Genomic DNA, 72089 nt, shown 5'->3' on the forward strand with positions numbered 1-72089 from the left:
TTATTTTTGTTGAATTCATTTAACCAAACAAAAAAAATTGAATATAATTATATAGATATATACCTTCCAGAAATATTTACATGTGCTAGTATCTGCAGATATGTAGCTTATGTGAAATCAGGTATACTTGAAAATCAATTTACCTGTGTTTATCAAACCGAAATTTAGTTTACACATTCATATACATATGCAGTATTTCATTCTGAAAATAGACTGTCTGTTGAAATTATACTTTTTCAACATAAACATTGATAAGAAGTGATCTTGATGAAATAAAACATCAAGCTTACAATATTTTTTCTTTTCCCCCAATTAATCACAATTTAAATGTATATAAATTGATAAAAGAAACTGACTATACCATTAAAAATCTTGAGTTGTCTTTCATTGTTTAAAGAAAATATCTGCTGCAATGAATGCTCCCTTGGGTTTATGACTCTGAATATTAATAAGTTTAGGAGAAACGAATTAGTTCACCATGTCTCGATTACGCTGTTCCATTTAACACCAGAGAGAAAATTTGTTTGCTTACCTGTGTATGGATTGCAGACGATTTTAGCTTTCGTTGCATTAAAAATAGCCTTTTTGAAATACAAATTTGTTCGTAATATCTATTGATAAGTTTTAATGAATATACAACAACTAAATCATGTTCCTGTTTTACTGCTCTATTGGGACTAAAATCACGTTGTTTAAATGTGTAGGGAGGTCCGTGGAATAGCTCTGCTTAGCTATATAAACCGACATTCATCAGCAACTTAAAGTGTTTATACTGCAAAAGACGACACATTAATGTGGTCTAATCAAGTATTTCATTCTAGAGCCAAACATGCATTTGAATTGTTCAGGTTTGATACGAGTTTCTGATCTGATAACTTTTTGATGACGTTCGTGATTTATTGGAGAATAATGTCCGCGGCATTTCTTTGATCACTGCAATAATCGTGGAAGAATGCTATATATAAGTCAAGAATCGAGTTTTTGTTTCATACACATTATTTTCAAAGTGGTTAAGGCTTTAGATGGTTAAAAAAATGTTCAGGTACTCCTTTTACGCTAAAAGAATTCAAAGTGCGTTGATTTTGTTTCACGTGTAACGTTCCGATTCAATTCAATTAAGTCACTCAAAACCATGTAAATGGTACATGAGGTACAAAAACATACATAACACATATACATATAATACAGTGGGTTTAGCAGAAGGTTTCGAATGGCGTTGATTTTACCCCAGTTTTTATCAGTTTTGAAAAAAAATGTTCAAAGTCCTTAATTGTTTTCAATGTGCGTCGGCACAATGCATTATCATTATATTTTGCTTATATTTCGAAGTCATTTATTAAATTCTTGCTCTCATATTTTAGAAATAAACATTTTTTGGTGATTTATTTTTAATCCTATCAAGAATCGAATCAGATTTTGAGCAGGCAAGAAGAATCGGGGGGGGGGGGGGGGGGAGGGGGTTGTCCCTCCCCTTTTCCCCAGAAATACGTTTTTTGATAGTAATTGTCATTATAAAGTCAGATCCCCTTCAAACTTTTGGATGCAGTATTGGGAAATAAAAAAAAGCATGGACAATGTCATTCTTTTTATAGTGTTGAAGGGGTACCTATCTCTTATCCGCAACTCATCATATACCAATGAAAAAACAATTATGATACTTTCAAAGATTCTTAATTACATAATTTCATAATGATATAGTATGCACTCCTTTTTCACTCTAAGATATGACACTTATTTAGGGTCTCCCAGAGTAAAACATACACTTTGCCAGTTTAATCATAAAAAATTATGATTTGGTATACCTCACCTTTTCTTTATACTTAAAAATGTATTTTTTATGCCTTTTTCTTTTAATGTTTTCAGGGCCGTAAGCGTTGTTTATATAATATCCCCCGCACTTGAAAAGTGATCGGAATGCCTGTCCGTCTGTTAGGCTTTGTGGTACCCATCTCTTATCCGCAACTCCTCGTATACCACTGAATGAAATTTCAAAATACTTGAACAGATTCTTCGTTACATATTGCTGTATTGTGCGCCTCCTAATTTACTTTTTGTTTAGAAACATAATTTTTGGTTTCCCGTTATGATAGCAAAACATGGACAATGCCATTCTTTTTATAGTATTGAAGGGTACCTATCTCATATCCGTAACTCATCATATACCACTGAAAATTTTTTTATGATACTTTCACAGATTCTTAATTATGTAATTACATAATAACAAATTATGCACTTCCTTTTTTCACTCTAAGATATGACACTTATTTAGGGGTCTCCCAGAGCAAAATATGGATTTCGCCACTATAATCATATGGGTGGCAGGGATATCATTTAGTGAGCCCAGTGTTCACAGTACCTCTAGTTTTAATTGAAAGTAAATAAATAATAAAATTAACGAGGCCGAGTCCAGTTCGAGTGCGCATGACTTTGCGCAGCTTTTTAATTTCATGCAGTCATTTGTGCGACAGTACACCTTCGCCAAATATTTTTATTTTAATACCAAAATTAACAGTATCTGTAACCCCTACTGGTCTGAAAATGTGATTTTACGACAATTATTAGGAAACAACGCCGAAATGGCTCTAACAACGTCACCATTTTCGGGTTTGCAAGCAATGCATGACGCTGAAAATGACGCATGACTCGCTCGTATGGTCAAGACGCCCATGAAAATTATACTAAAAACTGATGACAGAACATCCAAAGAAACATACTAGCAATCTAAACATTGCAATTTTTTACCGAAAAAACCATATGCGCTGATAATTTATCTGCACTGATATTTATTTATACCGTAATATGGCAATTTTAGAGGTATTGGGCTTTGAAAAAATAAACTTCGTAATTAATTCCTAGACCAATCTAGATAGTGAACTTTTTTGAAATTTCAAAATTTAGTGACTTTTTCTAATAACTTTCATATACTTGGATGAGAAAGAAATCTCCAGGACAGAAATACAAAAAATATGGAAAAAGTGTGATAATTTGGCGCTTTTCCAACAAATTCCCATAGGGTCCAATAGTAAAATTTGACAACTTTTGAGATGGACCCTAAGATATCGGGATAGTAAACATTTGATTTTTTTAATCTTAAAACAATAAATATAACATTAAAAATTAATTATCAAAAAATTATCAAAATCCCTAGGGCAGAAATAATTAGATACGGCCTCGTTAAAACTAAATTAAATACTAGTATCAAAGTGTACATAACTTCCTGTCTCAATTTTTTTTTAAAAGCAAGGGGAAAAAAAAAGAAAGATTGAATTTTGTTTTGGTACAGGAGGGTACATGAGGCCTATCTTATATAAAAATATAGATTATTTATCTATTTTTTTGTGCTTTTGAAGTAGATAAAGTTATCTCTTAATGTCAGGACAAAAATTGCACTGTCAACTAATTAATTCTACCAGTAAGGATGTACCTTAACCTAGCCCAGTACTCAATTTGTTTGAAAGAAGATCACTTCTCATTTTCAATGGCATTCAAAGCGGTATAACTCTGACATATAATGAACAGTTCTTCAGGGAATCGAACTGAGGAAATGATATTTTATCGTATTTTTGTGCAATATGCTATTGCAATATATACGTCGTGATATTATACAGAAAATGTGAGAAAATATTAACTTCAAATCTGTGTCTAAGCACCTTTAACAAAGGACAGCATTTTAAAAATTCTTCGTGTCTAAGCACCTATAACAAAAGACTGCATTTTAAAAATTCTTTATTGTTCTCTCTTTTTTATAACTTGGGGAAAAGAAAGAAAAGATAATTTTTGTTTTCTTTTTGAAGGTAGCGGGCTACCATTAAAAGCAAGTGAAATTTACCAACCTTTTATCTCTAAACGATATTTTCTTGTAATATGAGAATTTATTTAGATAGAATTATTTGAGATTTATTTAATGTAATATTTTATGTGATAATACAATCCTGTGTTTTTCCCCTGTCTGTATGTGTTTGTTGTCGTTGGAGCATTGAGAATTCTTTTGAATAAGTTTGGGTTTAAAGGGCGTCTGAAATTCTATTCAGTACTGCGCCGTGTTCAAATACAGTGTAATTTAAAACCAGTGTTCAATATTGATAAACCATAACGTAATTTCAATAGTAGCTTTTTCTAAAGACTTTTAAAACGGTCATCATATCCGATAATGTCAAACATGAGTAATTATGGGGAAAATATTTTTTAAAGAAAAGTAAGCAAGGGTCGTTGGTTCAATGATTTTCAAGATTACGTTGCTGAAGGTATATGTTTGGATGGTATGTGTACTTCAGTGTTTGTGTAGTGGTAAGTGATATTTATAATTTATAATTAGTTTACAGTGTAAAATTCAATGAAATAAACATTTGATATACGTCTTTGTTTTTTCCTAACGTATATAGTGACAGATAGAAAGCTCGAGGCCTGCTATGGCGACGGTTGGAGATTACAGCCCGTGTGTGGCTTTGAAGAAGTCGTTTATCCGTACCAAGTACTACTTGGTGCCAAAGATCCAAACATTTGTCCCGCAGTTCTGCATAAAAACCAGACAAATTCTACCCTGACCGACCAGTGTTGTCAGATTGATCAGTCAAACACGTGTGGGGGGTTATTAAATGTATCTAATTATAGAACGTACAGAGACTATTTTGAGAACTGTATAGGAAGAGTCCAGTGTACATACCTACCAATAGAGCGAACACGGAGCTCAACTTTTTCCAGTACCTGTGATCCACAGTTCCATGAAAACACAACACTAGTTACAATGATTTATCAGTGTGTTAAAGGTAAGGAACGTCAAATAAAACAATTAGATATCAAAGTTAACATTTTGTGTATGTACATGTACGAAGGTCCTAGTCGATAAAGTAAAGAGATAATAGGGGAATTCTTATTACAGATGTAAAAAATATATTTAACACGGAAATCATCACAAATCGTACAGATATTCATTTGAAAGGACAGGAATATGGAAACCCGATACTGCAAAGAAACTCAGATTGCGACAGTGTTGATGACGTCATTCAGTGTTCAGTAGAAGCCCTGAGTTGTGATGACGTGATTGATGTACAGGCGTGGGACTACAGGCTAGAGTGTGGACAGGAGTTGTGGTTCTGTGATTCAAATGAGACTGTTAAACTGACGTGTGACAATAACACAGGGATACAGAAAACGGACGTGTATCACAGCTTGTCTAATTACGTCACTGTAACGTTCAAAAACAGTCTGTCACGTGATGGAGGATATTTCTGGCTCACGTTCAATCCAGGTACAGTTTGTTTTTACATTAATATGTGGAATTTTTAAGATGCAGACAGATCTAGATACAATTGACTAAGTTCATCCTACCAACAGATTATGCGTCGACTTTGTGTAAACTTTTGGCTTACTTTTTCAGTTCCCGTAAATTCCACCTTAACAGTCAGCTGTCCCGTGCGGAAGTCAACCTGTCCCGGATCTTCCGGTTGTCAAGCAGTTCGGAGTCGGTCCTGTCGACCCAGTGACAATGATGATGACAAAACTTTACGTACGTTAATTATTGTTGTATAACAGAAGAACACTACAATCAACAAGTGAATTCTTAAATTAAACAGCAGAGACTTTTGTATTAATTATATCAAGGGGACTGGGTGGTTGTGCACGTGGCCATTTCCAGACTATTTTGATATCCTTTATAAGAAGAGCTCCATATAAAGATATAACAAAATGATCAAATTTTAAAACTAAAATTTATGAAATTTTTCTTTGCCAAATGATAGTTGACAGCTTAAGATATCATATCCCAAAATCTAAGTTATATCTGGTGGTTAATAAGAAAATAATTTGACGACCCCTAGCCTCCTTAAACTTCATCTGCGAAACATATTTTAGTTCAATTTCCAAGGAATTTTTTTTTTTTTTTATGTTTACGATTTCCTTCTTCCGTGAAATCTGTAAAAGATGAGTAATGATTATGGAACATATAAATCACTTCTTTTTTAACTCAATTGATCTATGTTTATTTTTATAAAGTACCCCTCCATATTGATCTCCCTGGTTCTCTTTCAGTTATAATCGCTGGTGTTGTTGGGTGTGTAATCCTATTGATATTGATTATTCTAATCGTTATAAAGTGGAAACATCGACAGAAAAAGATTGACCCGGATGTAATTAAGTATTTAATCAAATAAGTAATGATCTCAAAACAAACTCTTATAGAATCATACATATATTAATATTATTTATTGTACATATAAATTGTTAAATTTCGTATTTTTTGCTGCTAAAAGAACTAGCATTTCATTGGTTTTTTTTCATTGTGTTCAAGATTGAGACAACAAAGAAGAATCCGTACGTTGGACAAAATGGGAATGAGTTACAGACTGCCTCTCGTGTATATGTTCCTTTATTTCAATTAATACAACTTCCTATGTCATATTTTTGGAAAGAATGTGAAATTTTACTTTATAATTCTGAAAACTTAAAAATGAAATAAAGAAACCGTTTTCTTAAACTATAATTACAGAAACGACGTCCAAACAACCGGTTATCTCCCATTCCACCAACTAACCAACGGATAGAGAGAGAGGGAACCGGGAAACCGAAAAAGGGAAAGAAAAGGAAAAAAGACAAGGGGAAGGATGTGCCATCAACACCAAGGGAAGTAACTACAACACCAAAGGGACGGAAAGAAAAGAAAAAGAAGAAAGATAGGGAGCTGAACGGGTCGCTTTCAAGAGAGGCATCTAAAATGTCAGAAGGAAGGAAAAGCAAGAGGAAGAAAAGAAAGAAACACAAAGATGTCTCCAGGGGCAGTGAATCAAATGGAAACTGAATATGACATTTGTAAAGAATTTATCACTTTTTGAAAACAACAAAATGTATAGCTAGCGCAATTTTAAAGAAATGCATCTTCAGTTTGAATTCAGATCTTGGAGAGGCATTGAAAGTATCAAGTGATCTGCTGTTACATTACTATTGAAAATCAATTTTGAGTTAGGTTTGATTCTTTGTGAACTTGTTCATGGTGTGATTCTGAGGTTCAATACTGCAAACAATAATTTAATAAAAATTGAAATGAAAATATGTAACAAATTGAGTAAAAGCCTTTGTATTTCAGCTGAAATATTTTGAAGAGCGTAATATTTTTAAGTACCCGGTCTTCAAAGAAGGAAAACAAAATAACAAACTAACAAAAATCACTGCGCATCTTCCATTTTACTTTTTGATCTGACACCTATTTCGGGTCTCCCAGAGCAAAACATTACAACCATATGGGAGGCGGGAGTAACACTCTAGTACCTCTAGTTCGTATTATAATGTATTATAAACCTACACATTATTCATTTATTCAATTCACCTTTATTTACACTACTTACACAGCAAACAATATAGATCGCAGGTAAAGTACAAAAGAAAACAACCTCTCACAGTGCAGAGTCTTACAGGAACAATTGAGCCCTGCCCTAGTACCATAGCCCCTGTCTGGTAACCTGATTGATAAAGGAAATCTTTTTAATGACAACATTACATCTTGTCTCTAAATAAGTGTCCAGAACTAAATCATCTTTACTATATATATCAGTTAATCTCCACCCAATACTAGTGTAATAAAACCAGAGCTAACCCCTGACAAACCTCGGGGTAATAAATGTCACGAATTTTGAAGAGGAATCCCCTGCTTATCGTTTAGCTACATGTATACATTGTATAGGGGGAGTGAAGATTATGTTCAAGAATGAATACATTCTTAATAATTTAACATTACTGCAAAACAATGCTATGTTTTGATAAAAAAAAAACAAAACAACCATGCAGTAACTTAATACTTATATAATTTCTAGACACCCCTAGCCCAGGGGACCATGAATTTTAACAATTTGAGAGAAAACATCCTTGCTCATTATAACTTGGATTAATTTTGTCAGCTAAAAATGAAAATGAGGGAAGATTTCCAAAGAAATGATGCATTTTAACTAAATAAAATATAGATACCCTGTCCCAGGGGTCGTGAATGCACTTTGTCTGCTATAGTTACTAAGTATGCCAATGGAGAGAGGAATGTTGTCAAGGAATCAATGCATTTTAACATTATATAATCTTTAGATCCCTTTCCGAACATCAGATCCATTGAACCATTAACATAATTTGATTTTGTAGAGGGTCATATCCTTATTATAAGTGTAAGCAAGCAAATAGTATGACGGCTTGATGTTCACAAGTAAAGAAGATTTTTTGAAACTTTCATTAATTTCGAGGAATTTGGCACCACACCTCAGTCAAAAGTCAGACAAAAACAACAAAATTCATAATTTTTATTTGCCTACGTAGATACAAGAAGATTTTATGTCCCAAAATGACCATGATAATATCACACCAGTACTGTGAATTGGGGCTCTTAAAAATCGGCTATAACCTCCAAAGTCTTAAATTTCATTTAATTTCCTCCTATTATCATGATTATTAAAATAAAAACAGAAACTGCGTAGGGTGCACAGCGTTTTTATTCGTACCACATAAGTAGCGATTGGTCTCATTAGAAGCTATTTTAAGATAATCTTGTCTAACTATTAATAGCCAACAGGAAGTGATCTCGTTTCACAGAATCTCGTCAGCAGTTTAACGTCAATCACAAAATTGATTGGTCTGGAAGACAGAAATAATAAGACGGTCCTGGAACTGCATAAAATGCTCCTAATTTTTAAAATTATTTTGAAGAAATACATGTTTTATGACCTGTGTTATCAAGCACTTCAGTTTGGAAAATATGGTGAAGTCTGATTTTTCCCCCGAAGAACTATAAGCGTGAAGTTAAATGACACATTCATGATGGGAAATTATAACGACCTCATTGCAATAAATCAGATTAAAAAGAAAAAGAAACTCAAGATAGTTCAAGCACAAAATTCGATTTAAGAATTTTATCTGACAGCGTACAGCCCACTATCAGCCAAATACAGAATAATCCCAAGAACGGAAGTAGAAATTGGTGCAAAGCCCCGTCCATCCCGGAAGTCCGTATCCAGAAAGCCATTACGATGGCTAGGTTAATATATCACAGAGATTCACGCGATCACTCAATTTACAAAAGCCTTAAGACATACTTAAGGATGTGCTATCTTTGCAAACGAGCCTTGTAAATCCGAATTTTTTATCGATATGTAAAGAAAAACATAAAAGTCTAGTAAAAGACCGAGTCTGGTAACTTGTAATACTTCCTCATCAGCCATGTTGGGCACTAGACAACACGGATCTACCTTTCTACAGTCAAACCTGTCTACCAGTTCTGGACAAATTCTGACCAAGTTTTACACAGACGTTACTACTGACGATTTGAATAATGTATGGAGTAACATGTCGTCTGAAGATGACGTCATTAACATGTTAACCACACATACTGATTGGGTTCTTTATAAAAGTATTATTGCTGAGGAATACATAAAGTCTATTCTAGGACCGAAAAGAAAAGAGGATTGTTACGTCATACTAACAATGGCTTATGTAGTCATTTTCCTCACTGGACTAATAGGAAATTTGACCACTTGTCTCGTCATTGTAAAGAATGCATTCATGCACACTGTGACAAACCTTTACCTGTTCAGCTTAGCCTCCGCCGACCTGCTGATTCTTCTGCTTGGTAAGTGATCAATGAACAATTGTCCTGTTTTTGCTTTTCACTACGTAGAATCTTGAATCACACTGCCACTCATGCAATAAAAAAACTGCTGCAAAAAGATTTCAATTTCAAGCATCATTTAGATTCCTTAAATACGGACAACACCCCTGGCATTGCGAGGGTGAATTTAATTTTAATTTGATGAACTAATTCTTAAAATATTTGAAAGTTATTTTTTTGGCAATTCGTGTATTTGATCAATGAAGATTGTTGCCGTGTCTCTGAACACTTTATATGTTATAAGGCGATATGGACAAGCCCCAAGCAACATCGGCATGTATTTTCTTAGGATCAAATAAGGATGAATCAACAGCTGTCTTAAGGTTAGAACAATTCTTAAGAATTTTCCTCCGACACTTTCAAAAACAGCGCTTTGAAGTGAAATGAATTCTAAGTATATCTTAGGACGAATATTAGTAGGGTAGCTTCGTAAAGATGTCTTCTGATTCTACATTTGAAGGTCGCGTGTTCGAATCTTCTGTGGGACGTGGAGCTTAATCCTTCAAATGAAATCGTATAAACTGAGGTCCCGTGTTACAGTAACTATAGACACGATAAAGATTCCTCACTGCCCAGTTGCCCTGAGTGCATAGGTATAAATTTGATCCACCAGCATGTTGTGGCGTCTCCATATGAGTGAACCATTCTTAAGAGAAACAATAAAAAATTCTGAAAACAAGTTGCAACAAACTAATTATCAGACCTGTAGTAAATTAAACTATAAGAGTTATTTCTCTTCATTAAGAACAACTTACAATGCAAATAGCGGAAACACCGACGCATATATCAATGAGCCAGCTGATACATGAATGTTCCGAGATTTTATGCTTATTGCATACATGGGAAACATTAATGTTAAGGTAACATATCCTGGTTTAACTGAGGTGGGGGATTTAATTGTGTCGAAGAGTACGAAACGTGATTTCTTAATCACTGAAAGCTGCAAAGCAGCACACGTTTTATATAAAAAGAATACTGAAGAGAAAAAAACTAGTCATACATGTATTTATAAGCTTTTTTGAACTTGCATAACTAAGCGGGTTATATTTTTTTCTGCAATATCTGCAAGGTTAATTCTGTAATATAAAAAAAACGAAAGACATGTTACAATAACTGATTATATTTATATCTCTTCGAAAAATCATTTCAGTAGGATATTTTGGAGATTATCATTTTTTAATTATATGTTATTGCCATTGCATGAACCTTAAAGACTCCATTTGTTAATAAATATGAACGCTGAGCTTTCACACTGATAAGCATGATAAGATTTTTTTCAGAGATCACATTTCCGCTGGGGGCCAATTTTTGCTGTATGTTCCAAATAGTTGTGGTCTCAGAATCCCCTCCTCCTTCTCAAAGAAAAAAAAAAACAAACGAAAAAAAAATATTTCGAATTGTCATTTATTCAAAACATGCTTGCCTTTTGAGATAAATGTTTTACTTAATGCTTGTTTTACAACATGGATTAGCAGAAGCACGGTACCTAATTATAACCATTTATTCGATTTATTCATAAACAAAGAATCGATTTTGTATCAATCCATAAATTCAAATCTTTGCTTGCAGCCTTGACATTTACAACTGATTTCCAGAAGCTTGATTTGAAAAATTTACAGGCACTTAAAATCACAGAAGTTGAAAACTTTAACAGATTCATTAAAAGTCAAGACCAAACTATCCCATTACTCCCTTTTTCCTCAATTTGTTTAAAACACTCTACAGCAAAAAGTACAAAGAAAATCGCTGCAATCCTTAGCTGCAGTAATAAACAATTAGTGCATCCTATAATACGAATAGCTAGAAAGCTGTGATTTATCTGGTTTCGATTTGAAACAAATCACACACTTGATGGGTTGATAGAATTTTCCTGAGTCATTTGAAACTTTTAATGAAACTCTCTCGTGTGAAATTAAAGTACACTCTGATATAAAACGACATTTGTATCAATTAATCAGTGTTTTCTTTTGCTGGCAAAACTTAGGTAATCAACATGAGTATTGACACGAAAAGTACAACCGACTCTCATACTGCACATCAAGTACAAAGCCTGGGGGATAAATACTAAAGAAATCTAATTACTCTGATTAAGCCAGACTTTGTTTACCTATCAACTGATCATTGATCGAAGCTGCAGACATAAGATTTACTTGAATTGTATCTTCACTTTACATAGCTTATTTTAGTAGAATTTTCAAAAGAACTTTTTATGATAGCAAGAATCAAACCAAGGCCGTACGATGTATGCTGTATTTTTGATGTTATGCTAGTAAAAAGAATTTGGTTAACTGTTGTACAATATATATTTAAGAGTCATAAATAAAATTGAATACCTTACAACACAGCTCATTGGACGAGAATGTTGTTTTTAATCAAACTAATGAGTAACACAGTTTAAACAAATGTTGTGAGAACAGCATCACTTTGAAATTAAGCAGTGTTCGAACAGGCGGGGATTCTTTTTGTAAACACGTGCCACAGATACATACGATATGAATATTATCTAAATGTTAAGTGGCCTGTCGGGAGGAAAACATTATATTTCTATTTGTCTGTGATCTGAGCCTATGATAGCACCATAGGACCGGTCAAATCGCTCTAAGATCAGCAACATTGATGATTGGTGAAACGAAGAAGCCATGAACATTAATTAACGAAAGTAAGATGGGCATACTCGATAGTGTCAACTTACAATATCTCATAAAGTTAGAGAGAGAGGACATTCATATTTATCTAGTTGACCCTGATGTGTTCGATTTCTTATGAATTAGCGCCTCAGAACCTTTGCAAACTCGTATGAACCATTGCAACATGACGACGGTAACATCGATAAATGCTTCTGATAATTTGGACCAGAACTACACCAGTGTCCACTTTCTGGTTTTATCAAAATTAGGAGAGAAGCGTAAGGATTTATTTTCTGTGGTACTTTTGTCAATTGTTTACATAGTCATTTTTCTGACCGGAAGTATCGGTAATCTAACTACTTGTTTAGTCCTCCGGAAACAGGTATACATGCATACAGTGACAAACCAATACCTGCTGAACCTGGCGATTACGGATCTTCTGACTATCGCTCTAGGTAAGATCTAGATAAAGGCTGTACCTAGGTAACGGCACTTAGCACTTACTGTAACTTGCCAATATATAAAGACCATTGTTCCTGCAATGGTCAGTACTGGATGTGATTAATAAAACCAATCAAACGGTTTCTATTTTATAACATATTACAGGTAAAAACTCCTAAATGTAAATGTCATTGTAAAATGTTTTCGAAAATAATGATTCCATCGACATGTTGACGATATTTAAAATATTACATGATAAAGAAAGGGCGTAACACCATTTAATGGAAAAATCAAAACATATATCTTTAAAAAATGCCACTCATTTACTGGTTTTGAAAATTATGTCCTAGAGCGAATAGTCATCTGCTCAATGTCAAACCCTTCGTAATAGGCACCAACTTGGCAGTTTTTAGGGTTTTTTTTAAATCCAGGAAGTGTAAATATTTCACTCTGTATACAGGATTGTATGATTTTAAAAAATGAGATCTTTTCTTCCACTGTATTAGCACTGCGCTTTTCTCATTTCCCTTTCGACATTAAAAAGACATTAATAGATGTTTTACAGAGAGAGGCACGATTACATCTTTCTATCTGACATAATCCGATCAGAACTGCACTTTACTATCTTTCAAATTTATTTCAGTCAACCCTTTATAGCAAAACAAAGCATTCTCTCTGATATGCCAACATCCGCATTTAGAGAGAGTTTTATTGCATCTGATAGCATTATCAATCTGTTGGAGAAAGAACTTCTAAACTACTCTTAAAATCTCTTAAAATGTGTTGGGATCAATTTAAAAAAAATGTATACCTGTACAGTCGTAATAAATGTATTTTCTAGTGAAAAGTGCAAGATTTACAATAAACAATATAGATTATAACTTTATATGCTTTACAAAGATATCGATGCCTTTTCATAAAAAGTTGAGCAAGTTTGTAAACAAAGAAATCTGTAAAAATAATTCTGCGGATCTGGAAAAAATACAACTAATTTAAAACTCGTCGAAATACGAAAGGTTATATATATTAGCCTCTGAATGCGTATATACTACATGTACAAACTGATACATGTATATCATATATATCATGTACAAACTGATACTTGCGTATATACTACATGTACAAACTGATACATGTATATCTGTAGAATGCGTATATACCACATGTACAAAGTGATACATGTATATCTGTAGAATGCTTATATACTACATGTACAAACTGATACATGTATATCTGTAGAATGCGTATATACTACATGTACAAACTGATACATGTATATCTGTAGAATGCGTATATACTACATGATTGTACAAACTGATATCTAGTTGGAAGACTGCATATCGAAATATCTGTTTTTAGCTCAACAAAGTTTCAAAGCTAAACTGAATTATTCTTACCGAAGCTGATCTATTTGTTATCTCCTTTATACATATAAATTCTCCAAAAACCTTCAGCCAAACTTACCTCATTCCCAAGGAATTATGAAGAAAAAAGTCTATACACATAAAAGAATTTATCTAGCATAATAATATACATAACATGCTTTATATACTAGTATTCATTGCATGTAGAAGTTTAAAATTCAAAATTTAAAATTGCATGGATAAAGCCAAGGTAGCTGATTCAATTTTTATAATGAAAATTCTACTCAAAGAGCTTAATTTTATTTTTAATGTTTGACTTGAGTAAATTTTCAAAAAAAAATTTTTCAAGAGCAACTGGACCAAAGTTTCCTGAAATTAAGTGAATACTAAGTGTACTTTATAACTTCAACTTGTTTCAATTAATAACCCTTGCCATCAATATTTTACAAAGTTTTGCGACGGGATTTTTTTTTTAAATATTGTTTTGCAAAACAGGAAACCTGCAAAATGAATACTTTACGCAGGCAGAAGTTTCAAAAGTTATGGCTAATGAGGTCAAGGTAAAGAGGAAGAGAAAGGTCGCTGGTGTAAGCAATTAATATGGTATCAATCCATCCAATCACTTAAAAAATACAAAACCAAGTAATGTTTTTCTGAGCAGCTACAAGACTTAAGATGTTTTTCTCAGCATTGGAAAACAAGCCCTACAACCAAAGCTACTCTTTTATCTTGCTTATCTTTGATGAATATTTAATATTTTGTCGTTAGATTTTGTATTACAATGAATGTTCAGTGTCATGGAAACATTGCTCTATGCCACTCTCATGATAGGATGCTAAATCTTCACTGGTTTTTGCAATTATAAAATGTAATTCTGTGCACCTTCATTTAATAAAATGATCATTTTTCTAGGCCATCATTCGGCTAGCTTACGGTTAAATTGGGAACTAACTATTCACCAAATCTTGGTAGCGGTTTTACACTGTACATGTATGTGTTACATTAAAAGTTTAAATCTAAAATTTAAACGTATCTATAACTACACATGTATCTATAATTATGACTATTTCTATAGTAATATACAATAACCCACCAACTTCTACAACAAATTAAAGAAAAAATGCGTAAAGAAAGGGATATTCAATATATCACCAACGAAGTTATGGTCATATAACTTATTGATTTAGAGCATACAGGCCATTTATACTCATCACTTATGCAATCTTGCAATTGCATTGCATATAGATCAGTCTCCATATGAGTGGAAAATTCTCGAGGGGGGTTAACCAATATACAATCAATATTTACAAAAAATCTCAATGAAAATGTTTAGTGAAAAAGGAAATAAAAATATGTTCTTATTTTACTTTTTTTTAGGTAGCAAAACACGTTGCCATTATATGTCACTCATATAGAAGTGGATAACATTTGATTGGATGAGTTATTCCTCGTTACAATGTAAAACAATATATTGTGTTTATTGCTCACAGTACCTCTAGTTTTTTCTTATCCGTCCTCGTGCGTCGTGCATTGTGCATTAACATTTAAAACATTGCCAGTTTCTTCTCTAAAACCGCTCAACCAATCTCAACCAATTTTGGCATAACACATCTATAGGTAATGGGGGAGGCAAAAATTGTGAATTTTATGGTTCCTGCAACCCTCCTCCAGGCGCCTGAGGGGCGGTACATGTACCAAAACACTAAAATTAATGCAATATCTATTAGTAAAATCTTCCTTTTTACTTCTAAACATCAAGCAAATAATTGGCATGGTTGTAATAAGCATATTGAGTCCTCCACCAACATTTTGAAATTCATGACCTCTAAGTTAGGGCTGCTGGTGCGAGGCTCTGTTTAATATATTGTGAAAATGTATTATTTCTTATAAAAGGTTTTCTGGTCCTGGGTAATAAACAAATGAAATTTGTACATAGATATGATAAAAAAAGATGTTTCTTCCAAAATTGTGAAATTCGTGGCCCCAGGGTAAGGAGTTTTTAGTGTTAAGGCGAGGCTCTAATTCCGAATGTTATATAGTGAAAAAGCATTAGTTATTGAAAATATTCTCCTCTCCTCCTTGATATTAAACCAATGGATTATGTACATAGTAAAGATGAGGAAGGGTGATCTTGCAAAATGGTGAATTTCATGGCCCCCGGGTCAGCAGTTCTGTTCTTAGGGCGGGGCTCTAATGTTTATAATAGTGAAAATGCATTATTTAATTCTTGAAAAATCCTCTCCTCTGCTCCTGTGTACTAAACCAATCAACCATGTACAAATTAAGATTTAAAAAGATGTCTCTTCCAAATTTGAGAATTTCAGGGCCCCTGGGTAAGTGTTCTGAAGTTAGGACGGGGCTCTATTTATATAATGGTGAAAATGCATTTTTCCTTGAAAGTTTTTCCTTCGCTCGTGGAATATTATGCCAATGATCTAAGTACATATTTATGACGAAAGAAAAGATCTCTTTTAAATTTCATTAGTTTCATGCCCCCTAGGTCAGGAGTACCGTAAGGGGAGGGGGTGTTACATAATCTGAAAATGAATTAATGCTTTGAAATCTGCTCTTTGGTATTAATCAAATTAAGGTGCCTTTTGAAATTATTGATATAGCCCCATGGTCAGTGGTTCCTGTTAAAAATTATAAGGTGGAAATGCACTTTTTTTGCTCCTCCGATCTACCTCTTGGTATGAATTAAATATGTACCCAAAGAAAGCATGCTAAGTGTAAAGTTATGATTAGCAATGGTGCCTCTTTCAAAATTTGTGAATTTTATTGTCTCTGTTTTAAAACACGAACCTAATTAAATCAGATGACCTATAAGGCCCATTAGCCTTTTGTTTGTACTCATTCTCAAATGGATTGAAATCAAATAAATTCAATATCATAAAAGAAACGGAATCTAGCACTAAAAATATGACGGCTGTACAAACAGACAAAGTTGCTGCCTTAAAAATGATAGATAATTGGACTAGCAGTCAAACTTACTCTAAACAATATTGCTAGAAACCAATACTTCCGTAGTGGTTTGACGTCATCAGCTCCGCCATATTGCCATGAAACACCAAAATATGTATCTTTTATTGACTATAAGCAGCCAGCAGACGTTTAGTCTCTTTATGTTATGTCGAAATAAACGAGACTGAAAACATTTTTGTCCCAAGTAAGTTTTATCAGTTACTGTAGCATTATCATCATTCAGCCTTTTTAACCTTCATTAAGACTCTGACGGTCCCGGATCAACCGCCATAGTATTATTAAATCAGATAGATATTACAATTTGTTGATGAGTGACTAGTTTAAAGTGTTAAGATAACTCCAAGAGTTATCTCCCAAGTAACTTAAATCTCATCATACGCAAACTTCATTGTGCATCTTGGGATTGCTGCAACGCACTTTGTAAAATTTTTAGAAAAAATCATTCAAAGTGCGTAAACATTGGGATAAAATAAACGCACTTTGAATTAAGAAATAAGGTATCATTATTTATTTGAGTTTTATTGGGATGTAAAACGGGTTGGTCACGTGATCAAATCTCGTGAAGCCCGAAGGGCTTTATGGAAGATTTGATCATGTGCCAAACCGCTTTACATCCCAATAAACCTAAACAATGATACCTTATTACTTATATTTACATTTGTGACTTATTCATACTTAAAATTTGCCTGAACTTTTAACGTGTGAAATGCATTATTTTTCAAACCCATCGGCATGTATGTAAAAAAAACTTTATGTCGTCACTAAATTTCGAACGTTTATCCATACACACATCTATGACCTCTTGACACCGTACCTGTATTTATACAGTTATAAATACGCTTGCTTTCAGTAGTATTATGTAAAGGAAAACATTTGCAAATGTAAATAAAGTTTTAAAAGCATAAAGGGATTGTGGCAATGCACTTTGTGAGTTCAGCACTATGAAAAGGTTCTTCAGAGAGCGTTAAAATGTGACAAAATCAACGCATCTTGAAAAAAATTAAATGCGTTAAATTTGTGATAAAATCAATGATCAATTTTATTCTTGTGCGTTAAGAGAGTATATCAACATTTTTAAAGATGGACTCACGAAGTTTCAAAGAAAATACGTATGAAACAAAAATTTTGGATTATTTTGTTATTTTTCTTTCGAAAACTGATAAATTGATCTACCCTCCTCGTGTACAAGACAAGAGATGTAGTAGGTACCTCATGCCAATTCTTTCCTAACCAAACATATGCGTTTACACAACTGATATGACAGTGATATACTTTTCTCAAGAAGTCTAAGAATATACACATGTGTAAAATAGATGATAAAATTGAGATTAATTTTCCTGAAAAAAAAATAACGGACCTTGTTATATTAAAGAAGAGAGGCCGAGGGACTGATCTCAGTAACCTTAAAAAATCATATTCAATACAAAAATTCATATAATTAATTTTTCATAACTCTTAATACTAATCAGATAACTAATGAAAAAAGAGCCATCATATTGTACGGGATGTTAATATACCTGGTATATACCTTGTGATACCTGGTATATACCTTGTGACAAAACTTCCCCGTGGATACCAAACATTTGGACTTTGGACTGTTTGGCATTTGACGTAGTTTTAGAAAACTTTAATCTCGGCTATAACCTGAATAAAGTTATTGCTAGGGCTTTAATTTTTCACATTTGCATTTATTATGAAAATATCCTTGGTGATTTTTGACGTTGTCCACACTTTTGAACACATTTAAAAAGCTTCATCTTTGGCGATGGGTTTAGGATATTTGGATCTTGGACTTAATATATATTTCACGGGTATATTCATTGGGAAAAGGCTTTTCTTTCGGAAAAAGACATTTTTCATCTCTTTGACTTGCATATGGTAAGCTTTTACTTTCACTAAAAGCTGCGATACGGGGCAACAGTTTTTCAAACACATTCTTACTTAAGTTTATTACTTTCAAATAACTTTTTAATTTGTTTTCAGAAAAATGCAGTTCGCTATTTTGTTTTTTTTTAGTGCATTGTCTTTGCGCAAGTTGATTGATTGATTGTTTAACACCGAGACGACAGTTTTTCAGCCATGTTTCGGCGGGTGCGATGTTTGAAAGTAATATTCAATAAAGTTCAAATGGTTGAGTTGAATATGCAAATACTTATTTAATTGGAAAAAATTTCTTATGAGACAGTGTCAAAATTACGTTATCAATCTGTCCATGGGACTATTACTCTGATTCATTTCATCAAAGGAAACACGTTTGATTTTGAGCAAATAACTGTCAATCTAGTAATGCACTAATTACATGTATGAACTGATATGACAGAAACCATAGTTAGTTTAAATAGCCTCCATTAATATTCAAACCCTGAGAATGAAGACAGAAAAGAAAGTAATACCATATCTGAGAAAGTGTATCTCCGTCTCCATGTATCGAATTTCTTGATTTTTGAACCGTTATCGTCACATTTGGAATATGGAATGCTGGAATATATTTGGAACTATTCAGAGTTCAATCAAAAGCAGAGCAGAACTGGGCTACATGCTCGCTGTTACCTGATTAAAAAATCTGGAAGTAAAACCCATTAAATATGGAGGAAAACATGTTACCAATGTCAAGCGGATGTTTCTTTGAAATGTGCAACATAAATTGGCTTTTATTGTGTCAAAGTCATTGATAACTGAACTCGATAAGTACAAGTAGTTGCCGAATGTGACATACATTTATACATAAATATTCATATTCTAGAACATATATAGCACATATGTCACCTAGATACTCGTATGTCCTGCTGGAGAAACAACGCTTGTACTTTTAATTTTATAATTTAAAAAAGCCCCCCCCCCCCAAAAAAAAATATAACAGATGGAACGGAGTCTTCTATAAATAGGAGTAAAATCCCACGAGCTGATTGTGATACACATCACTTCCTCTGATGTAAACACTGATTTAGAAGCCCGGAATTTAGGTTAGTGTTAAATTGTGTTTATCCTGAAATAAGTTTGTAAACACGACTTAGATCTTTAGTGTTATACTAGGCACAGATACCTTGATTCTTATTTTAGTAAAACTGTATACAACCAACACAGAAAATGTTTGATATTTGAAATGTTTTAATTAACTAAAATAGATTTAAAACATTTCAAATTAAAGGTACATGGACACAGATTTGAAGTTAATATTTTTTCTAATATCACAACTTATATATTTTGATAGCATTTCACACAAAAATATATTAAATTATTTTATTTCATCTAAAAGTTATTGAAACTTCAAATTTTTGGATGGGTTTGATTGACATATCTTTGCACTCTCACAAATTTTACTTTTATTCTTAATACTTAGGAAAAGTAGCAATCTTGTTGTGTATTAATGACAAATATTAAAACTTTCATCCGGAAAAATAATTATATTCAGAGTAGAAATGTTCAAAGCAAAACACCTTTACAAGTATCGTCATCCCGCGCTTAGTGCTGTGTACAGAGTTTAGCATATTGAGCATATCCGTGAAATGTACGCAGTTTTTGCAAACAGGGCACGAGCTCAGTTATTGTTAATGTTTACAATTCAACGGGTGCAATCAATTATTAAAGTCTGCTCACCACAACTGCATGGACTGAATATACTGTGTGTATGTTTAGTGTTCGAACATTTCTACTCTGAATTTCCTGGATAATAGTTTTAATATTTTTGATAAATACTACACAACAAGATTGCCACTTTTATACTGAAATGTTAAATATAGATCTGTGTCTATGCATCTTTAATATGACTGTTGAGGTTTAATTACATTGTAACTCTGCTTCTCTCTTTATAGTTGTTTAGGACTTCAACAAATGCAAACTTGTAATGAATTGTATCATTTAATCATTGAATCATATAATAAAACAATTATAATTGCTGTTTTTTACAGTCAATACGTTATTTACCACCTTCGAAGTACTATATTCACCTCACCCTTTGGGCTCGGTGAAGATTATACTCCTCAGGTGGCTAAATCATCGTATAAACCTCAAAAACAGCAATAATTGTATAATATTTTAATGTACATCATAATACAAAGGTTGATCCAATTTGTAACAACTTAACAGCTATATAATCTTCAATAATAGATTTTTAACATTAAATTGTAATATACAAATACCTCTTTTTATTTTGTATTTAATTTTGAAAATTATGGTTTCCACAACGTTGCATGGGTTTCGTCCATCGCTGCACAGCAACAATGTAAAAAAAAATATTAGCACTAGTGACATTATTTTTGAATCAACTGTCGTGAATTGGAAGCATGCTGAAAATGATATTAAGTTTTTTGGAATATTTTTATGTATAAGCATAAGAGATATTGACGATTAGACTTATATAACTGCACTAGAGGGATATTAATTCTATCAAATCAAAGTACTGAGGGATCATATGAGATGACTTAGGTCACGTGATTCCATTCAACCAATCAGTGCTTAGTGTAACGCGATTCCAAACAAGACACGTTATATTTTCGACAAGGATTTTCAGTCAAATTTGGATTATTTATAGTGTTTATCGAACTGATAATGCTGTATTTTCAGCTATAGCAATACGAAGTTTTTGTTTATTTTGACACTTCGTGTCATTCACCTTCGTTTGCTTGTGTTTTGGGTCAAAATCTTTGACCCTTAACCAGTGCATTGTTTACAAACAATGGCGAACTTGGCCAATGAACCTAATCGTTTGAATAGCGATGCTGTCTTCGACAGTTTGGTTGCGGGAGTTCAATCCCATAATGACAGAAATCAATTCTTGTCCATTGTTGTGCCTGAAGCTGCAAGAGAAGAAACAGTTCAAACTGTTCAGAGTGATTGTGTAGTGGGCGGAGCTTCGCCTGCTTTCCCGCCATCGATGTTGATGGACGCCCAGAAGACCCAGAATGCCCTGCGCCAAACAAATATGGCTGCGCCCATGGACGAAGACGATGATGATGATCATGTGCAATGGAAAAAACTGTTTTTTCAAAACCAAAGTATACTTAATCATCTCATGCGACAAAGACCATTGGTTAATACCACTGAACAGCCTGTTTCTAAGAAACGCAAGGCATGTATTACCATTCTGACATAAAACAATAATTTCAGCAGTAGTTGTGCAGCTTAAAAATTTCACAATTAAAATAGAATGGCAATATTCAAAACAATATTATAATAAAATCAGATTAAAAACTCTGTTATTGAGAGATTTAACATTGCAAGATATTAGATAATATGATGTAGTTTACATGGATAATTGTGTTTTCAGGTCGCAAATGAGCCTGATGAACTAACGTCGGACAATGATGATGAAGAAACTCTTGATGACCTGATATCCAAAGTGCAAAAGGATAAAGACGAGGACAAGGATGAAGAGGATTTCTTAGAATCATTAGAAGAGTTTATGGTAAAAGATGACAAAACAGGACCAGCTCTAAGTGCTGAGTTAGCAAAAGTTATCAACACAAATTTCCAAGTAAGACCATCTGAAGACAAGGCAAAAAATTTGTGTGAAAAACACAACAGACCCGAAAACTGCTCTAACATGACGGTGCCCCGTATCAACGAAGAAATATGGCCATCGTTAAAGAAAAAGGCGCAGTCAATAGATTTTAAAATTCAAAAATCCCAAACAATTGTGTTAAAAGCTTTGAGCCCCGCTTGCAGACTGTTAGACAAATTGATTTCGGCAAGAAAATCAAAAACATCGGAAGTCACAGATATGAAGGAATGCCTTGAACTAGCACAAGATACAGTAAAATTGTTGCAATTAGCTTTTACAGATTTATCTCACAAACGGAGATATTTAATCCGGCCAGAATTGAAACAGAGTTATAAACCTCTGTGCAATGATTCGAACAAGGTCACAGAATTCCTCTTCGGGGACAATGTAGACGAAAAAATCAAGAAAATTGATACTTCGAAGAAAGTGAGCAAAAAACTCCAAGGATACAGTTTTCAAGGGTCATCTGCAGGAAAAAATCAGGGAAGCCATCAGAAATCTTATGGATCTGGCTACAGATTTAGTGGAAAACCCCAGACACATGGCACCTACTCCCATTCCTACAAATATGACCAAAACAACAATGGGTCTTTTTTAGGGAAAGGCAGGGGCAGGAGACCACCTCAAACCCAACAGAAGAAGTAGACAATTCTACTCAACCAACAATCACAGACATAGCTCATCTTGACCATTCTGTAAGTACAGTTAATAGTGAGGAAAAATGCAACATTCTTGAAAAATTTCATAATACAACTGAAAATTTCTATGGTGGAAAAATTTGTTCTTATTTTGACAAATGGAAGGAGTTAACATCAGATAGGAAAATTCTTAAAACTGTACTAGGATATCAACTTGACTTAATACAGTCTCCTTTGCAAGATAGGGTTCCTCATCAAATAAGGTTCTCTCCAGAAGAAATGATAGTCATTGATACAGAAATTCAAAAACTCCTTGACAAAAAAGTGATTGAAAAGACAGAAAGAATGGAAAATGACTTCATTTCAAACATTTTTACTAGGAAAAAACATGATGGAACTTTTAGATTAATTCTAAATTTACAAGATTTGAACAAGGATGTTGAATATCACCACTTCAAAATGGAAACAATAAAAAGTGCTTTGTGTCTAGTAAAACAAGATTGTTGGTTGGCCTCGGTAGACTTAAAAGATGCCTACTATTCTGTACCAATATATTCCGCAGACAGAAAGTTCTTAAAATTCATATGGAGAAATCAGTGTTTTTCAATACACTTCTTTACCTAATGGATTATCTTCTGCCCCACGTGTGTTAACAAAACTTTTAAAACCAGTTTTTAGTACATTGAGAAAACAAGGATTTGAAAGTGTACCATATATAGATGACATTTTATTGTTAGGTGATAGTTTTGAACATTGTGCTCAAAATATAGGAAGTACATCAACATTACTTGACAATTTAGGATTTACTATTCATCCTACCAAATCTGTTGTTGAGCCTGTGCAAGAAATAGCATTTTTAGGATTTCTCATAAATTCTAAGAAAATGATCGTTTCTTTATTGCAAGACAAAGCAAAAGATATAAAGGATCTAGGGTCTAAATTAATTATCAAATATGAAATCCAGATAAGAGAGTTGGCGCAGCTTATTGGGAAAATGGTTGCGGCTTCACCAGCTGTCCAACATGCACCTCTACGATACAGAAATCTTGAAATTTTCAAAGATAATATGTTACGACAAAATAGAGGAGATTTTGACAAAAAGATTCTTTTGACCGTTGAATCTATTAAGGACATTTCATGGTGGTGTGATAATATTTGCACAAGTTCAAAGGCCATCCTAATTCCTACTGTAGACATTATTTTAGAAACAGATAGTTCTCAAAAAGGATGGGGAGGTTGTGAAATCAAGTCTGGCAAGAAGACTGGTGGAAATTGGTCATATGAAGAAAAGCTTTATCACATTAACTATCTAGAACTTAAAGCGGTGTTTCTGAGCATTAAGACATTTTGTAGCACATCAGAAAACACACATATACAAGTTAGATTGGACAACATGGTGGCTATGCATTATATAAACAACATGGGGACAGAATTTGAACTCAATTTGTTAGCTAGGGATATCTGGTTTTGGTGTATAGCAAGAAACATTATGGATATTCATATTCCTGGCATTGACAATGTAGAAGCATATATGTCACGCACTATTAATGATGATTTAGAGTGGAAACTGAACGAGACTGTTTTTGACAGTATATGTCAAATATTTAACTTAAAAAATGGAATTGACTTGTTTGCATCCAGATTAAATCATCAACTTGATAGATATGTGTCTTTTCTCCCAGACCCCGAAGCTATTGGTGTTGATGCATTTTCTTTTCTTTGGAAAAATGACAAATTTTATATTTTTCCTCCTTTCAGTATGCTGGGGAAAGTATTGCAGAAAATTCAGCAGGACAAAACAAATGCAGTAGTAATAGCACCACTGTGGCCCACACAAGCGTGGTTTCCAGCACTTCTGAAAATGATTTATCTGCAACCTTACCTTCTGAACAACAAAAACATCCTTACAATGCCAACAGATCCGAACAGACAACACAGGATTCCAAAGCTGAAGATGGGATGTTTTCCGTTGTCCGGAAACTTCTTCAGGACAGAGGAATATCGGAAGACCTTGCCGTGGTCATTTTCAACTCCTGGAGGAAATCTTCTCAAAGACAATACTGGAGTTATATCAAACTGTGGTTGCAATTTTGTGATTCAGGGAAAATTGATTCATTTAATCCAACTGTAAATAATTTTCTTTGTTTTTTACAAACTTTGTTTGACCAAAAATTGTCATATAGTGCAATCAATACAGCAAGATCTGCTGTCTCATCATTACTTTCACTGTGTGGTAAAGAAAATTTTGGATCTCATACTCTAATTAAAAGATATTTAAAAGGTGTTTTTGTCAAACGACCAACATTACCAAAGTATAGCTGCACATGGGATGTGTCAATAGTTATAAATTATTTGAAAACATTATTTCCACGTTCAGAATTGTCTTTGAAACTTCTGTCATGTAAAACTCTTATGTTATTAGCTTTATTGACTGGTCAAAGAGGTCAAACATTACATTTGTTAACTGTTGATGATGTAGTTGTAGGAAATGATCATGTAGAAATTAGATATAGTTCTTTGTTAAAAACTTCCAAACCAGGAAAGCATGTAAATAATGTTAAGTTTCCAATGTATGTAGAAAAGGAACTGTGTATTGTGAGGACACTATGTGACTATTTAGAAAGAACAAAATTTATAAGACAAGATAAGAAATTGTTTATCAGTACTATGAAACCTCATAAGGGTGTTAGCAGAGATACCATAAGTAGATGGATACGTGATACAATGGAAATGTCGGGGATAGACATATCTAAGTTTTGCCCACATTCAACACGGGCAGCTGCTACTAGTGCCGCTCATAAAGCAGGAGTACCAATTGACATTATCATGGAGAAAGCTGGCTGGTCCAACGCTAGTACTTTTCAAAGGTTTTATAACAAACCGATACAGACATCTGCACAGTTTAATGAAAGTATTTTAAAAAGTGTTACTTGATTAAATTCGATTTGAAAAATGTAAATAAATGGAATGTTCTTTAGTTCTACTCTTATTTTATTTATTTATGCATAGACAAATACATCAGCTCTGAAATCTCATATGATCCCTCAGTACTTTGATTTGATAGAATTCTTAAATTAAACAATATAACTTGTTAGATGAAGTTTGATTATTCTATCAAATCAAATTTATTGATAAGATTGCCCGCCACAATTTTAATATATTATCATTAGTAAATAATAAACCCACCCTTGGGCATTTAGGTTTTCAGTAGATGTAATTGTCTATGGTATCTGAAGTCTGATTGGTTGAATGGAATCACGTGACCTAAGTCATCTCATCTGATCCCTCAGTACTATTTGATTTGATAGAATTACAATCAAACTTCATCTAACAAGTTATATTCGTTTAATTTAAGAATTTTAATACTTATTGCAATTGCCCTCGCACCAGGTGAACATTGATCGTAAACTAAATGTAATGATTGAGCTGTATTTTAAGCTTCAACTTCGATTCTCGCTAGAATGTGGAGTTTACAGTTACATGTATACATCGTATTAATCCTTCAGTTTTCTTGTGATTTTGTGATTACCGGGTATATATTCCTCTAAATATATATTTTCATTATACACTCTGTTATATTCTCAAAACAATTTTCATCAAATCATCTTGTAATGATCATTTTTTCATGAAAAACAACAAGAGAAAAAAAGTACATGTTGTACGTGATGAAAAAGAATACATTTCGAGAATTGAAGACCAACCACTTTTTTTTTTAGTATCAATATTCTTTAAACATTTAATAATATGTTGGAATGTATAGAGATAACGAAAAGTATTCAGGTTCAAAAATTCGTTAAACAATACTAATTTAGTGCAGGGCAAAAGAAGATTTTTAACTAAAACTATGATTTTTTTCTAACATTTGGTGAAAGTTTTCACATTTTTCCTCACATTTTGCTGCAATAATATGTTGTTTCTTTATCCAGAATAAAGACCTTGGCATTTATCCTTTTGGATGGGGTTGTATACATGTATAATAGGTTGTTTTAATAATTGAAATGTTGATGACATCGTAAAAAAAAAATAGAAATGCCACTCAATCCCTATTTGACATACATGTATAACTTTAAATTTACAGAGGGAAGACTTTACTGAAATGCAAAAAAGTGCAATTTTAGTCAATAATAATCATACTGACAAAAAAATTGGACATTTTTTTAAAGAAACAACATAAAATGATAAATGATAAATTACATGACCCAATCCTCCTTTGATATGAACTGATAGAGAGTGCGCGTGTTCCAGACATGATATGTTTGACATTAATAACACGGCTCTCCTTCATTCACCATTTCCTGTGTTCGTTCACTTTCACTCATGTGTTAATAAACATGTTTCTTCTTATATATCACAGGTCTAGACGAAAGAATAATGAGAGCGGAAAAGTAAAGTATATGGTGTTTGACGTTTATTCGGTCAATAGAACAGATGATAGCCAATTATATTATTCGACATCACTGTTAAGTAGAGTACAATTAGGTTGTAAATTTTGGCTGAATGTATCAGATCTATAAACTCGATCAAATTCCATCACAATCCGTGACATATATTACAGAAAACTCTACTAAGGGGTAGATCATACTAGTCGGATTACAATCTTTATGTAATTCATGACATTTTAATCAATGTAAGAATGCTTTGTGTAATCGCTTCACGTGTCCTTTGGATATTTATAGAAAATATCTTATTTTCTGCGCTCTAGTTATAGTCCCTTGTGCTTAATGAGCACATCAACTGTAGGCAAGGGAGTTTTGGTACCTAATAAAACAACCGATGTAGGTCAAAGTTATAGATTACAAGGAACTAGCTGGTTACAAAAATGTCAGCATTACCATTTTTTTTATACGTCAAAGATTTCTTCATCATTTGAGAAATTAATCCCCTGGTAATATTTTTCTTTTCCTTTCTTTTTTTTTTATTCTCCAGATCTAGAATTCTCGAGACATTGGTACGGAGATTTTAATTTCCTGCAAAACTTTGGAGGCCAAAAGCAAAAGTTTTTAACATTACTTAATTTCTAGAATCTCTTTCTTTCTTTTATATGGATGCTTTAAAATAGATATAGTAAATTTAGTAACAAACATAATATACGTATAGTTTACTAAATACAATTGCATTTAAGAAAATAAATTTTATGAGGTAATCCTTTCAGTTTGTCATTGCGAACACAATTTTTTGTGAAAAAACGGTGATAATATGTGGCATTTGAAACATTGCCAAAATGCATTCCAGAATGCGACATATATGCAACAGTGTTTAAAGTACAACTTGTCACTTAAAAATGGACCATTTCAGAAAACAGTTCACTATTGAAATAAATGTTACATGTAGCATCTAAGAGATGAGTATCAATTTATACCCAGAAATGCAGCTTGTATGCAACGCACTTGTCAAAAAACAACTTAAGTCAAAATTGCATTGAACTGTTACAAAAACATTTGATTGATTAAGTTATCCTGTATCTTATTATATGGTATAAAGTATATAAACTGAAAAGTGGTAAAGCTATAATAATATTAAGTAAGTCAATAAATCTTTTAAACTATGATTCTTCTTTAAAATTTATGATACGTTTAGCATTGTCCGTAACTTTTTTGCTCGCTTTAAGGCGTTTTCTGTCTAATTATCATTAGGCACTAGAAAGTATAATGACTATAGCATTGCATTTATATGAAAAAAAACACATTTACTCTTTTTTTTAAAGGAAAAAAATCAACTCTACTTAAAAGCGGTTTTTATCTGGAGACACAAGGTATTGTTGCCACTAGCGCAATAATGTCATGTACTTTAAGAACAAGAAGACCTAAATCAATGCAATCTGATACAAAGGATCAACATTTAATCAAAATAATTTTCTGAGAGTATTGGTGATGTGGTAAAAGTTCATATAATCCCACACACAAAACTGCTTATACTTTGATATGATCAAGTATTTTGACAAGAATTAGCCAAGGTCTTTTAAGTACTGATGTTTATCTTGGACACTTTAATCTTTTTGTCATTAAAGGGTATATATCAGTATTTTAGGCTAATTCAAGAATAAATTTCTTATTGATTTTGCTTTTCATAACACTCATAAAAAAGACGAGCGTACCGATAACAGTATTTTGATACCACTAATAGAGAGAATGTACAGTAAAGTTATTGAAACAAAGGTACATATTAAATAGTAAAAAATCAAAACCAGATTACAGATATTAATGCACAGTTTCATTTCTAAAGAATAGAATACCTTTCTACCTTTCAAATATAATTACATTTTACTTCCAAAAGAATAAGGGAGATACTAGTATATGTGGACTCATCATATCTGATGTACACACCAATTTAGAAATTTAAATCAATGATCACAAACTCATTTAGACAATCAAAGATAACCAACTCATTTATACAATTAATGACAATGTATTAATTTACACGTCAATCAATGATCACTAACTCCTGTGACTTAACCTTCAAGTGACCACCACTGTACACTGTTACCACGACCATTGTTCCTGGCGATTGTAGCGTAGAATGGTAGGTAGGAGCATCTATCTCTTTAACAAAAATAACGATATAAACATAGGTATCTGTTACTTTCCGGGTAAATCAGAAAGCCTGAGCACGATTTTTTTTTGCTTATGTGCAAGATATAAAGATGTAGAAGACTCTATCACCTCTCATAGAAAAACTTAGATAATCAAAAAAAAAACAAAAAAAAACCAAACAACAAGGGTAAGCCTCTGTAGAGGTACCACAGAAGTATGAAATTGGTACCCAGTGATCATCAAGCAATTTACAATAGTATCCCCCCAGATCAAAACTATGTTCAGAAAAGAAAATACCAGCAGTCAAATAATTCTAGACAAGCAGGGAACATGGCTCAAATAATATCCACCAAATCAGCACCAAAGTTGATGTTTCCAGATTTATATCCATCCAGCACCCATAGTGTCTGAAAAAACAAATATCTTTCGATCTATTAGTTTTTCGACATTTACCAAAAAGTCGTCCGCATTTTAACTTCATTAGACAATACTAAGTCGGAAAAACAAAAACAATCATACATGTAATATCAAAGGCAAAAGTGTAACCGGGTTACTGGAAAAGCCCAAGCACTGCATCCCTGTTAACGTGTGATCAATGCTCGTCGAGTAATAAATAGTGGATCCACGAATCAGCTTAAGAATCACATGACTGTATACTGATTCATTTAGAAATATTACACCCTTGTTCTCATACAACTTGAATCATTTTAGTTTTTAATGACCCTTTCTTTTTATACGCAACATTTTATATTCTTTTTAAAGGAATTTTGATTACTTTATCTTAACAGCTTGAACTTCGCTAAAAATTTTGCTTTTTCTCGGCTTGAAATTGTGCAAAGAATCAAAATGATTTGAGAAATATTTACTTTAAGTATTTTTAAATAGAAAACTTTGACATTTACTGCCTAAAAATGATCACGCTGTATAAAAACTTATATGTGCTTTTCAAAATCCGATTCATCAAAAAGCAATGATTTAGACAATTATTTTATGAGGCATTTTTAACATTCATGGGTGCATCATATCATTAACGTACTTGAGTATTATTAACATCATTGTTTGATAACAAAATGTACAAATGAGTCATTATACATATTCTACAAAATGTTTTATGCAACTGTATTATAAATGAACTTTTGGACATAAAAACAGGAAAATAAATTTACTCTTAATTTTGTTTAAATCAAATTGATTACCGAGAGGTCATCAAAAAGTTCGCGAACTATCTCTATGTTTACAAAACCACAATTCAGATTAGGATAAAATTTGGCACCCATGTAGTCAAACATATGTTCTTTACAAAGCATATGTAATGAAATGTTTTGTTTCATGATTGTAACGTTACAATGTGAAAATGGAATCAGTATGTAGGTGACTTGTGCAAAAAATTGGTTGACACAGTATTGAAGGGGCAACGATCGGCTGAACAATTTAAAGATTAACTTGGAAATTTCTTTGCATTAACTTATAATACTAGTAATATGTTCAAGGTTTATGAAGACAAAAGACTTTCCAGAAGTTAATCATTCAGTGAAGGAAGAGGGATTGTTAAAAATGACACTTACTCTGTTACACAGTGAAAGCAAGCTGGAGAAGAGATGTGTCCTTAGTTTATCAATTTGTTATGAATGATCGCCAAGTTAGAGCTAGAAAAAAAGTTTAATTTCTTAATAATAATAATATAATGATTAAATCCCTCAACTATCGATTAATTAAACTTTTAAACATATCAGATATGATTAAAAGAAGGCATCCATTCATTATCCACATTGAATAAATGACGTTTCTGAAACAGGGGAGTCGGTTTGTTGTGGTCATCATGCTCTTTCTGGGAGAGAGTATCCTTATCCACCCAAACTGCTTTCAGGATTAGGAATAGACTGCTCATGTTATTAAAAAAATAATTTGCATGGTCAGAAACATAAGACTTGGAAATTTTTACCCTCTGCAAAAAGAATGCTACGGAGCATGTCACGAGACTGTATGGACCAGATGGGTAGAACGGTAGCGGATGCACATTAAATTTGGAGAGGGCTACATGTACTTTAAAAAGTAATGGACACTAAGACTGAATTTGAATTGTATTATGGAATGTATTAAATTAGTTCGCATTTTTTAAAATATTCCCTCTATTGTTCGATTGTGGAGAATATAAGCATTAATATAAAATAATAAACTAATAATTGAAATTGAAGCATCGATTTGAATGTCAATGTCACTGACACGTTTTTAAAAAAGAGTAATTAATTTCAGAATGAAAAAAAGTTATAAATTATTCATTAACGGACTACTTTGTCAGCATACTTTTATTTTTGTCTTTCTATGTGCTTTAAAGTTTCATTGTATTTATATCCCTGTGCTTTGCTACCTTATGTCTAATGATTTTAAATGAGAGACATGCATCAATAAAAATGGAATAATAAGAAATTTGAAAGAAGATTTTTAATTTTGACATTTTTAGCAATGGTGTTAAGATCGCTAGAATCATATATCCGCTAGAATTAAATATTGCTAACGATTCATTCCTACATTTAAGATCATTGGAACTTTCTATTGAGGCATGGCAAATATCGCTTTAATTATTTCTCGCTAAATTAAATGCCGATTCAAATGAGGAATCGCTAAGTCTGTGTCTTGCAATATATTTTACAGGTACGGTAACTCGCATTTCTTTTCTTAAGAAGAGCCTGCAAATAATTAATTTTATTATATATGTTCCTTTACATCGTTATTATTTCAAGCAGACATGCATTACTTAAATTCTTTACAATTTTCATAAGCAGTTTTCAACATGGCGACTTATTATCGGAACATGACGCTAACAAACCTAAGCTTGCTTTGGAAAAACATTTGTTTCTAAACCCCGTGCATTTGTAATTTAGTTATTACCATAAAGATCTTTGGATTTGATTCTACAATTATGCAATATAAACCAGTGAATGAATTTAAAATAAAGACAACTGAGAAACTTTTGTGACAAAGGTTTTTTTTCAATAATAAAATATATTCTCTCTTTCAAAGTTTATACACATTATCAAGGTTTGGATTCATTTTTTTTTTCGTGTAGGCTGCTCAACTGGCTAATTTTTTAATTTCAAATGTCCAGTGCTGATCCTTGATTATATAGTGCCAACATTGCGAAAATCCAGGAAAATAGTCCTGATTTTTTCCTCAAAATCAGTAATATACTACATCATTATCCTCCGCTTGAAGTTTTCCTCTCTAATTATAAGATTACTGACGATGCATTTTGGTAAATTACTTAAAAGCTTGACTTGTAAAAAAAAAAATTATTGCCTGTGCAATGCCAGAAAAATAACATTTTATGAGTGCAGAGGGGTCAGATAATTTTTTTTTTTTTTTTTTTTTTTTTTGGCGATCTAATTTCAAATTTTACCACAATTTTTATTTATTCTTTGTAAATAAGGTTATATTTTTCTCATAATCTATTTGGATATTAAAAAATAAATGAGGAGGAAACTGAAAACATTCTTTTATTTATATGCAAGACGCTACTTACGTTACAAAAAAGCCCTATCAAATGCAAAATATATCGCCAAAAGTTTCGTTTTGACTACCAATGATAATCATTTAAAATTTCTTCAGATATTTTGATAGCAAAATCTAACATCTTGAATATCTTTGACTGTACAATCGATCGGTTTCATACTACGTCATTTCATCGGGTTTTTATTCAATTTAGTTATTAGCATTATAATTCACGTCCTTTGAATCTTTTAGATTTCTATTGAAAACAAGTCAATTCCAAGACTTGCCCCCTCCCACCGCTTTCGATGTTGAGTGATTGAGATCCAATGATTTATGGTATATTTTAAGTTGTCTGCCTATTCGCGTTTTGTCCATAAATATAAAAGATTTTGATGATTGAATTGGCTTTCTTTATTGTCACAAGGTTAAATATGTTACAGTCTGAAGGTTTCAAGCAATGCACATTCAAACAAAAACCAATGATAGTCTCCTCTGAAAAGTTATGACACAGGACATAATTGTACAAAAGAATTTATACGTACTCTTTCTTCCAGATATGACAACATTACTTAATCAAATTTACGTAAAGTTAAATCTAATTCTACAAGATTGTCTGACATTAATAATTTTTGCCGTCAACAACATGAAGACGTATAATTTCTGCACTCGTCAGACCTGCCAATAAATCAGGTTAACATGCTCATAAAACGTCAGGAATTATGTCTAATTTTTCTTTGAGAATTCCAGGAAATATTTTCTTTGAAAAACGTCGTTAGATCGAAAATATCAAAAAATATTTCATTTCCTACATGTGTAAATCTTGTTTTATAATACTTGCTACTATTGTTGGTACAAATATATTATTAAGTAACAGTGGTTTAAAGTTTCATAAAAATGCCAACATATATCCGATTTTTTTTACCTGAGACATATGTACATTTAAGAAAAATATCTAAGTGAATCTGTTAAATTATACATGTATCTGACTCTCAGTCTGGCAACAAATTTTTGTTTGTTTCATATGAATTGAAAATAGATAATATTTTTAAGAATATATTTAAAATAATTTTCAGAAAAATGAGTCAAACTTCGGTGCAATGAAGTGTTTGTTGCATTTGATAAAATATTGATCATGAAGTTTCCATCTTCTTCCTTTGAAATGCATTTGTTTGGACAATAAAAACAAATTGCAATAAGGATTGTAAGTTTCATTGAAACAGTATTCACCGCCTACAGAGTTTGATCACTGGAAACTTAACACTTCCGCTAATCACGACGAACCGTATATCTACATCGTAACTGGCAGAAAAAAAACGAGTCAAAGGTCGGACGGCGCGGGACAAGGGGGAGGGGGTTATATCGGAAATAATTATGAACTGGATATTTTTGTTATGTATCAGAATTTACTTTATAATCTGTATCTAATTGATTATCGGTATAAATAAGAAATTTGCCATATTCAAGCAATGTTTAGCTCTAGCAGCATAAACTGAAGTCTCCATTGTAATTCTAACCCTTTTTCTCTTTTTCCGCGGGATGTAAACATTGTCTATTGATAATTTTCTGAATGAGTCTACTCATCTGAAATGCTGAATCAATGTTCATTAGTTATTTTCTTACAATAGTTCAAAAGGGGAATGTACGAAAGTTTCTTCGTTTTATGTGCAAAATATCTTTGCATGCAACTAGGCTATAGATAAACATTTTTCAGATATAGTTTTTAACTTTTCTTTGTATAACTCAACCAAGATTCTGGTCACGACAGGGACTTGCAATGATTCTTTTGATTTTGAAAATCAAAAAGAAAAAGAAATAACCCCTCAACTCTGAAAACGTCATGTATATTTAACCAAATTGTCCGTAATATTATGGACATGTCCTGCATTAAAAAAATGCACATAATGCAAAAATCATTACAATTAATGAACGAATTGCTCTTAAAGAATGAGTGTTTTGGATGGAGAATATTATGACCAGTCGTTCTGTCACATTTACGAGGGTTGATCAAAAATTGATCGTTTTAGTGAGAGAAGGGAGATGGTTAAAGGTATATTTTGTTCTGTTGCCCAGTGAAAGCAAGCTGCAAAGAGATGTGTTTTAGGATAAGCAATTTGTTATGAAAGATATCCAATTTGCAGTTTGAAAAATAGTTGAATATTTTAACTATGATATAATTATAAGATATCTTACATATCGTTTACTTTAGATTTTAAACACAGTAGATTAGATAAAAAAAAAAAAAGAGGCGTCCATACTTGATCCACATTGAATAAATGACTTTCCCTAGACAGAGGGCTGTGATTTTGATGGTCACCATGCTCATTCTGAGAAATATAATTCTTCTCCACCCATTCTTTTGCTAATATTTGGCAATTTCTGACAAATAGACTGTTTTTGCTATAAAAGTTAATTGGAAAGAAATATAAGGATCAGAAATTTTTTTCAACTTTTTTGACAGAACGCTACGGAGCAGGTCACGTTACCGCCAAGATCACGTGATTCGCGCATGAGCAGAACAACTGCAGATATGCATTTAAACCGGAGAGGACTAATTAAAAATATAATGAACACTCTATGCAAATATTGTTTTTTTTATGAAAGTTATTCAATTAGTTCGCGAACTTTATTATCACCCTTCATATTTTGATTTTAACGTCTAATGTTTTGATATTTTTATACCCCAGCTTCAAAAATGGAAGGGTATATGGTGATCAGGATCTCTGTACATGCGACCATCTGTTACGCTTTTGGGTACCAAACAAACTCCGCAAAACTTCTTATACCACTGCGTGAAATTCAACTGAATGTTTGTTACATCGTGCCCTTGTGAACGTCCTATTTTACTTTTTGATCCGACACATATTTTGGTTTGCCATAGCAAAGCATGGACACTGCCATTCTTTTCATAATATTGCAGGGTACCCATCTCTTTCTCCGTTTCTCCTCCTATACCACTGAATAAAATTTAACGATACTTTCATAGATTATTTAATACATAATGCCATTATGCACCTCCTACCTTATTTTTGGTCTGACACTCATATTGGGTCACCTAGAGCTAAACTTGTATTTTGGCATTGATAAGATTATTTACCGAGTTCCCTTGCTATTAGTATTTTACTTAGGAAGAAATTTGCTCAGTAACGAAAAAGTAACATTCCTGTTACAATAATTTATCGATTGATATTCACCGTCATTGCCTGTATCATATAGAATTGTAAACCTTCATTCATGACTTCAATAACATAGAGGTAATGACTGAGACGGTGTTTGTTGATTTTTAGCTGATTATACCCTCCGTTTGAAAAGTGGGAGGATATATAGTGATCGAGGTGTAGGTCCGTCTGTCTGTACGTCTGTTACGCTTTGGGGTACCCATCTCTTATTCGTAACTTCACCTATACCATTAAATGAAATTTAATTTTGCATAATACAATTGTGACCTCCTATTTTACTTTTTGATTTGATTTTTATTTTGGGTCTCCAAGAGCAAAAGGTGGACTTTGTCATTTTAATAATATATAGGAGGCGCGAAGTATCAATTAGTGTGCATGTTCAGTGTTCACAGTACCCCTAGTTTTATGATGTTCAATGGATTGTATTATCGGTGTATTAATCAAATAAAAGTAAAACTACTTAATTGTTAATGTATTTACGAGGCATTTAGAGCATGATATATACTAGTATCAGTATTAAACTAGATACTAGAATTTTCAAAAAAGGTCAGAATTAAGTTGGCTGAAAATAGTTCCCCTGAATGCAAAAATGCCATTTTTCATATATTTTCACGTGAACTGAATAATTTTGTCTTATCTTTTTTTTACGATTCTAAATGCTTTGAACATTGAAAAATTATTTTTGAAAAATACCATTTTTTTACAATTTCAGAAGTATTTTTATAAGATGTTTGTTCATTGTTGACCTATCTTAGAAAAATCAAGTATTTATTTTAAAACTGATAATATAGGTTAAGTATAAGTGTCTACTTGTAGCACTACAAACCGCTGCCAATAAGTCAAACACTTTGCTAACAAACGGAATAGCTATTTCCTCAAAATGGGTTATTGGTCAATGATATCTTTATTTTTTCTTTGTCTAAATGTATTTGAAGTGTACGTGTTTTGGATAAATTCCTATTTGTCATCAATTTTCATCTCTTGATTAAAATAACTCTTATCTGAAAAAAAATGCATAAAATACCGTTTTGAGTAATAAACAAAAGAATTGGAAAGACAATTTAAATCTTCCCTCTTTGCCTTTAAAAGCTTGTCAGATGTTATTAGTTTTCATTAGGACTAATGTCGAACTTTTGTACTTTTTACGTGAAAGCGCGTCATATACTCTTATTTGAGACTATAATTATGAGACAGGGGCTTGTGAGATTTTGAAGTATAATACAAGTTAACACGCCATCTTGTAAATGAAGTGAAGAGACTCTATTAATTTCCATATATTATCACCTCCATCTTTTATATATCACTTTTCCGTTTTCAGTCCAATGAATAGAAGTTACAAGGCTATTTTACGGTTCTTTAATCCCCATGTGTTTTAAATTTATCTAAACCAAAGAGTTAAGTTCAACAATTTCGCATAGAGTACAAATTTGAATGTTATTGGTTTAATAAGCCATTCTTCTGCTATGCTATTTTAACCAGTTCTTTAGCTTGTCGACAAGTATATATATATATACCTACCACATGATCCAAAAGCGTGGGACGTTCTCGAAAATCATTTAATTTTATTGTTGTTATCGGATTTTCGATAATCCTGTAATTTTCTACTAGTGTCTCTGCTCACTCTTTTAGTTGACTAATGACCCGATTGAAAAAAAAATTCTGTAAACGTCACGAAATGTGACCAACACGGGCGCATGCCGTGCTGGCTTCAACAAACGCCTCACATCTTTTAATCGGTGAATCAATTTGTAGCTTCAATATACAGTCAAAATACAGCTGATGTGAATTTGGACTGCATCCTCTTTATTCTAACCATGACTTATCCAAACAGGTCTATACCTGTCCCATGGGACTACCTTACAACACATTACGAATCTCAAAACATTAGTTTCAATGAAAAGAAATTCAATGTGCATCGAAAGGAAAATGAAAGCAATTTAAGTGATTCCAATTTCATTTCTGAGGATTTTATAAAACTGTACCTTGGTGAACGACAAATTAATTATTTCACAGTCTGCATACTTACCTTTATTTACGTAACAATATTTTTGACCGGTTTAATAGGGAATATATTCACCGTGTTGGTGATCCTGAAGAATGTGTATATGCGGTCAGTGACAAATTACTACCTGCTGAGTTTAGCTTCTGCTGATCTACTCACTATAATCATAGGTAAGTTGGACGTTTATGCCGAGTAGTGGAGGAATATACAATTATTTACTTTAATTTTTATTTGCTTCAAGTCTTCGATGCCTCCTTCAACATCTTTATGCTAAAAAATGAAATTATTTGCCGGATTTGTTTAAATCTATACATAAGAATTCAAAGCAATATATTTCTGATTGATAACCCATTCATGTGAACCATTTTCGACCAATGAATGGATTGGTAGAATATTTCTTTGTGATATACATGTGCAGGTATAAGACATTTTTATGTAATTAAATTTTAATGTTTAAAAACTATTATGCATATATTGTTCTACAAGTAGACGCTTTTAGAAGAATTCAATAATTTTATCATGTAAATATTTTTGTTACATATTTGTAAAAATGCACATTCATTTTGGAACACATTATAGAAGAGGTTCGTAATGATTTTTTAAAGAAAATTTATATTGAAAACAAAACTTAAAAAGTATAATAAAAAGCCTTTTATGACTATGACTGAACATGAGGCCTCCATATTCTTCAAATCCTCACTGACAGGCCGAACATCTTTTTTGATGTTTGAAGTCGGTTTTTGCAGACAGTTGTGGCAAACCATTCATTCAGATAAAGGGAGTTTTTTTTCTGTCGTTTTTTTTTCGGTCGCGATATTTTTCAACCAGATTTACCACAAGGGAATAGAAAGTGACAACATGATCGAAGACAATTAATTCTTAAGGTAGCCAATTAAGGAACTAGATTCTCTTCAGTTATTTTGATATTGATCCAGTTTTCCCCCGCATATCATACTTTTACTAAATGAAAACAATTTTTAGTGGTTAGCCCATAACACTTGTGCATCCGGTCGAATTCATTGGCTGTGAGATATGATGTGTTTGTAGAAAATTCCAAACTGCTATCATCATTGACTTTTCGTTGTTGTTCAGATTTACGGTCGGTTGTGATGGTACATATAATACAATTCGGAAGTAATATTACGGACTTCTCCAACTATTCTACAGATTTTGAAGTTCAACGTCCTGACCAGGGGAGATACAATGACTCCTTCTTCAATGACAGTGTTTCTTTCGATCCTAATTTGTTCGTTATTGCTTATCTTGGGAAACAGAGGGGTGATATAAGCATGGTGTCCGTGTTAACATTTGTGTATATGATTGTTTATGTCAGTGGCGTACTGGGAAATTCCTTGACTTTTCTGGTCATTTACAAAAACGCTTACATGCGAACTGTAACAAACTATTATCTGATGAGTCTCGCCCTATCTGATTTAGTAACTATCTCCGTGGGTAAGTATTCCTTATGAGTTGATCGATAACAAATTGAAACAAGAAAACATATTTCTTTTAGGAAGGTCAAATTTCAATTAGGAAGCACATTATCGTTCAATTTTTACACATAATTCGCTTAATCATTAAACATTACTTGATTATTTGCATCGTTTTGATTGTCTTTTCCTAAATTATTTCATTTAAAAAAAAAAACTCGTTTACTAAAGAAACTATGAATTATGTTCTTTAATACCCCAAAATCATTTTATTGTTTCTTGGTCAAGTTGTGATTAAAGTCTGTAATCGCACCGATTTGTTATTTGTACCATTGATAACAGCGATTTATTAACTGGTATTTAATGCTATATGTACATACATGTATATATCTGGGAAAGCTTTAAAAGACCGTGTTTGTTATTCCTTTTGTAAGTTGCACTGTGTATCTCCTATAATGGCATTTTTAAGTGATAAACAGAAGCTGTTTCTTTTGTTGAACCGGTTAACACCCACGTGGCGCAGTGGTTTGAACGTTTGCTCTGGAGTCGCGGAGAAAAGAGTTGTCCCTAATGTCGGGAGTTCGAATCTCACTGTGGAATGTGAAATACGGTCCTTTGGATAAAACCATATGAACCGATGTTCCGTGTCGCAGTAGATGCCGACAAAAAAATATCTCTTATTGATCAAGTTTGCAGCCATTCACCGGCAAGTGTTTGGCGTCTCAAAATGCGAGAAAATAACTCGAAAGGTATGTTAAACAAACAAGCAAACAAGAACAACCAATGCTAAGATTAAAACCTTTTTAATACCGTCATATCTATATTTAAATATGGCAGGAAAGGATAGGAGGTTTCTATAAAAAGTAAATGATTATGTTGAAACACAATAAAGACTGCATTTTGGTAATTATGACAGCTTTTGCATAAAAAATTCTCAAGGCTTGGAGAAAAATGGAAAACAAATATAATCGATAAAAGCCATCTCTTCATTTTTAAATTAATCAGAAACGACTATGGCTATATTTTATTGTAAGAGTTGTTAAGCGAATGAAATACTCTCATTTGAGATATTTTTATAACAGCACATATCAATTTTAGTAAAAGTAAAGTAGTGTCCTTATTTAACAATTAAACATGTTGAACTGACATAATTAACTGGAAACAATTCTGGCGCCTTGTCCTTACATCACAGGAAAAGTTTCTTCTGTCAGAACACTTAAGTTGTACAGCCTTAATGGATGTTCTCATCGTTTTACATGTCTTTGTCGACTGTTGTCAGCTTGTGCATCCATCTATATTCACTGTAATATAAAACACGTGATATTAAATGGACAAATAACACTTATCATTCTCCGTTTAATTAACTGTTTGATGTCACAGAAGCTAGTGCAAAAAAGTTAACGTGATTGTGTCCTTCATATTCCGGTTTATCTTCTACATTTCAGCTATTCTTTTCTTTTCTCTTTGATATAATGAATCTGCATATCATTTGCAGCATGCATCATGCTTGCTTAATTTTAATATGAGCATAATGTGTTCAGAACACATAATTATCTGTAAAAAAACCTTGTAGGGGTGTTTGTTAATTGTTGACTGGACTTTAGGTGGACTGTGACATTCTAGTACATGTAGTGTCGTAACACCAAACAGTCAAACAGTAGCATAAACCGTATTGCACCAGACCGAATGTTAGCAAGGGGCGACCTGGTATTCAGTTGTCCAGTGTACTGCAAACAATGTGTCCTTATACTAAAAGGCTTTACTTACAGTACATCATCTCATTGTTTATCACCAATATCTTAAAATCCAAACTATCGTTAGAAATATTTGAAGGTCCATGTTTGCTCTGCTCCTATTTTGTATTGTTTTATGAACTTTTAATCTTGAATACTGTTCGTCATCTCCGTATGTTGCATTATTCTTTCAGACAATTCCATACTGTAGAATCTACCAATTAATTTTGACATGATGTCAATACCACGTCATGTCAACGTTTAAATATTCGGAAAATAAGACCGTAAAACTTGAAACAACAAAAAGACAAAAAGCAAAACTCTTGTCGATCTCAGGAACTGTTACATCAGTTGCCAGGATAAGAGGAATAAAAAGACAAAAATTTCATGTCCTTGACTGTAAAAAAAATTGAATCGGGTCATTTTAGTGTCGGAAGAGAGCAACCAAACAATTTTTAAAGATGGCCTGAAAAATATGTCTTGTAAGCCCCTCAAAATTATCTTTTTCCTGAGGCCGTAAGGCGTTAGCTGATCCGACGAAACCAATGGTGCCCTAAAATATCAATAAAATAAAGTATACTGCTGCTTTTGAACAAACTCAAAATGGAATCAACACTCTCGACTCTGGACAATATCACACAAATTGCTTAGTTGCCTTTGATGCATTTTTATATTAAAAAACCTTCGTGTTTTATTTCCAGTTGTGATGTTTATCACTAAAAATTAACAAATAGGGAAGTGGGGGTACAGACGAGGGGATGATGAAAGGTACACCTGGTGTTGTTTTAATCCTTGTATACAATCTTATAATTATCTCTGTGTATCATTAAACTCTGTTGTTTTCTTTTCCATGGATAACCATGAACTTTGTTTCTACCCTAGCAGTGGGAATACTGATCAAATATTTCACTCATCGATAGTGTTGTTTTTCTCATGCGAGTGTCGATAAACAAGTAATTCTTTCCCAGCAGGATAAAGCACATCACGAAACTAAAAAAAGCTCAAAGGAATTCATCAATAAAATCTAAATAACTATAAGAGGTTGAGATCTAGGGATGATCACCGATAATTAATGTAGTTGGGGAAAATGGTGTTGTGTGTTCAGATTTATTTTAGAGCTGTTTGTCTACGGCAGCAAATACATTGATTGTACTTACAGATATAAAAAGTCCCGTTTTCTTCTGTGATATTTGAGAATTTCATGAATTATATTTTTCAAAAACCTATTATCCAATATATTTAACCCGCACATGTACATGAATAACAACTGGTAATATTTATAGAGTAATATGAATTTAGTGTATGATAATTATTTTGGTGGGATAACTACATGCAACAAAAAAGGGGAAAATTTAATTAAAAAGGTTTTGTAGCTAAGACGATGAATCGAAAGCTTTCAACAAAAAAGATTTTAAAATTAAGCATAATGACCTTACTTTTTAATCATCCCTTTTTATCTAATTATTGTGAAATTTTTGAAAATGAAAGAATGGGTGCACTTAAGCTATGAGAGATCCTGATGTTTTACGCATTTTTTTCCCCAAAATTCATTAAATTGATGTTTTATATATGGAATTCGGGTAGGACCATGTAGTTCACTATCGCATCATCGCACCATCGAGGTTTGGGTTGATAATGCGATGACACGATAATGCGATGACGATGAAGCAATGGTGCGATAACGATGAAGTTTTGTTGCGATAGTGCGATAACGATGAAGCAATGGCGCGATAATACGATGGCGATGGTGCGATAGCACGGTGAAGCGATGGTGCGATAACACGATGGTGCGATAGTGATGGCAAGGTGGTGCAATGACGATGGCACGATGGTACGATGACGATGAAGCAATATTCACTTTTACTCTATCGTTCTATCGCACCATCGTTAATTGCATTATCGCGCCATCGCATGAAGATAATCGTTATCGCGCTATCGCTCCATAGCTCTATCGTCATCGCACCATAGCTTCATCGTTATCGCGCCATTGCATTATCGCGCCATCAACCTATAAGTCGATGCTCGATGGTGCGATAGTAAACTGCATGGCCCTATCCGGATTCCATATTTATAGGTATTAAACAATGTCTTAAACATGTTAAGAGCAGGTTTTGGTATACCGGTATTATATTACATGAAAGTATTAAATAATGTACAAAATGCTTTTTATACATTAATTATATGTGCGAGCGACACGACTTGGGATAAATATCATGTCTTTGTTACTTCTAGTTTTGTCACACTTCTATTATTATTCATATGCATATAGTTTTCGACGACATTGTTTACATTGAGCCGCAACTTGGCCATTGGTCTCATTTGCATAGAATGTGTATTTTAATTTAAACTTATACATATCCAAAGGACAATGTTGGCCAAGTTGCGGCTCATATCTAATTGTTAAAAAAAAATGTCCCCAAACTAGGGTCGAGTTAGCTATTTAAATTACCCGGTCACCGAGTATCAACGATTGATATTATAATCATCTTACTCACATGACATTCTACTGTTCGATACGCTAACGCTTTCATTGAACATTTCATTGTGTTAAGTTTTTTGTGACAGTATCTATCGTACTTCCAACTTCAAACTATTGAAGATAATATGTTTCTTAACTTTATATTTTTCGTGGTGTTTTGTGAGAATTCTGGTATATTATTGACAGTGTAATAAGTAAGTACATGTATAGGCTCATGTCGCCTCTGTATTATGGTTTGCAGGGCAAGACATCTACCCCATCCCTATAATCATTAGAATCATTTATTAATTTGCACCATAAAAACAACACAATCTCTCTCTTCACCATTTTAATTCGTAGTGCGAAAAAAAATCATATATGCTAATGTTTACATTCTACATATCCATGCGATTTAAATGTCTCCGCCTATTTTCAGATACCTTAGATTCGAAAGTGGTCCCGTTCAAATTTCCGGAATTTAAGGCTTTTACATGTTCTTTTCAATTACAATCTCTGTAATTATTTATAGAAATATGTATGACAAAATATTCTAGAAATAAATATCAAAAGCATATGCTTGCACAATAATCATAGATTAATTTAGCGATATAGTGTAATGTAAAGCTTAAAATGGGTAGCCAAATAGGTTCCAAATGACGTACTAAAGTGCACTCATTCTTTGTTTTAATCGGATGTATATTAATTTTTCAACCCTCTTATATATATTTACGAATATTGAGCAACATTTATTTGTCTTTAAACAAGCTGTATAATAAGCGTAAAAGTTTGAAATTTAGATATTTTGAAATCGCACAAAAATATTTATTTTGAAAAAAATATGCATACTGTGTTTGAATAACCTTGTTTTGAATTCGCCCTATTAAGAAGACGGTGAAACGGGCGAACATGAGAAGAGGGCAAACATTTCCCGATATGCTGTAACAGTATTTTTAGCATCCTTTCTGCTGTTGTTGATCTTTTGTCAATGTTTAACTAAAATAACGAAATCGTTAGATTTTTGTTTTTTTCAAAAGAACATATTTACGTGAGGATCATTTTTCGTTTTACGAAATACTTAATTTATGGGTAAGAAAGCGTCAGCCTGTCTCTTCATATTCATAGAAACGTGAAAAAGCATATTCAGCATTTCATGAGCATGCTTGTCTTGACTTCTGATATTTGAAAATTAAATGTCAATGTGCAGATAATTTTTTTTCTGCTTCCAATAGAACATTTATTGGTGATTAAGTATTTTTTCTTCCCCTTAATATTTAGAAGACTTTTTCATTTGATTTATAACAAGCCGACACATTATATCAGACAAGACTTTCCTGCTATATATCAACAGCATTTATTTCCTAGAGGCACGCTTATCGGCGAATCTTAAAAATCGTAATTAAGTCATAAATACTGGTTTCCTTTTTTATATTATATTAATTAAACTCACCATAACCTTAAATCTAGTGAATAAAATTTTACCCTTAGAGGAAAAAATTAACTACAACAATAAGACTAGCATTTCCTGAAACTATTATTTTGATTATGTGCCGATACTGAACAACTCATCGTTATGGAATTTATAGAAGATGGACACATATCAGAAATGCTTTTTTTCATATGTTACCTGCAATACTGTGTAACAAAAGTAACTATATGTACTTATTTCATAATTTCTATTTCAACTACATACATGAATGAAATTGACTAAAATATTCAAATATTGTCTCATCACAGTTGTCCTGTCTTGGGTATAAACTATTAGAATTATACAAGCCTGACTTTCTATTACTTCACCCTATTACTAGTAGATCTATTTTATTTTATTTCTTCAAATACACATACAAACCAGCTCTTCTAACATTTGTTCAAAATCTGATATGTAATTTTTCAAAAAAGAAAGCACATGCTGTGACATTAAACTCGAATTTAGATATACCAACGACGTATTGTCAATAAACCATGGCTATTTTTCTTTTCTGATGTCCACACGATTAACCCCGATGAGACAAAAAAAAAAATGCCACAGAGTCTGAAACATCTCTTTCATATTTCGATATTTTACTAGAAAAAAATGTTCATAGTAATCTAACAATAAAGCTTTATGATATACGTGACGACTTTAACTTTTTGATCGTCAACTCTTCTTACTTATGCAGCAATAAACCTTCATAACCTGCATAAGATGTTTATATGTTATGCTCTACGCACGAACAATTTCTAAAACGAGGTAAGTTTTTGGCAAACAAGTTGATGAAACAGGAATATAATCTGTCTCGTTAAAAGTAATCATTTCGTATTTAAATGGTCGATAAAATGATCCTGTCAGAAAATACAATCTTTTATACTTTTTGTTGGGCCATCATTTACACACTAATTGTAAAGGAATTTCCCCGTTATTTCCCGACCATGACAAGGAGCATACGGTGGGTGTGACGGCAGGGGATGCTCTGTGTTGACTCTGCTACAGAGTTTTAAATTTTAATGGGCTTTGAGCTTGAATACTGTTTGTTATCTCTGTTTATTTCTTGTAATAATCTCACAAATAAAGAATTAGAAAATTTAATTATAGGTTGCATCACAACGGTTACCCTCAAGGCTATTTGACAATAAAGCAGGACAGTTTTCCAGTGAATAGAACTCAAGAATAAGTTTAGAACTTAACAGAGAACTCTTCCATGAAGACGCATACTCTTCTTCAGTAAAAAATTATTTCTGATAAACAATTACAAAAATAAATTGCATTTCTGTAGTAAGTTTTACCAGATGTGAAAATGTTGCAGACATCTTATGACTTTTGTCAAACAAGGAATGGCCTGTAATTATATTTACGACACTGTTCCGCGTTCTGTCTTTGAGCGATTTGTGCATTGAGTGGGACATAACGGCGACCCCCGGGGAGCCACTATTACGCTTCCTGTTTTTTAACCAGAAAACTCGCCAAACTCACATATTCACATGTAACAAACGTCTTTGTAAATATGCATTTGCCATACTTGCGCTAATTTTTCACGTCGGAATATTCTGTAATGGATGTCTCTATCTATGTTATTAATTAGTGTAATTTGACATATCACCCTTGTTACAAATTAGTTATATATGACTTCTGTGAGAACTGAAATTCTCAAGGTTACAGATTAACCAGATGTTCAAATAACCAAGATAATTTCTCCAAGATCATTAAAAGAACCCAAGGTCCACTAAGTTCAGATAAGATTTCAACATCGAAAAGAAGCTACAAGATCAACATGATTTTACACACGTAACGACATAGTAACTTACATGTATGGCTTGTGCATATGTTTTAGTATAATATCAAATTTAAAATATATAGAAGCATGAGCTACTTCAGAAATAATTCATGATCCACTTTTTTCGTTTTATATCGTAGAGTCGTTACAGGAAGGGTTCGGGAAAGTGTTGCTCAATAATAATTACTGAATTGTCACCCAGTCACATATTTTATTGGAGCTCGAATCTAATCTAATGGCTTTTTTAAAGAAGGAAATGCTCTGCATTTTGTTGGATTTTTGACATATCTCTATAACAAACAATCTATAATGTTTTGATATGGCCGTTACAATACCATCTCCCATTCAGTGGATTATCGACTTAAAGAAACAAGCCATTCGAGTCATTATTTATAATGTGTCGATACAGAGCTATCCTGGAAGTGAGGAAGTTCCTCATAGGAATCAATGGATTTCTAAATCGGGTATGATTTATCTGGTCCTGGTTTCCTTGTAGGATATAAATTTAAATAAAAATCAAGGTCAAACAGTTTTTGGCAAGAAAGAAGACAGCAGACATGGATACATTGCTTGTTTTATATTGCCATAAACGAGTTACAGTTCAATGACAAGAAGGTCATACGAGGGTTGTTAGAAAAGTTCGCGGACACATTGAATTACGGAAAATCTATTGTGTACTGTGAAGTATGTCCTATGTTGGAATGAATTCCTACATTTTGATTATTGGTATATAAAAAATCAGGTCCATATGATAAAATCTTGAAAATTTACAACTATTTTTACCATAAGATCATGGGATTCACAGAGCAATCACTTGATATAAGGCGACGTGACAACCAGATTTCACCCCGTTAAGCTTTGTCGCAGTTCTATAAATCTTTCATTTCTTCAGATTTTTCCTATCTTTTTCTACTTTAAAATTGAATATCTATATCAAGACATGTTACTTTTCTTCTATAATGTTTTTGTACTGATTTGGATATTACTGAGATCTTTAAAAAGTCTATGCAGTAAATCGATCAGGTATGGAAACTGTGCAAAACCATATAGGCGCAACGCAACGCCCATGCGATACAGGGGTAATGAAGTATCGATGGATTTAATCATTCAAATTGTTAATCCTTCCATTCTTATGAAGCTACAGCCATTTGAAAACTTGTCCTTTGTAGGTGTAGGAAATTCCCAGCAGCATCTTGAACATTTTAATATCTTTTTAGACATTTTCAAGTCTACTTACATAATTTTTACGTAGTGCAGTGCTCCATGACGCTCAATGACGTTCCGATTTTTGGCTGTCTTTTCACGCTTTGATCATTTATAAACGGCTATAAAACAGTCATATACCCTCCAATTTAGATCAAATTTTCTCCCATTGACGTTTGATGAATACTTTAGAGGCAGGTAAAATATCATAAATCTCTTTGCGCTACAATTGTGCAATTTTTGATTTTAATTAAGAGTCTTTGTGATGTAAACGTGCCAAAATGTAGCATGCTCCGTGAGTCAAGTTTTATCAAAATAAAAAAGCTGTATATTTTTCAATAATCACCGGAGAGCACCAAATTCTTGTATATTTATTGGAAAAAAAGGTAAAGATTTTATCTGGAAAGTTTGACCGGTTTCGTGGAAATAGCGCGCTCTCAATAGAACTTGTCCGCGAACTTTTCTAACACCCCTCGTACACGATTATCAATACCTAGTAAAAAATATACTTTCCCTAGAATTGTGATTCAAATGTTCGCGTTGTTTTCCCAACCAAATAATACATCAACATGCATATTACACTTCTGCAAGGTTCTAGAGGATAATATTATCTACATAGTCCAGGGAGTCATTGAATTTATTGTATTAAAACTTAGTTTATGTAGTATTTGGAACTATAACATTAACACTTTTGGGCTTATTGCAAAGATCTGAGATTTTGAATTAAGTTAATGTTGGCTGAAATATCAAGGAAAAGATTAATCGTCTTAAAGTAAAAATTTGATTTTTTGTTTTCTTATTTGTTGAGAACATTTTCTCAACTTGTTTTTGGCATATAACTTGAAGAGATAGAAAACTGTGTTCAGGCCTAAAATTTTCAACTTAAAGAATGGACAAGAACACAATAATTAACATTTGTTAAAGGAGGAGATTTGGTCAATAGGAATTGTATTAATAATGATGAGATCTTGTCTTTCTTAAGATAAAATGAGGTGTGTACAACGTTAACATTGTTTGTGCTCATTTGACAGAAAATCTCAGAGAGAAATGTTTGTAAAAAAGAAAAATCCGGAATAAAAAAAAGTACAAATAAAGATCGATGATTTTTTTTTTTTACTTTTTCAAATGTAATGATTGGTCAAGGTTAAAACAAATCATATTCAAGAAAATAACCTGAAGAAATGTTAGAAATCATTATGATAGCTAAATGAGCGTTTTTAATATCGATTACATGCACGTCTTTTATTTAATATCTTCCTCATTTGAACAAAACTTGACACATATCATGGTTGACGGGATGTCATAGTGTTTTTCAGCCCATGTAAATGTTCGATTTTTAATTCGGCTGGGCATTTAATTCAGAGAGGCTTGAATTCATTTTCATCACCACAGGGTCTTTGAGAAAAAAAAATCTTCAGTTACTGTGTTTTCTCTAGAACTCTGGAGAATAAATGATTTGGAATGTACATTTATGCTCGAATTTTGTGATAAGATTGTTATTTCATATCTCACTTATAAATTGAATAAGCATTTAGAAGCAACAAGATATCAAAGAAGTGGTACAATAATTTTCCTGATAAAATGTTGTAGCGTTTCTCGAAAAATGAAGATAATTTTATAGTGATGTAATTGAGCAATTCTGTCATTATAGATTGATATCAAATTGTTTGCACTAAAATACATATGATCTTTTTTTCGATGAATACATTGATAAGGAGTCATTTCCTTTGGTAGCTCCGAATTCGAGTAAAACGAAATGAGTTTTGATTGTTTGTAAGGAATTCGGGCGTTTTTCTACTTTGTGATCAGTTAACCGCATTTCGCAGAAAGAGTTTCTTTTCTAGATCTGCCTTCAGGGTGATGTTAACAGCTGTTAAATGTGTAATTATACAGAAATGGTACAAAGTAGCTAGGATTGTTCAAGTTATTCATAAAATTATGATACATATATATTCTCAAATAGGAATTTGTATGTGAAAACTCTTAAACACGCGACCATCAGATTTTAACCATTGTTTTATTTATTAAACCCCCGCTTAAAAAGCGGGATGGTATATAGTGATCGCGATGTCCGTCCGTATGTCCGTCCATGCGTCTGTTACGCTTTGGGGTACCCATCTCTTATCCGCAACTCCTCTGATACCATTAAATGAAATCTAATGAGACTCACAGAATCTTTGTTATATAGTGCCATTGTGCACCTTTTATTTTGCTTTTTGATCGGACACAAAATTTGGGTTTTCAAGAGCAAAACATGAGCATGACTATTTTTTCTATAATATTGAATGGTGCCCATGTCTTATTCGGTTCTTTTTGATCTGACACTTATAATGGGGGGTTTTCTAGTGCAAAACATGGATTTTGCCCTTATAACCATACAAGATGTATCATTATGTGAGCTTATTGCCCATTGCTACCTCTAGTTTTTTTAATAAAGTCTTTTCTTTCATTCTATTACTGCCTATGAAAATAATCACAAACCATAGACCCATGGGTGTTCTTATAAGGATTTCCATATTACCCCCTAAAAAATAATGATAAAACATATTTTATAGTTATATATTTTTGCCTATCACTGTTTTTCTCTTGAGAATGATATCTTTTTTGTTTTCAAATAAGGAAATTAAAAGACGCAAGTTTCGGAAATACAGTTCACAACTACAGTAACAGTGTATATACGTATAACAGCCTTGTGAGGTCCTGAAACATTTACAAAGTTGTTCTTTCTGCGCAATTTGCATTTTCGATTTATTAATGCAGATAAAAATATGAATAATATACAAACCTTTTCTATTCAGTATTTCAAAAAACTTCAAACAAAACAGTTCTATGGTCACATGATTAAAACTTTATAGCGAAATATTAGTTTTGGCCGATAGGAAGCATCGGAAATGTGATAGAGAATATATTTAAAAGATACAAAAATTAATTTTGTAAGTATTATCCTCTAATTACAGCTCTTCCACCAGAGGTTTATACCATATGGGAGGCGTATCCGTGGAGATTCGGAGAACCTTTCTGTATATTTAAAGCTTTTCTGCTGGAATGGACGTCTTACGCCTCTGTGTTGACCATTACTGGATTCACCGTGGAGCGCTACATCGCCATTTGTCATCCAATTACGGGTCAAAAAGTTACCAGACAATCGCGAGCTTTTAAATGTATCATCTGCATATGGATTATTTCCGCATGTTGTGCTTTGCCATATCCGTTTCATACGCGCACATTCTATTATCTAAATGATCCTAGAACTAATTTGCCTATCAAGGATACTTTATTGTGTAACATTCCAATACAGTGGCACGAAAGGATGATCGTCATGTTTCAAGTGTCTACTTTCGCTTTCTTTTTCCTTCCAATGTGTATCATTACAATTATGTACATATTGATAGGGATTCGTTTGCGCAGGACGGAAGTAGACACGACAATGGGCGTCCAATATAAAGGCGCTCTGTCAACGACCGCTAGGGCAAGGAAAGCAGTTCTGAAAATGCTAGGTACAATTTGTTTATCATTTCATTGTATAGACCTTTTTTTAAAAATGTATATATTAATCTGGGTAATAGTATGGCTCTTCAAATATATTAAGAAGTCTAGAATATTTTTTTTTCAATATTAACTTATAATAATCAGTCTATGTCACACAGAATACATAATTTGGCGAAAAATATATGTATAGGTAGGGTACATAAGTTCTAACACTAAAAAAAACCTGAATACTTTCACATTTTTCACGGTAATTATCATGCAGAGAGAATTTTACTCCTAAACCCCATTTAATTATTTTTTCTCAGTAAGACTTATTTTTTTCTGAATATTCTAATAAGTCACAATATTTGGTAAATTTAACGTTAATATACTGAGGAATGAGAAAAGACTAGGCAAAACTAAAACAAATTCTTGTAGTATACAAAGTTCATTTAAAAAACAAAACTTTAAAATTCAAAATCAGCCCATGTGAAGAATGAAATTCATCAATCAATTTATCATACTTTTGTCAAAACAGACAAGCTTTCTTAAGAAAAATCATAAAACGTAAAGAGCAACAGTAAATGACTTCTTAAATTATATCTTTTTAAGTTTCTGTGGAGAATTTCCTCTTTAGTTTTCAGAAACCACTAAAATGATTCTCTCTCTCTCTGTCTCTCTCTCTCTCTCCACTGAAAAAACCTACTTCAAACCCCTAGAGAGTATGTCTAAGTTAAAACTACTTCTGATATAAGGAAGAGAAGTCAAGGACATCTGAAACATAAATGTCGACATGCAAATATTCGACAAGATATTATTGTTACATGTAACATTGTTTGCCACTTAACGAGTCAGAAGTAGGATTCATAGATTCCAGATGATGTCATCTGTCAGTCGGCCTTTCACCAAATTAAGATGCTTCTGTACAAAATGATGCACGCTGATACAATCTGCGTTATGGTGTCTACCACTCATTTTACCATTAAAGGATTTATTCTATAATTACTAGCATGTAACTTGGAAGATCAAAAGCAAATTTGAAATCAGGGCAAGATAAAAAAAAAAGTTTATTGTTTTTTGCTATTCCTATCGTGATAAATTTGTCAATGCTATACTAAAAATTCAAAAGAGTAATTCTCTCTCCTCTTCCTCTTCGTCTTCTTCTCTCTCAATATCTTTTTATTTTTATCAGTGGCGGTTGTGGTGGCTTTCTTCCTCTGCTGGGCGCCATTTCACGCACAAAGACTGATGACTTTGTATGTCAAAGATTGGAGCCCGGAGTCTATGGAGTTCCACAGTCATTTATTTTACATATCAGGTACAATTATATCATTTAATCCATTTCATTTTAAATATGACATTGTCTTAATGGATATTCAGTGTTATTTCAGTATTTTAGCCTGAAGCAATAATATAACCCTTAAATTAAGTGATTTATTTCTTTTCTTTCTTGATTCCAGGTGTTTTATATTTTGTTAGCTCAACTGTGAATCCCATATTATATAATCTATTATCCAGGAAATTCCGTTATGCTTTTAAAAGGACGTTTTGTCGGTGCTGTTTAAATTTGGAACCTTTTCCCACTTTCTACAAACTGAAAGCGATATTCATAAACAGAAGTGAACAGAATTCAGGCTCCCCCAGCCCTCGATTTATATATCCCCAAAAACCTGTAGGTGGGGACACCCCTTACAATAAACATGGCGGGAGCCTTTCTTTGAGCAGGCCAGTCAAACAAGCATCAACCAAAGACACAATGATTAAATGTTCATCATCCGGAAGTAGTTCGCATGCGCACTCTGATGGAAGACTTCATTTTATATGTCGTCACAAAAGTTGTAGTAGCAACCGTATACGACTTAGTCTTGAGGTAAACATGATGTATACACAGTTTAACAACGCATCGTGTCAGGATATTGAAAAACTTAGAAAAATGAAATGCTTCAGACAGCTCTCAAACCATAAGGTCGATTCCAAAGATGGCGAAACAGAGAAAGATTGTGATGTTACAGCAAGTCTTATTTAACTCTGTGACAGAAAGCATATTCTTGCATTATAATAATAAAATCGCTTTTATTTAAAATGTGTTTTTCTAAGCTTTAAGGCGAATCGGTTTGATTGATGCTGCTTCCTTGATACGAGATCTGCAAAATAAATTTGATACGAAATGTTTTTTATTGCAAAAGTCAACATATTTATGCCTGTGTATAGAACCTAGAACACGTTCTTTGTTGTACATTGTGTTGGTTAGGCTATTAAAGATAAGGGATAGCCAAAGTCCGGGAAAATGGGGTTTTATCATGATAGCTTGGCACAGAGTCTGACACATTTCATATTTAGATATTTTACTTGACAAAGACAATACCGGTAATTTAACAACCAAGCTTTATGATAGATGTGAAGACTATTGTTTCAATCGCTAGTTCCCCTTAATTTTGCTTCGAATTTATCACTTGCATACGGGGTTTATATCTCTCAGTTGATCCGATAAGCAAGAGCATACTCTACGTATGAACAATTTCTAAAACAAAGTATTTTTATTGACAACAATTAAGATGCTGGAACAAGAATATCACCAGTCTCGTTTAAAGTCATAATTTCGTAGATTCCATATGGTCGAAACAATGACCTTGTCAGCAAACACAATTTATCATTAAGTCAAATATAAATTCGCGTTTTTCATGTCTCACTGTTGGGCCATCATATACATATTTATCCCGCTTCAGACAAATTTGTAGATTGCTGATTGGATAAAAGCTGATCACATGACGCCTTGAAATTTTACGTATTACGTCTCCGTTTCCATATTACGTCTCCGTCGAGGCGTAATATGAAAAAATTCGTTCGAAGCGTTGTTATTGTAAATAAAAATGGCGGCTAAGAAACGGTTTACGTAGGTAGTTTAGTTAAATTTCTTGTTACCGTAACGATATTTTATGTTGATTGTTATTGGATTAAAACTTAATATTTTTATAAAATGCAAAAATATTTTTTTTATATTGAAAAAGGTCTTCAGCTGTTAGGTGACCTAATACGGATTATATACAGGGTGTGAAATGGAAACACACTGAATTGCCTTGCCCAATGCGGATTTCCATTTCACACCCTGTATGAATCCGTATTAGGTCACTAACTGACTGTGTAACTAATAATATGTACACACTGAATTGTCGACGGATTTTCCCTGTATTTCCCGATCATGCCAAGGAGCATACGGCATTGTGTGACCGGTCGGCAGGGGATGCTCACTCCTCCATGGAACCTGATCCCACCTCTGCTGTTTCGGAGGTCCGTGTTTGCTCTGCTTCAATTTTTTTATTGTTTAATGGACTTTTGAGCTTGAATACTGTTCGATATCTCCATGTAATTCATGGTCACATGGTGGTTTAATTGGTGGTGCCAATTTTTATTTACATGTTTACATGTAATAGGGGATTTCTTTTATTTCAATTCAAGGCAGTGTATTGTATTTATTTTCTAATTAATATTCATATCTAACATTAATTTTCAATATAAGGTATAGTGTAATAAAAATTGAAATAATATATTTTACACGATGAAAAATCAAACTTTAATTAGAATTTTTCGATATATGCGTCATGGCAATAAAAAAAAATTTATACAATTAATTCTTACGAATTTTTTAACATATTTTATGTAACCTTTAGATTACCCTTAATTTACATAAGCTCATTCAGGGGGTTTTCTGGTAAGTTTTTTTTTTTTTTTTTTTTTGAAATTCGAGAAAATAAGTGGTCAGTTTTTGAAAAAGACTTAAATGTAAAAGAGATTCTTTAAATTTATCTTTAGAATTAATTAAAATTAATATGATTTCGTATAATAAATTTGTTGAATTCCGTATAACAAGTTAGAAAAAGATGGTATTTTAAATAATATTTGTTTAAACATGTTAAAACTATTTACGAAAAATTGCTGTGTAGGAATCTTTAACTTTTATTGATCCTAATTGCTGATTGTGAATTAACAAATTCGATATGACAAATTTTAGAATTCGTTTAAACGAAATTTTTATTTTTTCGTTATAAAGAAAATTTAACCAATCTGTTATAAAGATTCAGTTTGTAATTAATAACAAATTCAAAGAATTGTTTTAATTTTGCTTTAACCAATTAGACAGTTCGTTAAAAACTAACATGAAATTAAAGATATTTGTGATAGTTATCTGAGGTAAATGAAGTGAGATATCGAACCATTTTTCAGTAATCAAAGCAAAAGCTCTACTTCGTGGTATGAGTTATGGCTTTTACGGTAAGGCAATACAAATAGAAAGTACCAACATGTGTTATTCAATCATAGTTACGTACATATATGAAGCTGGGAAAGTGATACACAATGTCATAAGCACTTTGAAAATAACAATTGTGATGAACCGCAAAAAAGCCTTTCCGGTCAGAGAACATACTTTAAATCTGTAAAAGATCGATTGGGAAATCCCGTACAATCATTAGAAAAAGTTTATTTACTAATCAACAGTAATCTTATAAATCTAAATGTAGATGTAAGTCTATATGGTCAAAGATTTCTCTGGCATGAGACTAGTTTGTTATCGGTCCCGATGCAAATCACTTCTGTTCAAACAAGAACATTTTTATGTTTGCAAGTCCAATGTTTCCTGCAGATTTGCAGAAAAACGCACATCTTAATTACATCTTTAATCTGCAAGAAAGAGTTTTCTCTCTTTGTCTGTTTTTTCAGTTAAAGCAATATGAGCTGCATCTTAACTGCATTTTTTATAATATTATATGACTTAAACCTGCATAAATAATAATTTTAGTAATAATTAACACCCGTGAACAATTAAATAATAGCACAAAATTATTCTGGACCCGAGTTAGTACTGTGACATGTCGTGATCTAATGAAGCGTCAAAGCCAGTTTTGTGACGTCAATCAAATCGGAGTCAACCACAGAAGGATAAAACGTACGCTGAACTAGGACCTGTGGTCCCCTGCTCAGTTCACGACTATCGGGCCTGTTTACTCCGCTACAAAATGTAGTGCGTTGCATACGTAAAGTGAAAATAGAATAAATCGTAATACTGTGAAGCCTTTAAAGTGTAAAACAAACAACTTTTTAAAAGGAATAACCATCTGATGGGCATTAGAAAAGATAGAAGGGGTGGAGGGTGGGTGCTGAGCAACATTAACTGCAATTTTATGCGATATATGATATATAAGCGTTTAACATTTATGGATTACGTTAGGTGACCTGTGGTCTCCCCTATGATTTTATTCCATGTAACGTTATAGTACGCATCAGTAGGGGACAACAGTAAGGTGACCAGAGATCAAGTAATATTGTACATCAGTAGGGGGACCAGAGGTCACCTTATATTGTACATCAGTAAGGGGACATCAGTAGGGAGAGCAAAGGTCACCTTATATAGTACATAAGTAGGGGGACCAGAGGTCACCTTAAACTGTACATCAGTAGGGGAACAAGAGGACACCTTAATGTACATCAGTAGGGGGACCAGAGGACACCTTATTTGTACATCAGTAGGAGGACCAGAGAACACCTAATATTGTAAATCAGTAGGAGGACTAGAGGGCATTTTGAATTCTACATATGTAGGGGGACCAGAAGACACCTTATATTGTACATAAGTAGGGGACAACAGAAAGGGGGCCAGAGAACACCTTATATTCTACATCAGTAGGGGGACCAGAGGTCACCTTTAATTCTACATATGTAGGGGGACCAGAGGTCACCTTAAATTGTACATCAGTGGGGGGACCAGAGGTCACCTTATACTGTACATCAGAAGGGCACATCAGTAGGAGAGCAGAGGTCACCTTATATTGTACATAAGAAGTGGGACCAGAGGTCACCTTATATTGTACAGCAGTAGGGGGACCAGAGGTCACCTTAAATTGTACATCAATAGGGGGACCAGGAGTCACTTTATATTGAACATCATTTGGGGAACCAGAGGCAACCTTATATTGTACATTAGCTGTAGTAGGGGGACCAGAGGTCACCTTAAATTGTACATCAGTAGAGGGACCAGAGGTCACCTTATACTGTTCATCAGTAGTGGACATCAGAAGGAGAGCAGAGGTTATCTTTAATTCTACATTTTTAGGGGGACCAGAGGTCACCTTATACTGTACATCAGTTGGGGGACTAGAGGTAACCTTATATTATATATCAGTAGGGGGACCAGGAGTCACCTTATATTGTACATCAGTTGGGGGACCAGAGGCAACCTTATATTGTACATCAGTAGGGGGACCAGGAGTCACCTTATATTGCACATCAGTAGGGGACCAGAGGTCACCTTATACTGTACATCAGTGGTGGACATCAGTAGTAGAGTAGAGGTCACCTTTAATTCTACATATGTAGGGGGACCAGAGGTCACCTTATACTGTACATCAGTAGGGGGACTAGAGGTAACCTTATATTGTATATCAGTAGGGGGACCAGGAGTCACCTTATATTGTGCATCAGTTGGGGGACCAGAGGCAACCTTATATTGTACATCAGCAGGGGGACCAGGAGTCACCTTTTATTTTACATCAGTAGGAGGACCAGAGGTCACCTTATACTGTACATCATTAGTAGAGCAGAGGTCACCTTTAATTCTACATATGTAGGGGGACCAGAGGTCACCTTATACTGTACATCAGTTTGGGGACTAGAGGTCACCTTAAATTGTACATCAATAGGCGGATCAGGAGTCACTTTATATTGTACATCATTTGGGGAACCAGAGGCAACCTTATATTGTACATCAGTAGGGGGACCTGTGATCATCTTATATTGAACATCAGAAGGGGACCAGAGGACATCTAATATTATACTTTAAATCAATAGGGGGACCAGAGGGCACCTTATATTGTACAGCAGTAGGGGGCATCAGTAGGAGGACCAGAGGTCACCTTATATATTGTTCATTAGTAGGGGACCTGTGGTCAACTTATATTGAACATCAGTAGGGGACCAGAGGACACTTAATATTACACTTTACATCAATAGGGGGACCAGAGGTAACCCTGTATTGTACATCAGTAGGGGGACCAGAGGTCATCTTATATTGTACATCAGTAGGGGGACCAGAACACACCTTATATTACACTTTAGATCAATAGGGGGACCAGAGGACACCTTATATTGTACATCAGTAGGGGACATCAGTAGGGGGACTAGAGGTCACCTTATATTGTATATCAATAGGGGGACCAGAGGTAACCTTATATTGTACATCAGTAGGGGGATCAGAGGTCACCATATATCGTACATTGGTAGGGGGACTAGGGGTCACTAGAGGACACCTTATTATGTACATCAGTTGTTGAACCAGGGGACATCTTTTATTGTACACCAGTAGGGAGACCTGGGGACATCTTATATTGTACATGAGAAGGGGGACCAGGGGTCACCTTATATTATTCATCAGTATTGGGACCAGGGGTTTCTTATTTTGTACACCAGTAGGGTGACCAGAGGTCACCTTATATTGTACATCAGTAGTGGGACCATAGGACACCTTTTATATACATCAGTAGGGGGAACAGAGGTCACCTTATATTGTACATAAGTAGGGAACATCAGTAGGGGGACCAGGGGTCACCTTATATTTTACAAAAGTAGGGGGACCAGGGGTCACCTTATATGGTACAACAGTAGGGGGCCAAGGGTTACCTTATATTGTACAACATTAGGCGGACGAAAGGACACCTTATATTGCACATCAGTAGGAGATAACAGTAGGGGGACCAGAGGTCACCTTTTATTGTACATCAGTAGGGAGACAGAGCGTTCAGTTCAGTTTTAACGTTCGTTACTGGGTGGACCAGAAGTAAACTAATATTGTACAACAATAAGTTGACCAAAGGTCACCTTATATGTTATTTCATTATGGAGACTTATGGTCATCTTTATATTGTACAACAGAAAGGGGACCATAGGTCACCTTATACTGTACAAAAGCAGACGTCAGATTATATTGTACATCATAAAGGGGAAACGGAGGTCACCTTATACATCAATAGGGGGTCAGAGGTCACCCTATATTGTAGATCATTATGATGACCTTAGGTCACTCTATATTTTACATCACAAGGGGGACCAGAGGTCACCTTGTATTGTACATAAATAAGGAGACCAGTGGTCCCCTTTGTTGTACATTTTTAAAGAAATCAGACATGAAAAATATTATATGAATGCAGAGAGATAAAGCATCAACGATTCTAGACTCGTCTTAACCAACAGACACCTAAAAAGAAAACAAGGGCGGACCAGTGGGTACAGATAAAATGCATATTAACGAGATGCTAGACGTTCACTTAAGAACACGACAAGAGGCTTATGGATCTTATAGGTCATTTGAACATCTTGTAAAACTTTAAAACTTTCATTTCAAATAAGCGATAATAATTAGCAATAATTAGTAGTGCTCATTGACCACAAAAACCCTCATCCTGAGGTCATACATTTCACAATTTTGAAAAAAAGGACCATTGTTCATAAAAAAAAATTGGTTTATACCAAAGAACAAATTTCAAAGCATTAATTCAATTACAGTATTGTCTACAAATGACATGGTACCCATGAGCCAGGGGCCTTGAAATTTATAATTCTGGAAGACACTCCCTTGCTTATCATAACTATATGTAGTTAGTTTAATTAATATCCAGGAGCAGAGAGGAAGATTTTTTTTTAAAGAATTAAGGAGGCTGGAGGACAACAAATTAACCACAAATTAACCATCAGTTTTAACTTATTTTTTTTAGATACGGTATCATAAGCTGTCAACTATCATTTGGCAAAGAAAAAATTCATACATTTTAGTTTTTAAAATTTGATCATTTTTGTATATCTTTATATGGAGCTCTTCTTTTAAAGGAGATCAAAATAGTTTGAAAATGGCTGCCACCCCTCAGCCTCTTTAATGAATATAAACTTTACAGTTTATAAAGCCCCAGCGTAACACCGGAACCCCTGACCTTTGGGTCACGAATTTCAAAACTTTGGAGAGAATACCCTTCCTCATCACAACTTTGCATGTAGTTAGTTTGTTTAATATCCAGGGGCAGAGGGAAATATTTTCAAAGAATAAATGCATTTCATAATTATTATTATTGTCGTTATGGGTATTTCCTGTGTGAACAGAATGGTGGATCTGTGTGGTTTTTATGTCACGTGACATGGTCATATAAATAGCAGGTGCGTGCTTAAAAAGTTACTCTACCGCTCGTACAGAACGTGTAAGGAATGGAAACCAGTAAATTAGGCACACACACATATATATGTATGTATATAAGTATTATTTAATGATTAAAAATAACGTGTGTTGAAATGAATACAAATGTGTTAAATTTGTAATAAACGTTCTGACGAGCAGCATTCCATACATATGAGTTGATTATTCTTTCAATACAGAATAAAAAGTATAATTAATTTATATTCGGACAGACGAAGTGAGAGAGATTATAAATTAATATAAATTTTATAGCCCTGTCCTAACCCCAGGGCCCCTGACCCTGGGACAATGAATTTCACAATTTTGGTGTGGAGTCAATGCTTATATAATTATGCCAACAGTTCGACGGCTTGATGTTAATGAGTAAAGAAGATTTTTAAAGATTTCATCAATTGTAGTAATTACGCCCAAACATTCTTGCCTTAGGGGGTGGAGGGCAGGGACCATGAATTAAAAAAAATTTCCCTCTTACCCATAGATGCTTTATGCCAAAATTGGTTGTAAATGGTTGAGGGATTACAGAGAAAAGCTGAAAATGTTCAAATGTTAACGCACAATGCACAGCGCACGACGCCAGAAAAAAAACTGATAGCATGCGTTGATTCAGGTGACCAAATAAGGAGTCCTTTGATCTCAATATTTATGTAAAATATTAGATGTCTTCTGGTCTCCCTGTTGACTTACAATATAATATTATAAGATGACCTCTGGTCTTCTTATTGATGTAAAATGTTAAGTGTCTTCCGGTTTCTTCATTGTCGTTCAAAATAGTGTTATCATTAGTTTTTAATGATGTACAATATAATGTGACCTCTTGTCCCCCTACTGATGTACAAATTACGAGGGCTGTTCAATAAATAATGTCCTGAACTGTATGACATACAATACTAAGCTTGAATTTATAACAATTGATGTGACTACTTTTCATCACATACTTTAATTGTGAGAAGCTGGAAAACAAGGGTATTCGAGACACTGCATTAAAAATGAATTGTAAAGAATCAGTAAACTAAAGTAAAATTAAACCGTCCATTAAAGCTGCTGTAAAATTTGTTAAGAATCCCAAAGAAATACTCAATGAAATATGTAAAAATTTACTGCAATCAATGTTTGTTTTATAGACAATTGAGCAGGTGGATTTCACTGATAAAATGTATATAATGGGCATCAAAAATGAATACCGTACTTGCAAACAAAAATTAAACAAATAATGTACTGTTTGTTAAATTTCAACAAATAATCACTGATGGTGTATGATTGACTATACGACACATAGCAAAGAATGGAGGCGTACAAGGCAAGGACAATTCCGCGCTCTGAAAAAAGATATTTCTCAATTCGAAAAGTAGTATTTTTTCAAAATTTTATGGTTTATATCATCTTTTACATATCAAATTCTTTATTTCATTGTTTTAATGATTTATGAATAATTTATTTTTATTCATGTTTTTAATACATTTGAAAACAAAAAAAAAAAAAAAAGAAAAAGAAAAAGCTTATGTATGATTCGAACTCTCTTCATAGCTCAGGTTTAGTCCAAGACCAACCGCTTTAACCACTACCGGTACGCTACGAAGTATATGCACTATTGACGTCTTTCAGTATGATTTAAACGGACGGGTTTGTAATATTTCCATCATTTAAGCGTTCACGAAGAATGGAGACTTGACCCATTCATGTTCAAAATTCGTTTTTTATAGCTCTATTAAATCCATTTTCCACTAAATATGCTTAACTGTCAACTTTGAAATAAATATTATCAAATGATAAGTCGTTCAGAAAAATAAAATGATAAAATATTTTGAAGATGACATTACTGAGAACATGATTTTAGAAAAATATAGCTTTTTGTGGATTTTGAAAATTGAAAAACATTTTGTCTCAGAGCGGGGGATTGTACACGCCTTATACGCCCTCTTTCAAAATGCACATCATTTCAGGAGTAGTTCACACTGTTTTAAAAACGTTTGACAGAAAAAAAGCTTATTACTCAAAAGTAACCCTTAAAAAAATGAGTGAAAACGACTGCATATAAGAATATATGAACAATTATTAAAAATATCAGTAATTGTAGTTATCCACGTTTTGAATTTCAAACAGATAATGAAACTTGAATCTATTGCTTAAAACCCTCAAAACAAACTTACAATAAGATGTACTTGACAAAAAAAGCAAAGGTCTAAGAAGAGCAGAGAATTGCAAGAGCACAAGAATAGATTTATAGGCAATTTTCTTAAATATTAGTGGTCTTACTGTTCAAATTCGTATTCGGGGATGCAGTTTAATTTCTGGAGGAATCTAGAAAGCAATTTTTTGGCAAAAAATCAAAAGGTTAATGAGAATAAGGAATCCACAACATAAGATTTTTTCCATGACAGCGTCCAAAATCGAAAGCCCTGAAGAGTAAAGAAGTCTTGGGGATAAACAAAAGTTAATGTTCATTCACGTTAACAATATTCGCAGATCTTTCGCCTTTTGACTTGTTCCATTTGCCAAACTTGAGAAAACGCCTTTCAGAAGGAAGAAACAAGTCCAGGAAATCATAGGATCTGCAATAATCAAGTATACATAGGTTCATACCAGATAATGAGTTCGAAAACAATTGAAAATGAATCAGAAATTGGATAAAAATGTTACTTACATGTGTTTTAATGAAAAGATAATTTTAGGTTAAATCATTATAACTAAATTATTGAAAAGCGACTTTTGTTTCTTTCCGAGCACCGAAGAAATTATTAAACGACCCTTGTATAAGGTGACCTACCGATGTACAATATCAGGTGTCCTCTGGTCCCCCTACTGATGTACAATATTAGGTGACCTCTAGTCCCCCTACTGATGTACAATATACGGTGACCTTTGGTCCCCCTACTGATGTGCAATATAAAGTGGCCTCTAATCCCCTTACTGATGTACAAAACAAGGTGACATCTGGTCCCCCTTCTGATGTACAATATGAGGTGACCACTGGAGTTTTATGAAGAGACTTACTTTTACAATCGACTACTGACTTTTACAATTTAAACAATGACTTACTCCATTACTTAAAATGTAAAAGTCAGCTGTCTAATGTAAAAGTAAGTCTCTTCATAAAACTCCATTAGTCCTCCTACTGATGTATAATATAAGGTGACCTCTGGTCCCCTTACTGGTCCCCTACTGATGTACAATATCAGGTGACCTCTGGTCCCCCTACTGGTGTACAATATAAGGTGGCCTCTGGTCCTACTGATACTCAATATAAGGTGACCCCTGGTCCCCCTGCTGATGTACAATATAAAGTGTCCTTTGATCTCCTTACTGATGTGCAATATAAGGTGAACTCTGGCCCCTTCTGATGTTCAATTAAAGGTGACCTCTGGTCCCCCTACTGATATACAATTAAAAAAATGGCCTCAGGTCCCCCTACTGATGTACAATATAAGATGTCCTCTGGCCCCCTTTCTGATTTTAAATTTAAGGTGACCCCTGGTCCCCCTGCTGATATACAATATAAAGTGGCCTCTGGTCCCTCTACTGATGTATAATATAAGGTGACCTCTGGTCCCCCTTCTGAAGTTAGATATAAGGTGATCTCTGGTCCCCCTTCTGTTGTTAGATATAAGGTGACCTCTGGTCCCCATTACTGATGAACAATATAAGGTAGCCTCTGGTCCCCCTACCGATGCACAATATAAGGTGACCTCTGGTCCCCCTTCTGATGTACAATATAAGGTGACCCTTGGTCCCCCTGCTGATGTACAATATAAGGTGACCTCTGGTCATCCTATTGATGTTAAATATAAGGTGACCTCTGGTCCCTTTTACTTATGTATAATATAAGGTGACCTCTGGTCCCCCTACTTATGTACAATATAAGCTGACCTGTAGTCCTTCTGCAGATGAACAATATTAGATGACCTCTGGTCCTACTACTGATGTACAATATAAGGTGTCCTCTGGTCCCCCTGCCAATGTACAATATAAGGTGACCTCTGATCCCTCTACTGATGTACAGTAAAATATTAGGTGACCACTAGTCTCCGTACTCATGAAAAATATCGGGTGACCTCTGGTCCCCGTACTGATGTACAATATAAGGTGTCCTCTGGTCACCCTAATGATGTACAATATAAGGTGAACCCTGGCACAACTGCTGATGATCAATATAAAGTGGCCTCTCATCCCCTTACTGATGGACAATATAAGGTAACCTTTAATCCCCTTTCTGGTGTTAAATATAAGGTGTCCTCTGGTTTCCTTATTGGTGTACAATATAAGGTGACCTGATGTACATATGTAACTTCTGGTCATCCTTCTGATGTTTAATCTAAGTTGACCTCTCGTCCCCCTACTTATGTACAATATAAAGTGACCTCTGATTCCCCCTACTGATGTTCAATATAAGGTGAACTCTGTTTCTCCTACTGATGTACAATATAAGGTGACCTCTGGTCCCCCTACTGATGTACAATATAAGGTTTTCTCTGGTTCCCTTATTGGTGTACAATATAAGGTGACCTCTGGCCCCTCTACTGATGTACAGTACAATATAAGGTGACCACTAGCCCTGTATTAATGTAAAATATCGGGTGACCTCTGGTCACCGTAATAATGTACAAAATAAGGTGTCCTCTGGTCCCCCTACTGATGTACAATAAAAGGTGACCCCTTTTCCCCCACTGATGTACAATATAAGGTGTCCTCTGGTCCCCCTACAGATGTAAGTATAAGGTGTCCTCTGGTCCCCCTACTGATATACAAGAGAGGACCTCAGGTCCTTCTGCTGATGTACAATATAAGATAACCTCTGGTCCTACTACTAATGTAAAATATAAGGTGTCCTCTGGTCCCGCTACAGATGTACAGTACAATATTAGGTGACCACTAGTCCCCGTACAATATAAAGTGACATTTGGTCCTTCTGCTGATGTACAATATACGATGACTTCTGGTTTTACTACTGATGTACAATATAAGGTGACCTCTGGTCTCACTACTGATGTACAGTACAATATTAGGTGACCAATAGTCCCCGTACTAATGTAAAATATCGGGTGACCTCTGGTCCCCGTATTGATGTACAATATAAGGAGTCCACTGGTCCCCCTACTGATGTATAGTATAAGGTGTCCTCTGCCCCCCCCCTCCACGGATGGACAATATAAGGTGCCCTCGGGTCTCCCTACTGATGTACAATATAAGGTGTCCTCTGGTCCCTCTACTTATGTACAGTACAATATTAGGTTACCTGTAGTCCCCCTACTGATGAACATTATGCGGTGACTTCTGGTCCCCCAAATGATGTACGATATAATGTATCCCAAGGTCCCCCTATTATGTGCAATAAAATATTACCTTTGGACCCCTTTTGATTTAAAATGTAAGGTGACCTATGATCCCTCTGATGATGTACAAAATAAGGTGACAACTGGTTTCCCTAATGATGTTAAATATAAGGTGGCCTCTGGTCCCCCTACTGATGTACAATGTAAGGTGATCTTTGGTCCCTCTATTGATGTAAAATAATAGGTTACCTCTGGTCACCCTTTATTATTTTCACGTTTCTGCTAATATATATATTAGAAAGTTGATCTTTATAAAGTTATAAATATGATTATTTTGGAGTAAGACAAAGAAAATTGTCTATCATAAAAAAAATTCAATTAATATATAAGGTGACCTGAGGTCTCCGTATTGATGATATCGATGAATTTACTTTTGTGCCTTTAATGCCTGGAGAGTTCCTAGAATGTTTTATTACTACGCAAAATGACGAACTATTTGCGGGGGACCCCAGGTCCTAGTTCAGCGTACGTTTTATCCTTCTGCGAGTCAACCGAGGTCAACCATCAAATATGGATGCAGAGGTAAGCACACGATTTCGGTTGCAACATGTGCAACGAAACTGTGAATGAATTTTAAGTGAATACATAGTTAAATGATAACAACATGATTTTTTTCCATTAGTAATAGCCGATTTAGGAATTTTAAAGTTAAACTTATGAGACTTTGGCATTTTTATACAGGTAACAACAACGAGAGGCCCCCCACGGGTTAATTTGTAAAATTGCTAATCTGTTTTGTGAAGCAATACAACTAATATTTTTGCTGCAATTTATTATTTTTTACCTTTCAACTTTTGTTTTTTATAATTTTGTATCCCGTAGTCACGAATATTGCACTCAGTCAGGACCGACTTTAAAATGCTCAGAATACGATCGTGTTACCAAAACTATAACTTACCTAATGTACATCTGTACATGTTCACAAATGAAACGAACGTTAACGTTTCGAAGTTTTTAACGCATATATAACGTTTTGTAACATTTTTGTGATCTTTCTACGTTAATTCATAAAATTTAGGTGTTTTTTTTTTTTAGGCTCCATTGTCTTGAATAAATAGATCGATCTTTAGAGACATAGATCAATCGGGCACGTAGAAAATCTAAGTTGCCCTTAAATCATTTGGAAATATGATTTATAAGTATATATATTTACAACCTTGAAAAATCTTATGCCAAAAAAACACAAACAATAATTCAATAAATATATGCATAAATAAATACGTACGTTTTGGGAAAGGTGCTATACTCATAATACTGCAGTAGGGCCTAGATCTCTACATCTTACCGCCCATTCTCAGCAATAAGGTGCAATTAATGTCGTTCCCTTGTTACTCGATATTTAATAATATAAGAATGTTTTTCAGCACGAGCAAGTAAACATAGGTTATGGTCCGTAAACATCCACAAAAATGAGCAAAATCGGGAAAAGTCTTCCGAGATAAATACGTCTCTGAATTTATGAAAACAATACATACGTTACTGTCGCCAAATCCGTATTTCAAAAATAAAACATAATTGAAAAACTCAAATCTAATAAACGTGTATTTTTAAGCACAGAAATTTACTGCACACCATATGAGAGTAAAAAATAATTATAAAAGTAAAACATAAATCACATGTAAATGGCAAATATTTTGCAGCATGTCGTTGTCGCCCAGTTGTTTGATACCTACCTAACGCCATCATATAACTGAGCTTGTAAATTATGTTTATGCAAATATATTTTCATTTTCAAGAAAATCAAACAGTAGACACCTTGTACTATCTTGTAAAATTTATCTGATATTTACTTTCCTTGAAATATTTTCAAACGACTTATATGCATTATAAAACTTCGTCGGTTGTATTTTCGCAAATACATACGTTATACATCTTTCTAAAAGTATATAAATGTGTTAGGCCCTATTAATGGTGCTTATATGATTAGGAAATGGTTCATATTTTTTATTGCATACACATTTTTAAATCATTCTTAACATTTGAAAAATGTACAGTGTATTAACTTACCGGAATTTACATACGTTACCAATACTTACGTTACTGAAAGAATATTACGCATATTCATGTATCACGTGTTTTCCACATGATGTACCTCATTACTTGATGTTTAAAGTAAGAAAATCATGGTTGTAAATACAGATATGCAATAAATATCAATGTAGTACATGCATATCAGTAAATCTTAAAGAGCTTCGAAATTTTCGGATACCTACATAACATTCGGTAACGTTGGTATTAACTGAGCCTTAATTTTTCATTTCTTTTTTTTTAACTAAAAAAATTAAGGTTTTTATAATGGCAGGAGTTATGTTGACAGTAAGTCTACCATTTTAAATTATAGTTAATCTCGTAAACTTTATTTTCTATATACCTAATACTCTTTTTAATCACTACAAAATCTTTTATCTATTCAGTACTTCTTTGTTTATAAATTTCCCCTAGTTTATTTCAATAGATGACCAAATTTGTTGATAATGGTACAAACACAATTTGATAGTTCTATACCTTAAGAAATAAACACAAAAATTGCAAGATTTTAAACTTTAACCCAACAAATCATATTAAAACTTTTGTCATAGCTAGTAACGTATGTAACGATTTTACGTTACGACAATAACGTAATATTTTATCATTTGTTTTCATATTCTGATACAGTTATAGTCTGGATTTTCAAAATAGTATGTAAACTTATCCATATGAAGTATTCAAACAGTGTAATCTAATTACGGTTGATAGTTACCAAATTACCTTATTAGATAATACTTACGTTACTTTAGACGTACACAATTCTGAGACCGTATATTATTCTTTAAAAATATTATAATTATGATTGTTTTTAAATTTATTGATTTTTCCATCGTCCACTTATTTCAATTTGATACAGGTCATTTTTTTCATGAAGGCAATTAGAAGTAATAAGTAACGTAACATACTACATTATTCAGTAATTATTAAAAGTGTTCTTCAGTTGTTCTAAAAAAGAGGTTTATTGACTCTTATGCCTTAAAAAGTACAGATTATTTGCCCTTGCATCGAATAAAAATTATATTCCTGCATATAAATGTTTTCTAAAGTAGTCAAAATGCCTTAATCATTGTATTTTCTAAATCAATATACACAGTAACGTATATATTGGGGTGATTTTAAAGAAAAAATACAATGTATTTCAATTTGTCATAATTTTGTCATCAACACATTGGTGTTATGGATATTTTACCATACAACTCAGAATTATCTGGAGAAAACTTTGCAGGAAAAAATTTGAGCGTATACTCAAGTTGAATTTTACGTCTCTGATATACCGTAATTGCACATTATTACTGAGAATGGGCGTTACATCCTCGCAATATACCAGGGGTCCGATGTTGACTCATGACCCCTGATATTGCGAGGATAGATCAAAACATAGTTATATTTTTGCCTTCACAAATTTGTATTGTCGAATCCTATATCTTTACCTTTAACAATTCTTGTTTAAACGAGAAACACCATTCAATCTAATTACTGTATTCTGTATTCTGTATACTGTATTAAAAGATTTAAATCCAATTCTATATTGTTCGTAAAAACTACAGACAATTTGCATTGTGCACACTGGTCGATTGTACAGGTGTATTATCCGGGTCGCTACAGGTAAGTGTGATTCAAAGTCTAAAATCATCAAACATTATTCTGTTTATTTTAAAAAGTTTTTATTAATTTGTCATTTTGTAATCACTTATAAGTTGTATACGCTCAGACCTATGGTTTTCCCTATTCCCCTTGTTCTGTATATGTATAGGATAAAATTATATAACTCAAATTCCCACTTCGTTTTGACATTGTTCCTATAACTAATTTTCAAATGTGTCAATTTGAAAGAGGCACTGTTGCTAATAACAACTATATATTTATATACGTACAGCAGGATTTGTTTGGTTATTTAATACATACTTGCTCATAATAAATATTTAATTAATACCAAGAAGCACATTTCAAAGCATGAAGTAATTTTCAGTATATAATCATTCGAGCTCCACCCCTGATCCAGGGGCCTTTAAATTCGCAATTCTGGAAGACGGACCGGTCACCCTTGCTCATTATACATAAAAGGTAGCTCATTTGCTTATCACTTAGGAGAAAAGGAGATGATTTTCAAGAAGTAATGTATTTCATTCTGCATGACTGTATAATCAATAGAGTCCCTCCCTTAATCCTGGGGCCATGAAATTCACAATTTTAAAAGAAACACCCTTGCAGTTATTATACATGTAACTAAAAATTGAATTTTTCTTAGAAATTCTTTTTAAACGCTACACCTCTTACAATTTTGGTCTGATTTTAATCTAACTTGGCACACATGTAGACTTCACTAAGATGTCTAAAGATTGCATTAATTTCGTGGTTTTGGCTCCATCCCTTAAACCAATGGGAACAAGGAACCATGAAATTCACAATTGGTTTTCCCCTTCATTCATACATTGGTTGAAATTGATTGAGCAGTTTCAGAGAAGAAGCTGAAAATTTTCCGATTGTTAAACTCGAGACACGTCAAGTGACGAAAACAGATAGCAATAGGTCACCTGGGTTAACTCAAGTGATCTAAAAATACATGTATATACAGTATTATTTTTAATTAATAAAACAAATAATCGAATATCACAGTGCAGTTCTAGTGAGAGTTTTGTCTTAAAGTTTATTCTATATGCTTCTTTCACCTGATTTTAAAGTATTCAGAGTTCTCTGAAAGCAATTCAAACATTCTGAACAAAAAGTTGTATTTTTCATAGCATACACGTGTTTTAGTTCCAAACATTTCTTAAATATGTTAAGAAATTTGGAATGTCTTTAAGTTTAACATAAAAAAGAATTGACACCAAATGTATAAGAAGTGTTTGGAATCAACATTATTTTGAACAACGGATTTACAAAAAGAAATACATCAAAACAAAACTGTATTTGGCACAACAACCAAAAGACAGCAAAAAGTTATTAAATGATCTGTCATGAATTTTAAAAGATATTTTTTTTTATGTATTTCATTTGGCGTCAATTCTTTTTTATGTTAAACTTAAAGACATTCCAAATTTCTAAACGTATTTAAGAAATGTTTGGAACAAAAACACGTGTGTGCTATGAAACAAAACATGCCTTATATTGTAACATCCAAACCGATCATTTTCAATCTCAATTTAAACAAGAGGTCCATGGGCCACATCGCTGACCTGAGCACTGTAGCCAGGAAAACATGCAAAAATAAATCCAGTATTGAAAACCTTAAATGCATGCGGTCTCAGCCTACCCCTAAAAAGGTATAAGGGGGATGATTTGAATTAACTTGAATTTACAAAGCATGCTTACATATTTCTTTGACTTATTTAGCTTTTTTCCCTATAAGTTTGAACTTTCATTTTTGCCCCACCCTATCCCCGGGGGTCATGATTTGAAAAACTTTAATCAACGCTAACTGAGGACGCTTCCATATAAAAATGACCAGTCATGCCCTTGTTGTTCTTGAGAAGAAGATTTTAAAGAAATGTTCCTAAGTATTCCTATGTTAAACTTTGGAGGTCCATGCCCCACCCAACCCCCGGGGGCTATGATTTGAACAAACTTGAATCTACACTACCT

The 72089-nt window shown here is 33.4% G+C and overlaps 2 protein-coding genes across 4 annotated transcripts; both read left to right on the top strand.

The window, feature by feature from the left end:
• The first annotated feature begins 4156 nt into the window (after positions 1-4156).
• LOC134281911 (uncharacterized) lies at positions 4157-7004 on the top strand. Its single transcript, XM_062764335.1, has 7 exons — positions 4157-4287; positions 4383-4766; positions 4880-5248; positions 5378-5506; positions 6028-6125; positions 6287-6352; positions 6485-7004. The coding sequence occupies exons 1-7, from the start codon at positions 4218-4220 to the stop codon at positions 6791-6793; spliced, it is 1425 nt and encodes a 474-aa protein (XP_062620319.1). The 5' UTR covers positions 4157-4217; the 3' UTR covers positions 6794-7004.
• Positions 7005-12147: 5143 nt separating this feature from the next.
• Positions 12148-54082, top strand: LOC134281928 (pyrokinin-1 receptor-like). Of its 3 annotated transcripts, none has more exons than XM_062764365.1 (4): positions 12148-12716; positions 51413-51952; positions 53116-53241; positions 53384-54079. In XM_062764365.1, the coding sequence occupies exons 1-4, from the start codon at positions 12431-12433 to the stop codon at positions 53947-53949; spliced, it is 1518 nt and encodes a 505-aa protein (XP_062620349.1). In that variant the 5' UTR covers positions 12148-12430; the 3' UTR covers positions 53950-54079. The 3 variants fall into 3 exon arrangements, with proteins under 3 accessions (XP_062620349.1, XP_062620347.1, XP_062620348.1); XM_062764363.1 differs by lacking the exon at positions 12148-12716 and adding an exon at positions 38131-38553 and having other exon boundaries at positions 53384-54082; XM_062764364.1 differs by lacking the exon at positions 12148-12716 and adding an exon at positions 39318-39835 and having other exon boundaries at positions 53384-53992.
• The last annotated feature ends 18007 nt before the right edge of the window (positions 54083-72089 follow it).

The sequence above is a fragment of the Saccostrea cucullata genome, unplaced genomic scaffold, assembly GCF_032062105.1.
Source record: "Saccostrea cucullata isolate Sc308-1 unplaced genomic scaffold, CSIRO_AGI_Scuc_v1 ctg616, whole genome shotgun sequence".
NCBI classification, from domain to species: Eukaryota; Metazoa; Mollusca; class Bivalvia; order Ostreida; family Ostreidae; genus Saccostrea; species Saccostrea cuccullata.

Excerpts from the sequence above, each read along its gene's own strand:
- LOC134281911 (XM_062764335.1), top strand. The coding sequence starts at position 4,218 with ATGATTTTCAAGATTACGTTGCTGAAGGTATATGTTTGGATGGTATGT. Across the intron at positions 4,288-4,382 it reads ACTTCAGTGTTTGTGTAGTG|TGACAGATAGAAAGCTCGAG; the intron begins GTAAGTGATATT and ends TAACGTATATAG. Across the intron at positions 6,126-6,286 it reads AGAAAAAGATTGACCCGGAT|ATTGAGACAACAAAGAAGAA; the intron begins GTAATTAAGTAT and ends ATTGTGTTCAAG.
- LOC134281928 (XM_062764363.1), top strand. The coding sequence starts at position 38,196 with ATGACTTATCCAAACAGGTCTATACCTGTCCCATGGGACTACCTTACA. Across the intron at positions 38,554-51,412 it reads TCTACTCACTATAATCATAG|CTCTTCCACCAGAGGTTTAT; the intron begins GTAAGTTGGACG and ends CTCTAATTACAG. Across the intron at positions 51,953-53,115 it reads AGCAGTTCTGAAAATGCTAG|TGGCGGTTGTGGTGGCTTTC; the intron begins GTACAATTTGTT and ends TATTTTTATCAG.